At 43.0% G+C, this 72,089-nt stretch overlaps 2 protein-coding genes and 1 non-coding gene across 3 annotated transcripts in view; 2 read left to right on the plus strand and 1 right to left on the minus strand.

Annotated features, from left to right (window-relative positions):
* Positions 1-670, plus strand: part of LOC110506216 (TNF receptor-associated factor 6-like) — an 11,233-nt gene extending 10,563 nt beyond the window's left edge. Inside the window, exon 8 of the mRNA XM_036963715.1 lies at positions 1-670. This exon is cut by the window's left edge and continues 4,354 nt beyond it. The gene's annotated coding sequence lies outside the window, so the exon portion shown is untranslated.
* A 3,099-nt stretch (positions 671-3,769) lies between these two features.
* LOC110506217 (transient receptor potential cation channel subfamily M member 5) lies at positions 3,770-51,688 on the minus strand. Its single transcript, XM_036963635.1, has 26 exons — positions 51,592-51,688; positions 44,255-44,322; positions 43,883-44,114; positions 41,216-41,396; positions 40,834-41,000; positions 40,467-40,644; positions 40,005-40,069; positions 39,477-39,662; positions 39,275-39,374; positions 38,856-38,974; positions 38,228-38,578; positions 37,464-37,613; positions 31,569-31,692; positions 30,897-31,042; positions 28,713-28,825; positions 28,120-28,221; positions 25,764-26,028; positions 24,711-24,829; positions 18,790-18,922; positions 18,235-18,409; positions 15,648-15,816; positions 14,013-14,191; positions 8,433-8,565; positions 8,008-8,080; positions 7,757-7,847; positions 3,770-4,069 (listed from the first exon to the last, which is right to left on the minus strand). Exons 1-26 carry the CDS (start codon positions 51,616-51,618, stop codon positions 3,912-3,914), a joined length of 3,804 nt encoding a protein of 1,267 aa, XP_036819530.1. The 5' UTR covers positions 51,619-51,688; the 3' UTR covers positions 3,770-3,911.
* A 17,805-nt stretch (positions 51,689-69,493) lies between these two features.
* The window catches only part of LOC110506995, a 6,215-nt gene continuing 3,619 nt past the window's right edge, over positions 69,494-72,089 (plus strand). The window contains exon 1 of the transcript XR_005039904.1: positions 69,494-69,868. This is a non-coding gene — a transcript (uncharacterized LOC110506995). The remainder of the gene's footprint in view (positions 69,869-72,089) is intronic.

Here is a 72,089-nt window from a genome sequence, read left to right on the forward strand (position 1 = left end):
CAAGGTGTTGCTAGAGCGCGATGAGCCAAGTAATGTTACAGTATCATAACACATAAAACCAATCGTGACACCTTCATGCATGTTACAGTATCATAACACATGAAACCAGTCGTGACTCCTTCATGAATGTTACAGTATCATAACACATGAAACCAGTCGTGACTCCTTCATGAATGTTACAGTATCATAACACATGAAACCAGTCGTGACTCCTTCATGCATGTTACAGTATCATAACACATGAAACCAGTCGTGACTCCTTCATGCATGTTACAGTATCATAACACATTTATGAAACCAGCCGTGACTCCTTCATGAATGTTACAGTATCATAACACATGAAACCAGTCGTGACACCTTCATGCATGTTACAGTATCATAACACATTTATGAAACCAGTCGTGACTCCTTCATGCATGTTACAGTATCATAACACATTTATGAAACCAGCCGTGACTCCTTCATGAATGTTACAGTATCATAACACATGAAACCAGTCGTGACACCATGCATGTTACAGTATCATAACACATTTATTCAGCATCATGTATAAGGGGCCTATGGCGTATTCACCAGTTAGCATACTCTTTCCATAGGATACTGACCCAATGTAAACAGAGTCACAGGTACTGAGAAAAACTACGCTTTGCTTTGTGTATTGCTCAACAGGGAAAAAAAACGTACTCTTGCATCAAAGTTACTGTAGGTGCTTGTGTCAACAAGTGGCATGATTCCATTCCTAACAATTAACATCCATCCAGTCCATTCATACCCAAAAAGGGAAGTCAACCAGGGCCCAGGGAGAGGACGGATTGAGTTATCCGTTTGGAATTAGATCAATGCCTTCTGTTGCCAAGAAAGACTCAAGACTGTCGAGCAGAGTCATAATACATGTTCTCCCTGTGTCTGTGGCATTATTAGCAGAGCAGCAGAGATAATAAATGTTCTCCCTGTGTCTGTGGCGTTATTATCAGAGCAGCAGAGATAATAAATGTTCTCCCTGTGTCTGTGGCGTTATTATCAGAGCAGCAGAGAAAATAAATGTTCTCTCTGTGTCTGTGGCGTTATTATCAGAGCAGCAGAGATAATAAATGTGCTCTCTGTGTCTGTGGCGTTATTATCAGAGCAGCAGAGATAATAAATGCTCTCCCTGTGTCTGTGGCGTTATTATCAGAGCAGCAGAGATAATAAATGTTCTCCCTGTGTCTGTGGCATTATTAGCAGAGCAGCAGAGATAATCAATGTTCTCTCTGTGTCTGTGGTGTTATCAGAGCAGCAGAGATAATCAATGTTCTCTCTGTGTCTGTGGTGTTATTATCAGAGCAGCAGAGATAATAAATATTCTCTCTGTGTCTGTGGCGTTATTATCAGAGCAGCAGAGATAATAAATATTCTCTCTGTGTCTGTGGCGTTATTATCAGAGCAGCAGAGATAATAAATATTCTCCCTGTGTCTGTGGCGTTATTATCAGAGCAGCAGAGATAATAAATATTCTCTCTGTGTCTGTGGCGTTATTATCAGAGCAGCAGAGATAATCAATGTTCTCTCTGTCTGTGGCGTTATCAGAGCAGCAGAGATAATAAATGTTCTCCCTGTGTCTGTGGCGTTATCAGAGCAGAGATAATCAATGTTCTCTCTGTCTGTGGTGTTATTATCAGAGCAGCAGAGATAATAAATATTCTCTCTGTGTCTGTTGTTTTATTTTGTGGCACATCAATGGATGTTGACCGTACCGCATCATACAGTAGCTACAATTGGATGAGGCTATGGAGACATCCTCACTCACCAGAATGGATAACTTACTCTCATATGTTAAATCCCACTGGACTTTTGATTGTTTCTTGTGGAATAAGTTGAATATATTTGTGTGGACATATATGCCTTACTGTGTTGTTTTGCTTTGCCACATGGTGCAGTATGACATTAGTGCCTTGTTGCAAACAGGATGCATGTTTTGGAATATTTTTTATTCTGTACAGGCTTCCTTCTATTCACTCTGTCATTTAGGTTAGTATTGTGGTGTATCTACAATGTTGTTGATCCATCCTCAGTGTTCTCCTGTCACAGCCATTAAACTCTGTACGTGTTTTAAAGTCACCATTGGCCTCATGGTGAAATCCCTGAGTGGTTTCCTTCCTCTCCAGCAACTGAGTTAGGAACGACGCATGTATCTTTCGAAGAACATAATCCCACTTTGACATTATTGTGTGTAGGCCAGTGACAAAAAAATCTCATTTTAATCCATTTTAAATTCAGGCTGTAAAACAACAACATGTGGAAAAAGTCACGGGGTGTGAATACTTTCTGAAGGTCCTGTATGTTGTACTGTTTGAAATATGCTAGGCTGTAGCAGGATCTATGGGTGCCTTTCTCTGAGAAGGAATGAATGTCCAACATCTATGTCCAATGTCCAACAACATGGACACTTGCATGATGTATGGTTGTCTCTACCTTCTTGTCTGTGCCCAATAATGTTTGTATCATGTTTTGTGCTGCTACCATGTTGTGATGCTGCCATGTTGTGTTGCTACCATGTTGTGTTGCTACCATGTTGTCAATTTGTGTTGCTACCATGCTGTGTTGTCATATTGTGTTGCTACCATGCTGTGTTGTTATGTTGTGTTACTACCATGCTGTGTTGTCATATTGTGTTGCTACCGTGCTGTGTTATGTGTTGCTGCCGTGCTGTTGTTGTCTTAGGTCTCTTTATGTAGTGTTGTCTCTCGTCATTATGTTTGTTTTGTCCTATATTTCATATTTTTAATCACAGCACCCGTCACCGCAGGAGGCCTTTTGCCTTTTGGTAGGCCGTCATTGTAAATAAGAATTGTTCTTAACTGACTTGCCTAGTTAAATAAATAAATCTAGCAAATGAGATTCGTACTGAGTTGCAATGCACTAACCAAATAAAAGTGTATTTGTCACATGCTTTGTAAACAACAGATGTAGACAGAGTGAAATGCTTCCTGACTGGTCCTTTACCAACACCGCAGAGTTAAAGATAAAGGATTAAATAGAAATAGCAACATGAGGAATAAATACACAGTGAATAACGAATAACAATAATGAGAAAACAATAACATGGCTGTATACAGGAAGTAGAAACTAACTTGGCTATATACAGGGAGTAGAAACTAACGTGGCTATATACAGGGAGTAGAAACTAACGTGGCTATATACAGGAAGTAGAAACTAACATGGCTATATACAGGGAGTAGAAACTAACATGGCTATATACAGGAAGTAGAAACCAACATGGCTATATACAGGAAGTAGAAACTAACATGGCTATATACGGTTGCCAGGTGCACGGTGTTTCCTCCGACACATTGGTGTGGCTGGCTTCCGGGTTGGATGGCGCTGTGTTAATAAGACGCAGTGCGGCTTGGTTGGGTTGTGTATCGGAGGACGCATGACTCCCGTACGGGAGTTGTAGCGATGAGACAAGATAATAGCTACTATACAATTGGATACCACGAAATTGGGGAGAAAAAGGGGTAAACATTTTTTAATTAATTAAATGTTAAAAAAAGAACAATTAGTGGGGAAAAAATATATGGTTTTTCTAGAGAAGAAAAAAGCATCCGTTCCTTTGTCTCCTTCAAATAAGTGGTTGCAAAGGGTCTTAACAATAAATCCAAATAAAATGAAATTGTATTTGTCACTTGTAAATTATTATTGGTACTGAGATATTTGTTAATGTATTTGGTGGTGGCACTCTTGAGTAGAAACATGGGTACGTCACAAATCACAGTCAGACACATTTGGATCAAGGCTCTTCATTTTAATAAGGCACTTGGGATTCAGATTCAGTCATGTCTCAACTAGAAAACTAAAAACATTTAGAAAATTAGTGGTTTGATTTCCAGGCTGGGATTCATATTCCAAAAACCCTAGTTTTGATGTGGATGTTATTGGTCGATGTAAGGAAACCTCTTGTTGGCTCCGTATCCTGAGGGGCCTAGTTTAGCCTCTCTCCTCTCTGGCTCGACCTCCTTGTCTGACACATTCTGAGAGGGATCTCTGGAAGCGCCGGCCTTCACAGCCGTGACACCAGTAGCCTTGACAGCTATAAGAAAGATTGACATTTAGACTATGCTGCTTTAAACAGACAGTTCCTCTCTGTACAACCCACCCAGAACACACACCCACTTTGTCAACAATGCTTCATACCTGCAAATCACTTATAACCACTAGGTTAACAACATCAAAAAATCACAAGTTCACACCTTCTATACTATGAATTGACTTCATCACCAGTCCTTGTAACCACTAGCATCTACGGTATATTGTTGTAAAAAAAACTCTAGTATGATCATGATCATCACTAGCATCATCACTAGTATCATCACTACATCACCACTATCACCACGAGTATCATCACTAGTAGCATCCCTACATCACCACTATCACCACGAGTATCATCACTAGTAGCATCCCTACATCACCACGAGTATCATCACTAGTATCATCCCTACATCACCACTATCACCACGAGTATCATCACTACATCACCACTATCACCACGAGTATCATCACTAGTAGCATCCCTACATCACCACTAGTATCATCATTATCATCATCACTAGTACCATAACTAGTATCATCATGATCATCATCACTAGTATCATTACTAGTATCATCACTAGCATCATCATTAGTATCATCATCACTAGCATCATCATTAGTATCATTACTAGTATCATTACTAGCATCATTACTAGTATCATCACTAGCATCATCATTAGTATCATCATCACTAGCATCATCACTAGTATCATTACTAGCATCATCACTAGCATCATCACTAGCATCATCACTAGCATCATCACTAGTATCATCACTAGCATCATCATTTGTATCATCATCACTAGCATCATCACTAGTATCATTACTAGCATCATCACTAGCATCATCACTAGCATCATCACTAGTATCATCACTAGCATCATCATTAGTATCATCATCACTAGCATCATCACTAGTATCATCACTAGCATCATCACTAGTATCATCACTAGTATCATCACTAGCATCATCACTAGCATCATCACTAGTATCATCAATAGCATCATCATTAGTATCATCATCACTAGCATCATCACTAGTATCATCACTAGCATCATCACTAGTATCATTACTACCATCATCACTAGCATCATCACTAGCATCATCACTAGTATCATCACTAGTATCATCACTAGTATCATTACTAGCATCATCACTAGTATCAAAACTATCATCATCACTAGTGTCACCACTATCATCACTAGCATCATCACTAGCATCATCACTAGTATCATTACTAGCATCATCACTAGCATCATCACTAGCATCATCCCTAGCATCATCACTAGCATCATCACTAGTATCATCACTAGCATCATCACTAGTATCATCATCACTAGTAACATCACTAGTAGCATCCCTACATCACCACTAGTGTCATCATGATCATCATCACTAGTACCATAACTAGAATCATCATGATCATCATCACTAGTATCATTACTAGCATCATCACTAGTATCATCCTCACTAGTATCATCACTAGTATCATTACTAGCATCATCACTAGTATCAAAACTATCATCATCACTAGTGGCATCACTAGTATCATCACTAGAATCATTACTAGTAGCATCTCTAGCATCATCATCACTAGCATCATCACTAGTACCATCATTAGCACCATCACTAGTATCATCATGATCATCATCACTAGCATTTTACTAGTATTATCACTAGTATCATCACTATTATCATTACTAGTATCCTCACTAGCATCATCACTAGTATCATCCCTAGCATCATACGAGTATCCTCACTAGCATCATTACTAGTATCATCACTAGTGTCATGACGTTGGCCTGGGGGTTAGGTTTATGCCAGTCATAAATACCTCTTCCCCCCTTTTTCCTCTCTCTAACCTACTGAGGTTACATTTAAAAAAAACTTGGTTAACATAGAGATTCTGGGAACATCAGAAGGTGGGGGGGAAATGAACAATATTCTGGTAATCCGAACAATTGAACATATGCGTTGGTACTTAATGAATATGATGTCAGTTCGGTTGTCATCTGAGACATTCTCATCAATGATAAGATGACCTAAACTCTACAGTGGAAAGTCTACACATCAGAGTTATCGGATTCACATGGAATTGTTGTTCAATTTAAATGTTTGAATATGAAATTATTTATGATGGGAGGAAATGTGATTTTAGCTTCTAAAATTTGAGATTTGGATTTTCATAAGATAGGGCTGCTCAATCAGTGGCCCTCCCCTGTGAAGGGACAAGGGCTATAAAACTTTTCAAACACACCCTCCTCTCCCTTCCTATATAAAGCCTTGACGACAACATAACTTCCTGTTCCAATGAGGTAGGATGACGATCCTATGTCAGAATGGTTCAGATAAAACTACAGAACGAAGCCAACATCAGCATGAGCTTTGGTTGAGAATGGTATGAACTTTGAACTCTTATTCACGACAGAAGTGATACCTCCTAGCCATTGAGTAAGCGACCGCAGCTGCAAACGCAGGTTAGGCAGGAACAGACAGAGTATCCCATCTACCACACAACGACTTTACTACAACTTATCCAAGTGACCACCAGATACATTCTTCAAAGGACAGAGGACTCGGTTGGGCAACACAGTCTTCCATCTACCACCAACCTACTGAAGCGCAGCTCAGAGTAAATATTTATTGCATTTTCCTTTTCCAAATGGGCGGTAATTTAGAATGCATAAGATACTGTATTTACGATAGCACAGCTTCGCCTTTGTTCCTGTCTTCCCACTCTTTCACTCAACCCAGCCCCTTTTCCTTTGTGTAACAAGCTGTCATATCTGTTCCGCCCGCTAGGGACGTTTTCCTTTATGACGTAAAGAATTATCCAGGTATAAATCATTTGTTGTATATGTAGTTCTGTGTGATTAGTTAGGTATTTAGTAAATAAATAATTAAACCCAATTTTGTATTGCTGATTCAAATTGTTAGCCAGGGTTCTTGCAGATAACCAAGAATTTACAACTTTCAGATTATGAGACTGAAGTAAGATGACGATTGATATTGACTGCTATTGATGAAAAATATTACTAGAGCTTTAATAGTTTATTCGGAAGATATCAGCTCTATAAATATTATTTCGTGGTGCCTGACTCTCTAGTTAACTACATTTACATGATTAGCTCAATCAGGTGGTATTAATTACAGATAAAATATTTGATTGAATAGCATGTTTTAGCAATTAATCCGGCATAGCCAAAGACATGACACTAGCATCATCAATAGCATCATCAATAGCATCATCACTAGCATCATCAATAGCATCATCACTAGTATCATCACTATCATGATCATAATCGCTAGCATCATCACTAGTATTATCACTAGCATAGTCACTAGTATCATCACTAGCATAATCACTAGTATCATCGCTAGTATCATCACTAGCATAATCACTAGCATCATCACTAGTATCATTAGAAGTGTCATCACTAGTATTATCATGATCATCATCACTAGCATCATCCCTAGTATTCTCACGAGCATCATCACTAGCATCATCACTAGTATCACCACTAGTATCATCACTAGCATCATCACTAGCATCATCACTAGTATCATCACTACTATCATCATGATCATCGTCACTAGAATCATCACTAGTATCATCATGATCATCATTATCATCATCACTAGCATCATCACTAGTATCATCACTAGCATCATTAGCATCATCACTCACATGGAACTCTGGGGGCCTCTCTCTCACACTTGAGTGTACTCTGGGAAAAGCACTCAGCGATCCAGGACAGCACCTCCCCACAGTACTTCACCTGGGGGTGGGACAGACAGAGGCAAACCTTTTACACACCTTTGATAATACACACACATATACCATCACTAGTGTTGTCCGGCCAAGTTTCCACTTTTGGGACTACTCTATTGGTTCCATTATGCCAGGAATAATACATCAATGTCTCTCTATTTTTGTACCTGAGCTTCCATGGATGACATTCGCTTCTCTTGCTCCTTGAATCCTCCAACAATCTTCAATAAGCTCTGAACCCTTTTGTCACAAAGAAAAACATTTGAAAAACACAATGAATATCAAAGACACAATTGAAGGATACAGACTGTGTCTTAAAGGTAGTTTTTTAAATTGGCAAGTCAGTTAAGAACAAATTCTTATTTTCAATGACGGCCTAGGAACAGTGGGTTAACTGCCTGTTCAGGGGCAGAACGACAGATTTGTACCTTGTCAGCTCGGGGATATGAACTTTCAGGCAACCTTTCGGTTACTAGTCCAACACGCTAACCACTAGGCTACCCTGTCATAAGAATTACAAATATACAGCACACACAACGTGGTGGAAATGGATCAATACCATTTACAAAACAAAGCATTGTCAAAGAGTTACTTGGAAGAGGTGCTCTTCAGTCTCTCCTCACTGCTCTCCAGATGCTGCCGTTCCAGTTTGGCCAGATAGTTCTCCTTCTGTACTGTCTCCCAGGTCATCAACCTCTGGTCCAGACCTGCAGGCAGCTCCCTCTCTGAACACACAACACCAACACCACTCTGTAAGCATTTATATACTAGCCCCAACACCACTATGTTAGTATCTATATACTAGCCCCAGCACCACTCTGTTAGTATCTATATACTAGCCCCAACACCACTATGTTAGTATCTATATACTAGCCCCAGCACCACTCTGTTAGTATCTATATACTAGCCCCAACACCACTCTGTTAGTATCTATATACTAGCACCAACACCACTCTGTTAGTATCTATATACTAGCACCAACACCACTCTGTAAGTATCTATATACTAGCCCCAACACCACTATGTTAGTATCTATATACTAGCACCAACACCACTCTGTTAGTATCTATATACTAGCACCAACACCACTCTGTTAGTATCTATGTACTAGCACCAACACCACTCTGTTAGTATCTATATACTAGCACCAACACCACTCTGTTAGTATCTATATACTAGCACCAACACCACTCTGTAAGTATCTATATACTAGCACCAACACCACTCTGTTAGTATCTATATACTAACCCCAACACCACTATGTTAGTATCTATGTACTAGCACCAACACCACTCTGTTAGTATCTATATACTAGCCCCAACACCACTATGTTAGTATCTATATACTAGCACCAACACCACTCTGTTAGTATCTATATACTAGCACCAACACCACTCTGTTAGTATCTATATACTAACACCAACACCACTCTGTAAGTATCTATATACTAGCACCAACACCACTCTGTTAGTATCTATATACTAGCACCAACACCACTCTGTTAGTATCTATATACTAACACCAACACCACTCTGTTAGTATCTATGTACTGTACTAGCACCAACACCACTCTGTTAGTATCTATATACTAGCACCAACACCACTCTGTTAGTATCTATATACTAGCACCAACACCACTCTGTTAGTATCTATATACTAACACCAACACCACTCTGTAAGTATCAATATACTAGCACCAACACCACTCTGTTAGTATCTATATACTAGCACCAACACCACTTTGTTAGTATCTATATACTAGCACCAACACCACTCTGTTAGTATCTATATACTATCATCAATACCACTCTGTTAGTATCTATATACTAGCACCAACACCACTCTGTTAGTATCTATATACTATCATCAATACCACTCTGTAAGTATCTATATACTAGCACCAGCACCACTCTGTTAGTATCTATATACTAGTACCAACACCACTCTGTTAGTATCTATGGACTAGCACCAACATCACTCTGTTAGTATCTATATACTAGCACAAACACCACTCTGTTAGTATCTATATACTAGCACCAACACCACTCTGTAAGTATCTATATACTAGCACCAACACCACTCTGTTAGTATCTATATACTAGCACCAACACCACTCTGTTAGTATCTATATACTAGCCCCAGCACCACTCTGTTAGTATCTATATACTAGCACCAACACCACTCTGTTAGTATCTATATACTATCATCAATACCACTCTGTTAGTATCTATATACTAGCACCAACACCACTCTGTTAGTATCTATATACTAGCACCAACAGCACTCTGTTAGTATCTATATACTATCATCAATACCACTCTGTTAGTATCTATATACTAGCACCAACACCACTCTGTTAGTATCTATATACTATCATCAATACCACTCTGTAAGTATCTATATACTATCCCCAGCACCACTCTGTTAGTATCTATATACTAGCACCAACACCACTCTGTAAGTATCTATGGACTAGCACCAACACCACTCTGTTAGTATCTATGTACTAGCACCAACACCACTCTGTTAGTATCTATGTACTAGCACCAACACCACTCTGTTAGTATCTATGTACTAGCACCAACACCACTCTGTTAGTATCTATGGACTAGCACCAACACCACTCTGTTAGTATCTATATACTAGCACCAACACCACTCTGTTAGTATCGATATACTGGCACCAACACCACTCTGTTAGTATCTATATACTAGCACCAACACCACTCTGTTAGTATCTATATACTATCATCAATACCACTCTGTTAGTATCTATATACGAGCACCAGCACCACTCTGTTAGTATCTATATACTAGCACCAACACCACTCTGTAAGTATCTATGGACTAGCACCAACACCACTCTGTTAGTATCTATGTACTAGCACCAACACCATTCTGTTAGTATCTATGTACTAGCACCAACACCACTCTGTTAGTATCTATATACTAGCACCAACACCACTCTGTTAGTATCTATATACTAGCACCAACACCACTCTGTTAGTATCTATATACTAGCACCAACACCACTCTGTTAGTATCTATATACTAGCACCAACACCACTCTGTTAGTATCTATATACTAGCACCAACACTACTCTGTTAGTATCTATATACTAGCACCAACACCACTCTGTTTGTATCTATATACTAGCCCCAGCACCACTCTGTTAGTATCTATATACTAGCACCAACACCACTCTGTAAGCATTTATATATTATCATCAATACCACTCTGTAAGTATCTATATACTAGCCCCAGCACCACTCTGTTAGTATCTATATACTAGCACCAACACCACTCTGTTTGTATCTATATACTAGCCCCAGCACCACTCTGTTAGTATCTATATACTAGCACCAACACCACTCTGTAAGCATTTATATATTATCATCAATACCACTCTGTAAGTATCTATATACTAGCCCCAGCACCACTCTGTTAGTATCTATGTACTAGCACCAACACCACTCTGTTAGTATCTATATACTAGCACCAACACCACTCTGTAAGTATCTATATACTAGCACCAACACCACTCTGTTAGTATCTATATACTATTCCCAGCAACACTCTGTTAGTATCTATGTACTAGCACCAACACCACTCTGTAAGTATCTATGGACTAGCACCAACACCACTCTGTTAGTATCTATGGACTATCACCAACACCACTATGTTAGTATATATGTACTGTACTAGCACCAACACCACTCTGTAAGTATCTATATACTAGCACCAACACCACTCTGTTAGTATCTATGGACTAGCACCAACACCACTCTGTTAGTATCTATGGACTAGCACCAACACCACTCTGTTAGTATCTATATACTAACACCAACACCACTCTGTTAGTATCTATATACTAGCACCAACACCACTTTGTTAGTATCTATATACTAGCACCAACACCACTTTGTTAGTATCTATATACTAGCACCAACACCACTTTGTTAGTATCTATATACTAGCACCAACACCACTTTGTTAGTATCTATATACTAGCACCAACACCACTTTGTTAGTATCTATATACTAGCACCAACACCACTTTGTTAGTATCTATATACTAGCACCAACACCACTTTGTTAGTATCTATATACTAGCACCAACACCACTTTGTTAGTATCTATGGACTAGCACCAACACCACTCTGTTAGTATCTATATACTAGCACCAACACCACTCTGTTAGTATCTATATACTAGCACCAACACCACTTTGTTAGTATCTATATACTAGCACCAACACCACTTTGTTAGTATCTATATACTAGCACCAGCACCACTCTGTTAGTATCTATATACTAGTACCAACACCACTCTGTTAGTATCTATGGACTAGCACCAACATCACTCTGTTAGTATCTATATACTAGCACCAACACCACTCTGTTAGTATCTATATACTAGCACCAACACCACTATGTTAGTATCTATGGACTAGCACCAACACCACTATGTTAGTATCTATATACTAGCACCAACACCACTCTGTTAGCATCTATGTACTGTACTAGCACCAGCACCACTCTGTTAGTATCTATATACTAGTACCAACACCACTCTGTTAGTATCTATGGACTAGCACCAACATCACTCTGTTAGTATCTATATACTAGCACAAACACCACTCTGTTAGTATCTATATACTAGCACCAACACCACTCTGTTAGTATCTATGGACTAGCACCAACACCACTATGTTAGTATCTATATACTAGCACCAACACCACTCTGTTAGCATCTATGTACTGTACTAGCACCAACACCACTATGTTAGTATCTGTATACTAGCACCAACACCACTCTGTTAGCATCTATGTACTGTACTAGCACCAACACCACTCTGTTAGTATCTATGCACTAGCCCCAACACCACTCTGTTAGTATCTATATACTAGCACCAACACCACTCTGTTAGTATCTATATACTAGCACCAACACCACTCTGTTAGTATCTATATACTAGCCCCAGCACCACTCTGTAAGTATCTATATACTAGCACCAACACCACTCTGTTAGTTTCTATATACTAGCACCAACACCACTCTGTAAGTATCTATGGACTAGCACCAACACCACTCTGTTAGTATCTATGGACTAGCACCAACACCACTCTGTTAGTATCTATATACTAGCACCAACACCACTCTGTTAGTATCTATGGACTAGCACCAACACCACTCTGTTAGTATCTATGTACTAGTACCAACACCACTCTGTTAGTATCTATATACTAGTACCAACACCACTCTGTTAGTATCTATGGACTAGCACCAACACCACTCTGTAAGTATCTATATACTAGCACCAACACCACTCTGTTAGTATCTATATACTAGCACCAACACCACTCTGTTAGTATCTATGGACTAGCACCAACACCACTCTGTTAGTATCTATATACTGTACTAGCACCAACACCACTCTGTTAGTATCTATATACTATCACCAACACCACTCTGTTAGTATCTATGTACTAGCACCAACACCACTCTGTTAGTATCTATATACTAGCACCAACACCACTCTGTTAGTATCTATATACTAGCACCAACACCACTCTGTTAGTATCTATGTACTAGCACCAACACCACTCTGTTAGTATCTATGTACTAGCACCAACACCACTCTGTTAGTATCTATGTACTAGCACCAACACCACTCTGTTAGTATCTATGTACTAGCACCAACACCACTCTGTTAGTATCTATGTACTAGCACCAACACCACTCTGTTAGTATCTATATACTAGCACCAACACCACTCTGTTAGTATCTATGTACTAGCACCAACACCACTCTGTTAGTATCTATGTACTAGCACCAACACCACTCTGTTAGTATCTATATACTAGCACCAACACCACTCTGTTAGTATCTATATACTAGCACCAACACCACTCTGTTAGTATCTATATACTTGCACCAACACCACGGTGTAAGGACCTGTATACTGTCCATGTGTGTTGTGTTTCATATTAAACTGAATTGCATTGTGTATGTTCACACTACGATGTGCAGTAGGACTGCTGCAACCGGCAACATATTAAAACACATGTACTGTGTATGAATGTGTGAATGCATGTGTGTAATTATGTACCTACATAACTGTACATGTCCGTATGTATGCGATGTAAAATACGTATGTTTCTGGCCTTACCTAGTTGCTCCAGTTTGGGCTCAGGACTCTTGACCAGGCTGAGGAGGAGCTGGGAACAGTGGCTGATGATGATGAAGGGCGGGGCCAAGGCTGGCCGGCTGTGGTACTCCACGATCAGGTTGTACCTCTGGAACTTCCAGAAGATGTCTGTGTTGCCCTGCACCACCTGGAATGTGTAGCTGTAGGCACGCAGGTGGAGGAAAGGTCACAGCAAGAACACACTGCATGAGTGTTAGGAGAATTATGTTCTCCAGGTACATCACCCAATTTAATTATATTACTCAGTCTGTAAACCAGAATGTGTAAGATCCTGGTCGAATGAAACAGACGGAGGCCCAGCTAAGTAGTCAAAAAGGTTTATTCACGGGGACGTTCTAATGTCAAGAATACAAATCAATTCATTTTATACTGACTTCTCACGCCCACATTCACACAACCATACACACACACATACACACACACATGTCCTGCTCCGCACACACTGTCTGTCTCACTACCCAGCCGACAGAGATAGTGACCCTGTCCTGCTACACACACAGTCTGTCTCACTACCCAGCCGACAGAGATAGTGACCCTGTCCTGCTACACACACTGTCTGTCTCACTACCCAGCCGACAGAGATAGTGACCCTGTCCTGCTACACACACTGTCTGTCTCACTACCCAGCCGACAGAGATAGTGACCCTGTCCTGCTACACACACTGTCTGTCTCACTACCCAGCCGACAGAGATAGTGACCCTGTCCTGCTACACACACTGTCTGTCTCACTACCCAGCCGACAGAGATAGTGACCCTGTCCTGCTACACACACTGTCTGTCTCACTACCCAGCCGACAGAGATAGTGACCTTGTCCGTGAGACGTAATCCCCGTTCTCTCCCAAATCTCTAGTCAGGTCGGCACCAAGCTCAGACAGTCTGTGTTTAAAATACCATAAAGACATATTGTTTCACCCTAATTCTGACTAGAACTACACATTTATTGATTCTGATTTTATACATTCTAATCAATTCCATACAATCATATGTTTCAGGGCGGAATATTCTAATCATTCAATTAACAGACACGTCTCACCTATCAATGAGATACATGTGAGTAAGTATTGATCTTTTTTCTGTAGTAATCTAAAAGGTAGAGAGACAGTTGAATTGTGTATGTCTGTGAAATATACAACCTTAATCGTTATTATTATTAATAATAATCCTATCAGATGGTTGTGTGAGACAGTCACAGTTCAGGCCAGACTCTTCCTGTCAACCATTAAAAGCTCTGTATTGCTTGCTGTTTGGGGTTTAAGGCAGGGTTTCTGTACAGCACTTTGAGATATCAGCTGATGTACGAAGGGCTATATAAATACATTTGATTTGATTTGTTCTTGCAGCACATGATCATTGAATTGGGACATGTTTTTGGAGTCTCCCTCATCAGAGTAAACTATTCTTTCCTGGGTGATGACTGTGGGCTGAGTAACACGTGTGTGTGTGTTAAGTCTGACCTTGTACATATCTGCCATTTAGCAGATGTTTTCATTTTACATACGGGTGGTTTCCTGAGAATTTAACCCACTGTCCTGTAGTCGTCAAGCCCCATGTTCTACCAACTGAGCTGCAGAGTAGCGTGTGTGTTGAGTCTGACCTGAACATGGCGATGAGGAGGTTGAGCAGCAGAACGTTGGTAACCAGTAAGAAGATGACCAGCAGTAGGATGACCAGCCAGTTGGCGTAGATGTTGGGACAAGGGGGCAGAGTTCCCATGATGATCTCCTCTATCACCGTGGTACAGTTGGTCTCGGGCATCCGTGCCACTGGGAAGATAACATTAGATAGTTCTTCACTATCGGTTGTTCACAGATATTTGCCTTTAAGAACAAGAAAATGCACTGCGTAACACAGACGCAGGTCGCCCGCTGAGGTCGCCCGCTGAGGTCGCCCGCTGAGGTCGCCCGCAGGTCGCCCGCTGAGGTCGCCCGCTGAGGTCGCCCGCTGAGGTCGCCCGCTGAGGTCGCCCGCTGAGGTCGCCCGCTGAGCAGTGCCCCAGCAGTGTGGTCAAGCATGCTGAAATACTTTGTTTACAACAAGGCTCTTATATTCACTAACAATTCAAGATGTATAATGAATGACAACAAGATGTACCACTGAACGAAACTGAACTACTCGTAAACTACATGTAAACTGAACAACATGAAAACTACATGACAACGGAACCACATGTAAACATGTAAATGGAACCACATGTAAACATGTAAATGGAACCACATGTAAACATGTAAATGGAACCACATGTAAACATGTAAATGGAACCACATGTAAACATGTAAACGGAACCACATGTAAACATGTAAACGGAACCACATGTAAACATGTAAATGTAACCACATGTAAACATGTAAATGGAACCACATGTAAACATGTAAACGGAACCACATGTAAACATGTAAACGGAACCACATGTAAACATGTAAACGGAACCACATGTAAACATGTAAATGGAACCACATGTAAACATGTAAATGGAACCACATGTAAACATGTAAATGGAACCACATGTAAACATGTAAACGGAACCACATGTAAACATGTAAATGGAACCACATGTAAACATGTAAATGGAACCACATGTAAATGACATGAAAACAGATCTTCATGTAAACTACATATAAACATAAGTACATGTAAACTACATTTAAATTAAACGTAAAGTGTGAACCACATGTAAACTGACTAAATGTAAACTACATGTAAACTAAGTGTAAACTACATGTAAACTGGCTATGTGTGAACCGCATGTAAACTGACTATGTGTGAACCACATGTAAACTGACTAAATGTAAACTACATGTAAACTAAGTGTAAACTACATGTAAACTGGCTATGTGTGAACCGCATGTAAACTGACTAAATGTAAACTACATGTAAACTAAGTGTAAACTACATGTAAACTGGCTAAGTGTAAACTACATGTAAACTGGCTATGTGTGAACCACATGTAAACTGACTAAATGTAAACTACATGTAAACTAAGTGTAAACTACATGTAAACTGGCTATGTGTGAACCACATGTAAACTGACTAAATGTAAACTACATGTAAACTAAGTGTAAACTACATGTAAACTGGCTAAGTGTAAACTACATGTAAACTGGCTATGTGTGAACCACATGTAAACTGACTAAATGTAAACTACATGTAAACTAAGTGTAAACTACATGTAAACTGGCTATGTGTGAACCACATGTAAACTGACTAAATGTAAACTACATGTAAACTAAGTGTAAACTACATGTAAACTGGCTAAGTGTAAACTACATGTAAACTGGCTATGTGTGAACCACATGTAAACTGACTAAATGTAAACTACATGTAAACTAAGTGTAAACTACATGTAAACTGGCTAAGTGTAAACTACATGTAAACTGGCTATGTGTGAACCACATGTAAACTGACTAAATGTAAACTACATGTAAACTAAGTGTAAACTACATGTAAACTGACTAAATGTAAACAACATGTAAACTGGCTATGTGTGAACCACATGTAAACTGACTAAATGTAAACTACATGTAAACTGACTAAATGTAAACAACATGTAAACTGAAGTACATGTAAACTAAGTGTAAACTACATGTAAACTGACTAAATGTAAACAACATGTAAACTGGCTATGTGTGAACCACATGTAAACTGACTAAATGTAAACTACATGTAAACTGACTAAATGTAAACAACATGTAAACTGAAGTACATGTAAACTAAGTGTAAACTACATGTAAACTGACTAAATGTAAACAACATGTAAACTACATGTAAACTACATGTAAACGGAACTACATGTAAACTATATGTGCACCAGTGGAGGCTGCTGAGGGGAGGATGGATCATGATAATGGCTGGAATGGAGAATATGGATCCATATAAACCATGTGTTTGATGGATGTGATACCATTCCACTCCGTTCCAGACATGACCCTGAGCTCGTCCTCCCTAATTAAGGTGCTACCAACCTCCTGTGATGTACATGTAAACTGAACAACATGTGAACTACATGTAAACTGACCTACATGTAAACTACATGTAAACTGACCTACATGTGAACTACATGTAAACTGACCTACATGTGAACTACATGTAAACTGACCTACATGTGAACTACATGTAAACTGACCTACATGTGAACTACATGTACATGACTATAACAGAGCAGAGGCATTGCTAGAAAATCTCACCGTCAATCTCCTCCAATGGGATCTGGCCAAAGATGTGCAGGTAGGGTCGATACAGGACCCTGCGAAACACCCAGTCTAGGCGCGGGTCGTTGGGGTGGAGAAGGGCCTGAGTAGCCACGCCGTACGCTATGAGCCACACACTCAGGAAGAACAGGAAGAAGAACACATCCTTCATCTGTCAGGAAGAACAGAGTACAAACATGACCTATAATCCCCCTCTGACATACACTAGCAATGTACCAGGTTATAAAGTTACAACCACAATTCCATTTATACACAACAGGGTCGGGGTCAATTACAGGCAATTCAGGAAGTACACTGGAATTACAAATACAATGAAAAATAATAATTATCAATGACAAATGTTTGTTTAAAAAAAAGTTTTGGTTTACTTTCTGAATTGACTGGAATGGAAATGGAACTGACCTCAACCCTGATACACGAATACATCAAAGTTTTCAAAATGTGTTTTAGTGGGGCTACGTTGTATTTCTGGGTCATAAACCTGGTACATTTGTCACACATGTTTGTCTTTTAAACAGTTTTCTACATTACCATCCTCTCCACAATGATGATCTTGGGCCCCAGCTGCTTGTGGATGGCGAAGATGTGGATGAGACGCAGTGTGAACACCATGAAGTCCAGCGCCAGAACTGTTCGCCCCGCCTCATACGTGTCTTTCATCATCCTGTCAGAATTACATCCTATATTAGACCTGTATTCAACTATGGCCCTTAAATTCAAATCTGGACCTCGAAGCCAGTTCCACAGATTTTTGTTAAAATTCTCCTCCCCCTAATCAGGAACTGATTAAGACCTGAGACACCAGGTGGATACAATGATTTATCAGGTAGAAGACCAAAGCAGCAGTAGTCCCTGGACCTCGTAGGGTCAGATTTGAATACCCCAGCTGTACGGAGTTAATGTCACTACCAATGTCACTTCACACAGTAAATGTACTGAAAATCAGCAGTTCTCTTTCTATCACTAGATATCACACCACAACTATAGCCTACCTACTGTAGCCTGTCAAAATGAATGTATTGTTAGAAATCATCACTTTTTAAAAGTCAAATCCTCCTCCTGCAGGGTTATTTTACTCTTGCGACGAAACCGGTCAAATTAAGATCCTACACCTGTATATTTGTATTTTATAAATGTATTTAACCAGGAAAAGCCCATTGAGACCCAGAGCCTCTTTCTCAAGGGAGACCTGGCCAAGAAGGCAGCAACGATCAATACATTACATCATTTAAACATACAACAATACAACAACATGATCCAGCCTAAAACAAAAACATTTACACTCCTCCGTAAGACTCCCATCAATATTTTAAATTCATTCAGGGTCACTAACATATCCAGATGAAGCAGGGATTGTAGACTATTCCATTCAGTGACACTAACATATCCAGATGAAGCAGGGATTGTAGATTATTCCATTCAGTGGCACTAACATATCCAGATGAAGCATGGATTGTAGACTATTCCATTCAGTGACACTAACATATCCAGATGAAGCAGGGATTGTAGACTATTCCATTCAGTGGCACTAACATATCCAGATGAAGCATGGATTGTAGACTATTCCATTCAGTGGCACTAACATATACAGATGAAGCAGGGATTGTAGACTATTCCATTCAGTGGCACTAACATATCCAGATGAAGCAGGGACTGTAGACTATTCCATTCAGTGGCACTAACATATCCAGATGAAGCAGGGATTGTAGACTATTCCATTCAGTGACACTAACATATCCAGATGAAGCAGGGACTGTAGACTATTCCATTCAGTGGCACTAACATATCCAGATGAAGCAGGGATTGTAGACTATTCCATTCAGTGGCACTAACATATCCAGATGAAGCAGGGACTGTAGACTATTCCATTCAGTGGCACTAACATATCCAGATGAAGCAGGGATTGTAGACTATTCCATTCAGTGACACTAACATATCCAGATGAAGCATGGATTGTAGACTATTCCATTCAGTGGCACTAACATATCCAGATGAAGCAGGGATTGTAGACTATTCCATTCAGTGGCACTAACATATCCAGATGAAGCAGGGATTGTAGATTATTCCATTCAGGGTCACTAACATATCCAGATGAAGCAGGGATTGTAGACTATTCCATTCAGTGGCACTAACATATCCAGATGAAGCAGGGATTGTAGACTATTCCATTCAGGGTCACTAACATATCCAGATGAAGCAGGGATTGTAGACTATTCCATTCAGTGGCACTAACATATCCAGATGAAGCATGGATTGTAGACTATTCCATTCAGGGTCACTAACATATCCAGATGAAGCATGGATTGTAGACTATTCCATTCAGTGGCACTAACATATCCAGATGAAGCAGGGATTGTAGACTATTCCATTCAGTGGCACTAACATATCCAGATGAAGCATGGACTGTAGACTATTCCATTCAGTGGCACTAACATATCCAGATGAAGCAGGGATTGTAGACTATTCCATTCAGGGTCACTAACATATCCAGATGAAGCATGGATTGTAGACTATTCCATTCAGTGGCACTAACATATCCAGATGAAGCAGGGATTGTAGACTATTCCATTCAGTGACACTAACATATCCAGATGAAGCATGGATTGTAGACTATTCCATTCAGTGGCACTAACATATCCAGATGAAGCATGGATTGTAGACTATTCCATTCAGTGGCACTAACATATCCAGATGAAGCAGGGATTGTAGACTATTCCATTCAGTGGCACTAACATATCCAGATGAAGCATGGATTGTAGACTATTCCATTCAGTGGCACTAACATATCCAGATGAAGCAGGGACTGTAGACTATTCCATTCAGGGTCACTAACATATCCAGATGAAGCAGGGATTGTAGACTATTCCATTCAGTGGCACTAACATATCCAGATGAAGCAGGGATTGTAGACTATTCCATTCAGTGGCACTAACATATCCAGATGAAGCAGGGATTGTAGATTATTCCATTCAGTGACACTAACATATCCAGATGAAGCAGGGACTGTAGACTATTCCATTCAGTGGCACTAACATATCCAGATGAAGCAGGGATTGTAGACTATTCCATTCAGTGACACTAACATATCCAGATGAAGCAGGGATTGTAGACTATTCCATTCAGTGACACTAACATATCCAGATGAAGCAGGGATTGTAGACTATTCCATTCAGGGTCACTAACATATCCAGATGAAGCAGGGATTGTAGACTATTCCATTCAGTGGCACTAACATATCCAGATGAAGCATGGACTGTAGACTATTCCATTCAGGGTCACTAACATATCCAGATGAAGCAGGGATTGTAGACTATTCCATTCAGTGGCACTAACATATCCAGATGAAGCATGGATTGTAGACTATTCCATTCAGTGGCACTAACATATCCAGATGAAGCAGGGATTGTAGACTATTCCATTCAGGGTCACTAACATATCCAGATGAAGCAGGGATTGTAGACTATTCCATTCAGTGACACTAACATATCCAGATGAAGCATGGATTGTAGACTATTCCATTCAGTGGCACTAACATATCCAGATGAAGCAGGGATTGTAGACTATTCCATTCAGGGTCACTAACATATCCAGATGAAGCAGGGATTGTAGACTATTCCATTCAGTGACACTAACATATCCAGATGAAGCAGGGATTGTAGACTATTCCATTCAGTGACACTAACATATCCAGATGAAGCATGGATTGTAGACTATTCCATTCAGGGTCACTAACATATCCAGATGAAGCAGGGATTGTAGACTATTCCATTCAGTGACACTAACATATCCAGATGAAGCAGGGATTGTAGACTATTCCATTCAGTGACACTAACATATCCAGATGAAGCATGGATTGTAGACTATTCCATTCAGTGGCACTAACATATCCAGATGAAGCAGGGATTGTAGACTATTCCATTCAGGGTCACTAACATATCCAGATGAAGCAGGGATTGTAGACTATTCCATTCAGTGACACTAACATATCCAGATGAAGCATGGATTGTAGACTATTCCATTCAGTGACACTAACATATCCAGATGAAGCAGGGATTGTAGATTATTCCATGTGTCTGGTGCACAAGAAGAGAAGGCAGTCTTGTCTAATACTGTGAATGTCCTGGGGACTTTAAGTAGCAACCACCTAGCAGACCGGGTATGGTAACTGCTGGTGGTGAAGGAGACCAGACTACAGAGGTAAAGAGGGAGTTTACCTGCTGGTGGTGAAGGAGACCAGACTACAGAGGTAAAGAGAGAGTTTACCTGCTGGTGGTGAAGGAGACCAGACTACAGAGGGAAAGAGGGAGTTTACCTGCTGGTGGTGAAGGAGACCAGACTACAGAGGTAAAGAGGGAGTTTACCTGCTGGTGGTGAAGGAGACCAGACTACAGAGGTAAAGAGGGAGTTTACCCAAAAGGGCTTTGTAGATGAACACATACAAATGTATCTTTCTGCGCATATAAAGTGAGGTCCAACCTACCATTTGGTACAATGTGCAATGGTGGGTGAGTGACTTGGCATTTGCAATAGAGGGCAAGGATGCATGATAAACAGAGTCCAGTCTCTGTAAGACAGAGGAGGCTGCATGATAAACAGAGTCTAGTCTCTGTTAGACAGAGGAGGCTGCATGATAAACAGAGTCCAGTCTCTGTTAGACAGAGGAGGCTGCATGATAAACAGAGTCCAGTCTCTGTTAGACAGAGGAGGATGCATGATAAACAGAGTCCAGTCTCTGTAAGACAGAGGAGGATGCATGATAAACAGAGTCCAGTCTCTGTAAGACAGAGGAGGCTGCATGATAAACAGAGTCCAGTCTCTGTTAGACAGAGGAGGATGCATTATAAACAGAGTCCAGTCTCTGTTAGACAGAGGAGGCTGCATGATAAACAGGGTCCGGTCTCTGTAAGACAGAGGAGGCTGTATGATAAACAGAGTCCAGTCTCTGTTAGACAGAGGAGGCTGCATGATAAACAGAGTCCAGTCTCTGTAAGACAGAGGAGGCTGCATGATAAACAGAGTCCAGTCTCTGTTAGACAGAGGAGGCTGCATGATAAACAGAGTCCAGTCTCTGTTAGACAGAGGAGGCTGCATGATAAACAGAGTCCAGTCTCTGTTAGACAGAGGAGGCTGCATGATAAACAGGGTCCGGTCTCTGTAAGACAGAGGAGGATGCATGATAAACAGAGTCCAGTCTCTGTAAGACAGAGGAGGCTGCATGATAAACAGAGTCCAGTCTCTGTAAGACAGAGGAGGCTGCATGATAAACAGAGTCCAGTCTCTGTTAGACAGAGGAGGCTGCATGATAAACAGAGTCTAGTCTCTGTTAGACAGAGGAGGCTGCATGATAAACAGAGTCCAGTCTCTGTTAGACAGAGGAGGCTGCATGATAAACAGAGTCCAGTCTCTGTTAGACAGAGGAGGATGCATGATAAACAGAGTCCAGTCTCTGTAAGACAGAGGAGGATGCATGATAAACAGAGTCCAGTCTCTGTAAGACAGAGGAGGCTGCATGATAAACAGAGTCCAGTCTCTGTTAGACAGAGGAGGATGCATTATAAACAGAGTCCAGTCTCTGTTAGACAGAGGAGGCTGCATGATAAACAGGGTCCGGTCTCTGTAAGACAGAGGAGGCTGTATGATAAACAGAGTCCAGTCTCTGTTAGACAGAGGAGGCTGCATGATAAACAGAGTCCAGTCTCTGTAAGACAGAGGAGGCTGCATGATAAACAGAGTCCAGTCTCTGTTAGACAGAGGAGGCTGCATGATAAACAGAGTCCAGTCTCTGTTAGACAGAGGAGGCTGCATGATAAACAGAGTCCAGTCTCTGTTAGACAGAGGAGGCTGCATGATAAACAGGGTCCGGTCTCTGTAAGACAGAGGAGGATGCATGATAAACAGAGTCCAGTCTCTGTAAGACAGAGGAGGCTGCATGATAAACAGAGTCCAGTCTCTGTAAGACAGAGGAGGCTGCATGCAAATACAACAAGTCACCATAATCAATTACAGAGAGAAAAGTGGCCTGAACAAGCTTCTTCCTAGCCATAAGCGGAAAGCCTTATTACGAAAAGAAAAACCCAATTTCAATTTAAGCTTTGTCACAAGATTATCCACATGAACTTTAAAGGACAACTTGTCATCCAACCAAATACCTAGGTATTTGTAGGATGATACTTTTTCAACGGCTAAGCCACCAGATGTGACAATGCTAACCTTCTCTGGCAGAGTTCTAGCTCTGGTAAAGGTCATGAATCTAGTTTTTTTGTTGTATTTTCAAGACCAGTTTGAGACCATAAAGTGAGGCCTGCAGTGACTGAATAGCAGTGTGGAGCTCTTCAACAGCCTGAACCGGAGAAGGAGCACATGAATATATAACTGTATCATCTGCATGTAGATGTAACTTTGTTGGTTGCAAGAGGGGAAATTGGATGCAAGAGAGGAAGGCCTCTGCTCACCTGCAGGACACACCGATAACGAAGAGTGAGATGGCCACCATGTCACACTTGTTCCAGTTGTCCTCCACGTACAGCTTGAATTTCTTCAGGATGCTCATGTCTTCGTCTGTGAAGAAACTCTGCATCACCCAGGTCAATAAAGCGTTAGTTCACTCTGTTAGAACATCACAATTGGCAGTATAATTCTAGTTGTGTATATTTTCGAGGTCATTTGAGTCATTTATGTCAAATTTCCCCCCCCCAGGCTAAAAATACATTTATCCTCAACAACAGTCCTCGAGTAATCCTCAACGCTGCACATATTCTGTCTAGCCGCACACCTGATGCAACTTATCAACAGCTGATAAGAGTACCTGAGGAACAGAGAAGCACTGAAATGGATCCCTATTCCTTAGTCCACTAAGTAATGTTTTGAATAGGGCCCTTGTCGAAAGTAGTTCAGTATGGAGGGAATAAGGTGCCATTTCAGACACAGATATTGTGCCATGGAACCTTTATTTAACTGGACAAGTCAGTTAAGAACAAATTATTATTTACAATGACGTCCTACCCCCGGCCAAACCCTAACCCAGACGACGCTGGGACGATTGTGCGCCGCCCTATGGGACTGCCAATCACAGCCGGATGTGATAGAGCCTGGATTCAAACTAGGGACTGTAGTGAAGCCTCTTGCACTGAGATGCAGTGCCTTAGACCGCTGCGCCACTCGGGAGCCCACTGGGGAAAAACTGGTTGAATCAACGTTGTGGCCACGTCATTTCAACAACAAAAAATGACGTGAAAAAAAATTTGCCCCAACTTTGAACCTAAATCCAATGACATGGTGATTTTGTAATTTTATTTTCACAATGAATTCACGTTAGTTGACAACTCAAAACCCATGGGAAGTGATGGCAATGATGATGACATGAGTTGGGCTCATGGTCTCCCTAGGTAGCTCTGCCAGTGTCACCCTCAGCCCTACAAGGACATTTCCTCTCGGTATAACAATTAAGACGTTGGTTTCTCTCGTGGGAGACCAGAGTTCAGATCCAGCCCGTGACGTCAACATACCTGTCTCAGCTCCTCCAGCACCAGGGTGAAGACCCAGAAGTAGAGCATGATCTCAGGGGCCCCAGGGCCCGCGGGGGGCGGCGGACGAAAGTCCAGCAGAAGCACGTAGGTGAACAGGATGAGGAAGGCAAAGTACATGATGACGTTGCCTAGGAACACAGTGACCGGGGCACTCCAGAAGCGACGCCAGCGACGCAGCAGGAAACGCCACCACACGGCGGCGCTGCTCTGGCCCTCCACGCCACCAGGAGGACCCCCCGAGTCTCTGGAACACCATACAACACATTGAAAATTGGGAATTGTACTTGATTATAATTGTTTTATATATACAGTATTCTTCAACAGTCCACAAAGATTCTAGCCTCGTATTACCAGACTGGCTGGCTCACAAGGCTGCTAAAAGGCAGGTTGACATTAAGTGTCGTCAACTTTGTTCTAAGGGCATAAATAATCTGATTGGTTTAGGGCAGAACAATTGTTTATATAGATTATTCAACTAAACCTTTAAAAAAACAAACGTTACCTGACCTACTGGCAGATTTTTGACCTAGCTTGCTAGCTAAATCGATTATATAATCCAACCTTAGTAGGAAGTACTGCCCTGCTCAGCTAAACTACATATAGTTTAACATTTTACATTTCTGCCCCCAGGGAAACATAACTGTCCATTCCAATTGTTAAGTTTATATAGCTTATAAAACGAAATATTTTGATAAAGAAAGTGGGAGCTGATTTACTGGTATATTTGAGACCAAGCTAGCTAGCTCTATTCTATGTTTCAACATTACTAAAGGATAGCTTAGCATTTTACGTTGCTACTGTCACGTCTGCTCCCGCTCACCCCCCCCCCCCCCCTCCCCCCCACCTCCAGTGATATTGGACTCACCTGGACTCACTCATCACCTGTTTATTTCCTCCCCTATATTTGTCAGTTCCCCAGCTCTGTTCCCTGATGCTGCTTTCATTGTTTTTGTGTGTGTTACTCATTTGCTGATGCTGTTCCTGTTCCTGTTCCTGTTCCTGTCTCGTTTCATATGAAACGTTTGACTCCCCGTACTTGCTTCGTCTCTCCGGCGTCATCCCATGTGACAGCTACCCCCAGGGCTGCATTAAGGGAAAGGGGGATACCTAGTCAGTTGTACAACTGAATGCATTCAGCTGAAATGTGTCTTCCGCATTTAACCCCTCCCCTCTGAATCAGAGATGTGCGGGAGGCTGCCTAAATCAACATCCACGTCTTCGGTGCCCGGGGAACAGTGGGTTAACTGCCTTGCTCAGGGGAACAGTGGGTTAACTGCCTTGCTCAGGGGAACAGTGGGTTAACTGCCTTGCTCAGGGGAACAGTGGGTTAACTGCCTTGCTCAGGGGAACAGTGGGTTAACTGCCTTGCTCAGGGGAACAGTGGGTTAACTGCCTTGCTCAGGGGAACAGTGGGTTAACTGCCTTGCTCAGGGGAACAGTGGGTTAACTGCCTTGCTCAGGGGAACAGTGGGTTAACTGCCTTGCTCAGGGGAACAGTGGGTTAACTGCCTTGCTCAGGGGAACAGTGGGTTAACTGCCTTGCTCAGGGGAACAGTGGGTTAACTGCCTTGCTCAGGGGAACAGTGGGTTAACTGCCTTGCTCAGGGGAACAGTGGGTTAACTGCCTTGCTCAGGGGAACAGTGGGTTAACTGCCTTGCTCAGGGGAACAGTGGGTTAACTGCCTTGCTCAGGGGAACAGTGGGTTAACTGCCTTGCTCAGGGGAACAGTGGGTTAACTGCCTTGCTCAGGGGAACAGTGGGTTAACTGCCTTGCTCAGGGGAACAGTGGGTTAACTGCCTTGCTCAGGGGAACAGTGGGTTAACTGCCTTGCTCAGGGGAACAGTGGGTTAACTGCCTTGCTCAGGGGAACAGTGGGTTAACTGCCTTGCTCAGGGGAACAGTGGGTTAACTGCCTTGCTCAGGGGAACAGTGGGTTAACTGCCTTGCTCAGGGGAACAGTGGGTTAACTGCCTTGCTCAGGGGAACAGTGGGTTAACTGCCTTGCTCAGGGGAACAGTGGGTTAACTGCCTTGCTCAGAGGCAGAACGACAGATTTTTACCTGGTCAGCTCGGTTACTGGCCCAACGCTCTAACCACTAGGCTACCATAACTGTCCATCCCCATTATATTTCAAATATTCTCAGTTCAAACCTCTGCCATGTTTTCAAAGGTTGTGCATCTGTTAAACTCCACCCATTGACCTTCTAGAAACCAATCGGATTTGTTCTGCCCTAAACCAATCAGATTCTTTCTGCCCTTAGAACAAAGTTGACGACACGTGATGTCCCTTTATAAACAGCAGGTATAGTAGAATAAATGGTTTTATAACTCACAAAGGGTCATTGTCTGTTAGTAGCAGGGCCTTTTCTGTGTCCAGACTGTCTAGTTCCACATACTGCTCCTCTCCTCCACCACGACTGTCTAGTTCCTCATCACTGCATCATTACACACATAGAGACAACATGACTACACACACGAGGACAGGGCCGATGCACACACACGCACGCACGTACGCACGCACGTACGCACACACGCACACACACACACACACACACACACACACACACACACACACACACACACACACACACACACACACACACACACACACACACACACACACACACACACAGGGGCATAGACACACATGAACGCATATACACACGGGCATACACACACACACGGACGCATACACACACACAAACACACACACACACGCACACATGCACACACGCACACACACACAGTGATAGTGGCATACACATGAACATATTGACCCAAGCACTCTAGCACGTAGATGCAGACACTGAAACGAGTACCCACAACTCTGTGCTTCAACAACAGACATACGTTCCTACGGTTCCTACCGTACTGTGGAAATGACTGTGACAACATTGACAATATGAAGCTAGATTTCTGTGGTGACCTGAACTTGATGAGGTTGGTCCAGATGAGAGGGGGACAGAAGAAAGACAGCACCAGTTTGGAGATGGCTGTGTCTGTAGTCATCGCCCCCCACCAGATCTTAGTGAGGAACCCCTGGGACAAACCATGATCACTGTTACCAACCTACCACACCTTACCTTATCTTAGGCCACACTAATTGTATTGCATAGGTCATACTAATTGTATTACACAGGTCATACTAATTGTATTGCATAGGTCATACTAATTGTATTACACAGGTCATACTAATTGTATTACATAGGTCATACTAATTGTATTACATAGGTCATACTAATTGTAATACATAGGTCATACTAACTGTATTACATAGGTCATACTAATTGTATTACATAGGTCATACTAATTGTATTACATAGGTCATACTAATTGTATTACATAGGTCATACTAATTGTATTACATAGGTCATACTAATTGTATTACATAGGTCATACTAATTGTATTACATAGGTCATACTAATTGTATTACATAGGTCATACTAATTGTATTGCATGTTTAACATATATATTTTTTTCAAGTGAGGTAGTTCAGCCGTAATCTAAGAGGATGTTGTGAATAGTTTTACTGTAAAATTTAGGACATTATTTTGCTATAATCCTGCAAAAAAATGCTTTTAAAGGGCAACCATTTAATTAAATGTGTATGGCCTTACTACTGTAAAAGTGTAGAACACACAGAAACCAGCAGAGGGCACATCACCCCATAAAACCCACCTATCAACACTGAAACCAGCAGAGGGCACATCACCCCATAAAACACACCTATCAACACTGAAACCAGCAGAGGGCACATCACCCCATAAAACACACCTATCAACACTGAAACCAGCAGAGGGCACATCACCCCATAAAACACACCTATCAACACTGAAACCAGCAGAGGGCACATCACCCCATAAAACACACCTATCAACACTGAAACCATCAGAGGGCACATCACCCCATAAAACACACCTATCAACACTGAAACCAGCAGAGGGCACATCACCCCATAAAACACACCTATCAACACTGAAACCAGCAGAGGGCACATCACCCCATAAAACACACCTATCAACACTGAAACCAGCAGAGGGCACATCACCCCATAAAACACACCTATCAACACTGAAACCAGCAGAGGGCACATCACCCCATAAAACACACCTATCAACACTGAAACCATCAGAGGGCACATCACCCCATAAAACACACCTATCAACACTGAAACCAGCAGAGGGCACATCACCCCATAAAACACACCTATCAACACTGAAACCAGCAGAGGGCACATCACCCCATAAAACACACCTATCAACACTGAAACCAGCAGAGGGCACATCACCCCATAAAACACACCTATCAACACTGAAACCAGCAGAGGGCACATCAGCCCATAAATCACACCTATCAACACTGAAACCATCAGAGGGCACATCACCCCATAAAACAAACCTATCAACACTGAAACCATCAGAGGGCACATCACCCCATAAAACACACCTATCAATACTGAAACCAGCAGAGGGCACATCACCCCATAAAACACACCTATCAACACTGAAACCATCAGAGGGCACATCACCCCATAAAACACACCTATCAACACTGAAACCAGCAGAGGGCACATCACCCCATAAAACACACCTATCAACACTGAAACCAGCAGAGGGCACATCAGCCCATAAAACACACCTATCAACACTGAAACCAGCAGAGGGCACATCACCCCATAAAACACACCTATCAACACTGAAACCAGCAGAGGGCACATCACCCCATAAAACACACCTATCAACACTGAAACCAGCAGAGGGCACATCACCCCATAAAACACACCTATCAACACTGAAACCAGCAGAGGGCACATCACCCCATAAAACACACCTGTCAACACACAGTCACACACCAAGAGGACTCTGTGAATATTGTCTGTGTACACAGTCACACACCAAGAGGACTCTGTGAATATTGTCTGTGTACACAGTCACACACCAAGAGGACTCTGTGAATATTGTCTGTGTACACAGTCACACACCAAGAGGACTCTGTGAATATTGTCTGTGTACACAGTCAAATCTATCTAATGTATCATTTGTTTATGGAACACAGAGATTAAAAGTAAGGAGGCCACATGTCTGTTTCAGTGTGTCTCTGTGTGCCTACCTGAACTCCATTGTGGGCGAAGAAGCACTTGGCGTCAGCCTCGGTTGCCAGGTTGAGGACGGTGGATTGATTCCAGCAGCGGGTCCTTCTCACCAGAAGAGCATAGGCCCTGTCTTCACTGTTAGAGTAGCATTCCCCAAACAGATCTGGCAACCCATACACACACACACCAGACTCAACACACTTACCAAGACTTCACACCATTCAAATTAGGCTTTTGTCTGTTTGTTATATAGGCATTGGTTGTATCTAGATTCTTATCTTGTGATGATCTCACTGTGCATTTTAACCCTAGGAGAATTTCCTAGGAAATAGATACTTTCAGGGAACATCTTTGTCTTCGTGGTATATTTCAACTAAGTCATGGTTTGTGATCCCAGAGCATTATGTCATCGCAGAGTGTGACGCTGCATATTATATCCAGTGTGTGTGTGTGTGTGTGTGTGTCTGTGTGTGTGTGTGTGTGTGTGTGTCTGTGTGTGTGTGTGTGTGTGTGTGTGTGTGTCTGTGTGTGTGTGTGTGTGTGTGTGTGTGTGTGTGTGTGTGTGTGTCTGTGTGTGTGTGTGTGTGTGTGTGTGTGTGTGTGTGTGTGTGTGTGTGTGTGTGTGTGTGTGTGTGTGTGTGTGCATGTATGTGTGGTGCATGTGCCTACACGCTCCTCGTGTCTCTCACCTAGGGCAAACTGCTCATACTTGGCCTCCTTCATGCTGCGTGCTGACTCTGCCTCTGACTCCAGGCCAGACATCTCTTTCAGGATCTTACAACCAGCTAGAGCTGCTGCTACAGCCTCAGGACCCTGGACCACAGAGAGAGAGAGAGAGAGAGAGAGAGAGAGAGGGAGAGAGAGAGAGAGAAGGAGAGAGAGAGAGAGAGATACAGAGAGAGAGAGAGACAGAGAGAGAAACAGAGAGAGAGAGCAATACTTGAACAGAGCAATACTCAATCATGAGGAATCAGAGCTAAAGGAACTGAATACTATTAAGAAATGCTATAGATGGAAGGAAAGTATTGTGGAAACCTACCACAAAACAATTAGGCAATGACAAATTCAATCCCTTTTAGATAACATCCTGGAAAAAACGTTTCACTGTAATAGTGAAAGTGTAAACTTGGCAGTAGAAAACATAAACAGTATATTTGACCGCTCAGCTTCCCTATCAAATCTAAACATTTCAAACAGACAACCTAAGAAAATGAACAACAATGACAGATGGTTTGATGAAGAATGCAAAAATCGAAGAAAGAAATGGAGAAACCTGAGAAATTGAGATTTATGGATAAACCACTTCACATCTTTTTGCATATATAATAAAGAACAAACAGCAAAAACATATACATGATCAAATACAAATCTTAGAATCAACTATTAAAGACTACCAGAACCCACTGGATTCTCCAATTACATGGAATGAACTACAGGACAAAACACAAACCCTCCAACCTAAAAAGGCCTGTGGTGTTGATGATATCCTAAATGAAATTATAAAATATAGAGACAACAAATTCCAATTGGCTATACTTAAACTCTTTAACATCATCCTCAGCTCTGACATCTTCCACAATATTTGGAATCAAGGACTGATCACCCCAATCCACAAAAGTTGAGACAAATTTGACCCCAATAACTACCGTGGGATTTGTGTCAACAGCAACCTTGGGAAAATCCTCTGCATTATCATTAACAGCAGACTTGAACAAATGACCGTACGACAGACCACGTAGTCAACCTACACACCCTAATTGACAAATAAACAAATCAAAACAAAGGCAAAGTCTTCTCATGATTTGTTGATTTCAAAAAAGCTTTTGACTCAATTTGGCATGAGGGTCTGCTATACAAATGGATGGAAAGCTGTGTTGGGGAGAAAACATACAACATTATACAATCCATGTATAAACACAACAAGTGTGAGGTTAAAATTGGCAAAAAACACACATATTTCTTTCCACAAGGCCATGGGGTGAGATAGGTATGCAGCTTGAGCCCCACCCTCTTCAACATGTATATAATTTAATTGGCGAGAGCACTAGAACAGTCTGCAGCATCCAACCTCACCCTACTAGAATCTGAAGTCGAATGTCTACTGTTTGCTGATGATCTGGTGCTTCTGTCCCCAACCAAGGAGGGCCTACAGCAGCACCTAGATCTTCTGCACAGATTCTGTCAGACTTTGGTCCTGACAGTAAATTTCAGTAAGACAAAAAATAATGGTGTTCCAAAAAAGGTCCAGTTGCCAGGAAAACAAATACAAATTCCATCTAGACACCATTGCCCTAGAGAATACAAAAAACTATACATACCTTGGCCTAAACATCAGCACCACAGGTAACAACGATCTGAGAGACAAGGCAAGAAGGGCCTTCTACGCCATCAATTGGAACATAAAATTCGACACATCAATTAGGATCTGGCTAAAAATACTTTAATCAGCCATAGAACCCATTGCCCTTTATGGTTGTTAGGTCTGGGGTCCGCTCACCAACCAAGAACTTGCAAAATGGGATAAATACCAAATTGAGACTCTGCGTGCAGAATTCTGTAAGAATATCCTCTGTGAACAACGTAAAACACCAAATAATGCATGCAGAGCAGAATTAGGCCAATACCCACAAATTATCAAAATCCAGAAAAGAGACGTTCAATTCTACAACCACCTAAAAGGAAGCGATTCCCAAACCTTCCATAGCAAAGCCATCACCTACAGAGAGATGAACCCGGAGAAGAGTCCCCTAATCAAACAGACCCCACAGAGCCCCAGGACAGCAACACAATTAGACCCAACCAAATCATGAGAAAACAAAAACATAATTACTTTACACATTGGTAAGAAACAGAGCAAATTAGAAATCTATTTGTCCCTAAACAGAGAGTACACAGTGGCAGAATACCTGATCACTGTGACTGACCCAAACTTAAGGAATGTTTTGACTATGTACAAACTCAGTGAGCATAGCCTTGCTATTGAGAAAGGCCGCCGTAGGCAGACATGGCTCTCAAGAGAAGACAGGCGATTTGCACACTGCCAACAAAATGAGGTGCAAACTGAGCTGCACTTCCTAACCTGCCAAATGTCTGACCATATTAGAGAGACATATTTCCCTCAAATTACACAGACCCACAAAGAATTTGAAAAACAAATCCAAATTTGAAAAACTCCTATATCTATTGGGTGAAATACCACAGTGTGCCATCACAGCAGTGAGATTTGTGACCTGTTGCCACGAGAAAAGGGCAACCAGTGAAGAACAAACACCATTGTAAATACAACCCATATTTATGTTTATTTATTTTCCCTTAATATTTATGTTTATTTATTTTCCTGTTTGCACTTTAACTATTTTTACATCGTTACAACACTGTATATATGTCACGCCCTGACCTTAGTTCCTTTTTTATGTCTCTATTTTAGTTTGGTCAGGGCGGGGTGAGTTGGGGTGGGCATTCTATGTTTTGTGTTCTATGTTTTGTATTTCTGCTTTTGGCCTGGTATGGTTCCCAATCAGAGGCAGCTGTCAATCGTTGTCTCTGATTGAGAACCATACTTAGGCAGCCAGTTTTCCCACTATGGGTTGTGGGTAGTTGTTTTCTGTTTTGTGTTGCTGCACCTGACAGGACTGTTTCGTTTTCGTTTCACTCTCTTTGTTATTTTGTTTAGTGTTTCTGTTCCAATAAAATAACATGAACACTTTACCACGCTGCGCATTGGGCCAATCCTTCATGCTCCTCGTCAGAAGAGGATGAAAACCGTTACAATATAGACATAATACGACATTTGAAATGTCTCTATTCCTTTAGAGCTTTTGTGAGTGTAATGTTTACTGTTTTTTTATTGTTTATTATCTATTTCACTTGCTTTGGCAATGTAAACATACAGTTAAAGTTGGAAGTTTACATACACCTTAGCCAAATACATTTAAACTCAGTTTTTCACAATTCCTGACATTTAATGCTAGTAAAAATTCCCTCTCTTAGGTCAGTTAGGATCACCACTTTATTTTAAGAATGTGAAATGTCAGAATAATGGTAGAGAGAATGATTTATTTAAGCTTTTATTTCGTTCATCACCTTCCCAGTGGGTCAGAAGTTTACATACACTCAATTAGTATTTGGTAGCATTGCCTTTAAATTGTTTAATTTCGGGGTAGCCTTTCACAAGCTTCCCACAGTAAGTTGGGAATTTCAATTTTGGTCCATTCCTTCTGACAGAGCTGGTGTAACTGAGTCAGGTTTGTAGGCCTCCTTGCTCGCACACGCTTTCTCAGTTCTGTCCACAAATGTTCTGTGGGATTGAGGTCAGGGCTTTGTGATGGCCACTCCAATACATTGACTTTGTTGTCCTTAAGCCATTTTGCCACAACTTTAGAATTATGCTTGGGGTCATTGGCCATTTGGAAGACCCATTTGCGACCAAGCTTTAACTTCCTGACTGATGTCTTGAGATGTTGCTTCAATATATCCACATAATTTTCCCGCCTCATGATGCCATCTATTTTGTGAAGTTCACCAATCCATCCTGCAGCAAAGCACCCCCACAACATGATGCTGCCACCCCTGTGCTTCACGGTTGGGATGGTGTTCTTCGGCTTTCAAGCCTCCCTCTTTTCCCTCCAAACATAATGATGGTCATTATGCCCAAACAGTTCTATTTTTGTTTCATCAGACCAGAGGACATTTCTCCAAAAAGTACAATCTTTGTCCCCATGTGCAGTTGCAAACAGTAGTCTGGCTTCTTTGTGGCGGTTTTGGGGCAATGGCTTCTTCCTTGCTGAGCAGCCTTTCAGGTTATGTCGATATAGGACTCGTTTTACTATGGATATACAGTGGGGCAAAAAAGTAGTTTTTTTCCCACCATAATTTGCAAATAAATTCATAAAAAATCCTACAATGTGATTTTCTGGATTTATTTTCCTCATTTTGTCTGTCATAGTTGAAGTGTACCTAAGATGAAAATTACAGGCCTCTCTCATCTTTTTAAGTGGGAGAACTTGCACAATTGGTGGCTGACTAAATACTTTTTTGCCCCACTGTAGATACTTTTGTACCTTGAAATACATCCACTGGTACACCTCCAATTGACTCAAATGATGTCAATTAGCCTACCAGAAGCTTCTAAAGCCATAAAACAGTAGATGTCCTAACCGACTTGCCAAAACAATAGTTTGTAAACGAGATATTTGTGGAGTGGTTGTAAAATGAGTTTTAATGGCTCTAACCTAAGTGTATGTAAACTTCCGATTTAAACTGTATGTTTCTCATCCCAATAAAGCCCTTTGATTTGTATTGAAATTGAGAGAGAGAGAGAGAGAGAGAGACTGACCATCCTTTTGTGAGTGTAATGTTCAGAGAGACAGAGAGACGGGGGGCGGGGGGGGGTACAGAGAGGGAATAGAGAATAGAGAGAGAGACTGACCACCCTTTTGTGAGTGTAATGTTCACTAATGCTTCCATTGTTCATTTCCCTTTTGTTTATTGTCTATTCCATTTGCTTTGGCAATGTAAACATGTTTCCCATATCAATAAAGCCCTTTGAATTGAATTGAGAGAGACAGAGAGACGGGGGGGGGGGTACAGAGAGAGAATAGAGAGGGGGAGAGAGAGAGAGACGGGGGGGGGGGTACAGAGAGGGAATAGAGAATAGAGAGGGGGAGAGAGAGAGAGACGGGGGGGGGTACAGAGAGGGAATAGAGAGAGAGAGAGAGAGAGAGATATAGATAGATAGATAGATAGATAGATAGATAGATAGAAGGGGGATACAGAGGGAGAATAGCGAGAGAGAATAGAGAGAGAGAGAGAGAGAGAGAGATAGATAGATAGATAGAAGGGGGATACAGAGGGAGAATAGCGAGAAAGAATAGAGAATAGAGAGAGAGAGAGAGAGAGATAGAAGGGGGATACAGAGGGAGAATAGCGAGAGAGAATAGAGAATAGAGAGAGAGAGAGAGAGAGAGAGAGAGACAGATAGAAGGGGGATACAGAGGGAGAATAGCGAGAGAGAATAGAGAATAGAGAGAGAGAGAGACTGACCACCCTTTTGTGAGTATAATGTACACTAATGTTTCCCTTGTTTATTTTGCTTTTGTTTATTGTCTATTCCATTTGCTTTGGATAAGTAAACATGTTTCCCATATCAATAAAGTCATTTGAATTGAGAGAGAGAGAGAGAGAGAGAGAGAGAGAGAGAGAGAGAGAGGGGGGGAGAGAGAGAGAGAGAGCGATAATGAGCGAGAGAGAGAGAGAGAGAGAGAGAGAGAGATAAAGAGCGAGAAAGAGAGAGAGAGAGAGAGTGAGAGTGAGAGAGAGAGAGAGAGTGAGAGTGAGAGTCAGTGTGTGTGTGTGTTTGTCTGGCTGTAAATGTCTTAATGTGCAGTAAGTGTGTATGTTTGGTACTAAACTCCCTCTCACCACCACCCTGCTCAACACCATACTGATGATATCTACATTATCTTTTAAACTGCCTGTATTGACACTGGCCAGCAATAAAACCTACACTAACTACTGGGCTTGACCTTCATTTGAATAATCCTCCTGGAGATCAGAACTAACTCTCTGGGAGGGAGGGGACTGACCATGGCCCAGAAGTAGTTAGCCATCTGCTGCCGGTTCTGGAGAACAGCCCAGAGGAACAGGTCCCTCCAGGGGTGCTCACAGCGCTCCTCCAACTCAGCAAGGCTCTTCTGGTTGGTAATGAGACGGCCTGCCTTCTTGCCTGTCTTCTCCTGGAGACAACACACACACACACAGTGAGACACACACACTTAAGGATGAAGAAGAGTGAACTCTGACAGACACATAGAAATGCAGAGAAAAACGTGTCTCTGCTGGACATCTTGACATGGTTTCAATCTGTTCTTCAGAAAAGCCTTGGAATCTGTGAGGTTTTCCTTTCTCCAGCCACAATTCTGTGTTCAGCTGTGATCCATGAGGAACTTTCTGTGATTCATGAGGAACTATCTGTGATTCATGGGGAACTATCTGTGATCCATGAGGAACTATCTGTGATCCATGAGGAACTATCTGTGATCCATGAGGAACTATCTGTGATTCATGAGGAACTATCTGTGATTCGTGAGGAACTATCTGTCATCCATGAGGAACTATCTGTAATCCATGAGGAACTATCTGTGATTCATGAGGAACTATCTGTGGTCCATGAGGAACTATCTGTCATCCATGAGGAACTATCTGTAATCCATGAGGAACTATCTGTGGTCCATGAGGAACTATCTGTGATTCATGAGGAACTATCTGTGGTCCATGAGGAACTATCTGTGATTCATGATGTGATAAACTCACTCCGCGTTACCTCAGGAAGAGCCTACCCAGTACCCACCGTGGGCAGCTTCTGATAGAAGCCTTTACACGAGTCGTGCAGGAAGTCTTTCAGCACTTTGGACACCTCATGCAGGGTGAAGCGGGCCTTCCGGTCCCCGGACTCGGCCTTGTGGTGGTCGTGAGGGGGTCCAGGGGTCCGTGTAGCCTTCAGTAGGAGCTGTTTCTCCTGGTGCTTCTTCAGGAGGAGGAGATGAAGGAGGCTCTTCTCTGACACAGAGCAGTAGAGCTCCTGCAGGCGGCCGTAGGTCAGGAACTCGCCCAGACACACGCCGTTGTCCACAAATAGACGCACAAAGTCGGGCTTGTCATTGACCAGCGCGTCCATCATCACCTCCTCCAGGTCACCTGCCTGCGAACGTCAGTAGAAAATGCTATATATTACTAACTTTGTAGTAAACTACCAATACAATTCCAATATTCTGTTTTACTAAGCAATATTTATGCTGCATATAGGCGTTTTACATTCCGTTATTATACTAAGGTAAGATACGTTTTTTAATGATCCTTGATGTGGCAGCAAATATATTACATAAACAATAATCAGCACTAGCAGTACAACGTTCAGGACCAATAGGAGAGAGAGAATGAATGAAGGAGGGACATCTCATGCTGTCTTTCATTCTCACCGTCCACTCCACGTCCCCATTGAAGATGTGGCTCTTAGCGATGTCCACCCGGTTCCAGGCCACCGCCAACTTCAGCTCATCCAGGAAGTCCTGAGCTTCCTGACTCTGGCTCTTACAGGCTGCATGCCACACACAGGGCAAAGGTTAGATGTTAGGGGTCAAAGGTTAGATGTTAGGGGTCAAAGGTTATGGGTTAACCCCCGTTCAGAAAGAAAGCTGATATCCATCAAAAACAGAATGAGCGTATTTATTTTCTATGTTGACGGATGGCTTCCAGTAACTCCTCAAACCTTTTTATATGGAGCATAATTGAAAATGTATTGATCTTTTGATGGATATCTTTCATCTGCTTCTATACAAGCCCTTTTTAGGATTGATGTAAGTGCTGTCAGCCGCAGTAGAAGCATTCCATCCAGTACCTTTGACCAAAGCTTTGAGGATGACTGTGTCCAGCTCAGAGCTCTCCTGCTCGGGGTCATGAACTGTCAGGAGGTGGCCGTTGTCCAGTATCTTCTGGATCTAAAGATCAGGAGGAAGTCAGTCATTCAACCTCACTCTGCTCTCTCTCTCTGCTCTCTCTCTCTCTGCTCTCTCTCTCTGCTCTCTCTCTCTGCTCCTTACCAGCTTGGTCCAGTTAGTGATGTCAGTGCTGTGGTGCACGCTGGGAAAGGTGTCTAGCAGGAGCTCCTGCACGCTGTCCATGTCCCAGCAGCCCCGGTTCATCAGCGTGACCAGGATGTGGGCCACGCCCCCCGACCCTGCCAGTATCAGCCAGGGCATGGCGTTCCCTATGCCCTTATACATCCTCTGTACACAGAGACAGAGGAAGACTGCTTACCCAAACAGAACACACAGCACACACAGCACACACAGAAATATAGAAACTACACAGCTACAGTATAACGCATTGTGATGTGCTGGTAATTCACTGTAAGATTTTGAATGTTTTTATTACTGTCTCCAAATGATTCTGACTAAATAGACACTTTGGATCAATTGAAATGTTGCTATGGCAACATAATATATAATAGGCCTCGTCATATGAAATCTATACACGTTCATACATGCTTATGACAAGTAATATAATAACACATTATACTGAAAAGTTGAATTAACGGGAAACTAATATTTTCCAAAAATGTGACAAACCTGTAGGATCCGAGGTTCTCCGTGCACCAGGAGACACAGCACTGGGATCTCAAAGCTGCCTGCACCTGTAGCGATGCAGAATATCAACAAGGGCCCTGGTTGTTCCTTAAAACCACTCATTAAAGTCAAAAAGAACCATTCGTCCTGAAAAAATACAAGTGTGCTGTGTCGAATATGACGCACAGTAAAACATTAACAACCTTCAAATAAGTTGGGGGGGGGGGGGGGGGGGACAGGCAGCCTAGTGGTTGGAGCGTTGGGCCAGTAACCGAAAGGTTGCTGGATCTAATCCCCGAGCTGACAAGGTAAAAACTGTCTGCCCCGTTCTGCCCCTGAACAAGGCAGTTAACCCACTGCTCCCTGGTAGGCCGTCATTGTAAATAAGAATTTGTTCTTAACTGACCTGTCTAGTTAAATAAAGGTTTAAAAAGAGTAAGTATGTTTAAGTTGAAGTAGGTTCACCTCCATAACCGGTGCGCTGCAGGGAGATATGCTTGAGCAGCTTGACCCTCATTTCGCTGGTGGCCCCGGGGCGCTGAGGGTCCTCCTCAACCAGGACAAAGTGGGAGTGGTTGCAGTCCAGGGAGTACACCGCCCCATGGGACAGGTCCTGGGGCTCCACCACGGCAGGCTGGTCTGGCTGCAGGAGGACACACGTCGGTCAGAGAACAGATTTCAGAGGAGCGCGTAACAACAACTCAGCAACTCACACACAGACACACATATAGACGTTTTACTGGGACCTCGTTGTCTCGGCTAATCACATGTTAAATGTAATCAACATCTACTCTGAACTCATGTGATCTTCTGCATGGATGTGTATGGAGACCTTAGCAGCAAGCAGAGCGTCTCTGTTGTGGATCATGTTCCAGGGAGCGATGCCGATGGCCACCACCTTGACCTTAGAGGAGGTGCTGGCCAGAGAGTGGTCACGGACAGCCTGGCCCAGGTGCTTGGTGATGCCGAAGCGAAGCCCGTTGGTCAGGATCCAGGCACCTGTGAGGTAGAGACATCATCTCACTTTGTCCAACATGCTCACTTTCGAGCAAGGAACTCAATGTGGCCCATTGGCTGATTTAATGCTGCCCACGGTTATCTTAGTAAAAACAAAAGTGAATGTGTGTGTGTGTGTGTGTGTGTGTGTGTGTGTGTGTGTGTGTGTGTGTGTGTGTGTGTGTGTGTGTGTGTTTGCGTGTGTGCGCGTGTCCCACCTGTGCTCTGAGCAGCCTTGACCAGTCCTTTCCTCACGGTGTCCCTGAGCCAGGGTTTCATCTGAGCCAGCTCGTCTCCCCCCACCAGAGCCACCACCAGGTGTGGAGGGGCTAGTCCCCACTGCTCTGTCAGCATCTGGTAGATTAACACTGGATCCGTGGAGCTGTGAACCCTCACAAACTGGACAGAGAAGCACAGTGTGGTATTTACTGAGAGATGTACATGGTCAAGGAACATGTCCTCTTTCATATTTCTTTAATCTCCTTCTTGACTTGAAATAGTTTTGTAAAATGATGAGAAACATGGATAACTTGAGCTGAAATGAATGAGTGATATGCATTAATTATCAATCTGCATTGTTTTGATAATTCAGGCCATGTTAGTGCTGAAATGGAACACAGTCCTGCACTAAAATGGAACACAGTCCTGTACATACTGAAATGGAACACAGTCCTGCACATACTGAAATGAAACAAAGTCCTGCACATACTGAAATGGAACACAGTCCTGCACATACTGAAATGGAACACAGTCCTGCACATACTGAAATGGAACACAGTCCTGCACATACTAAAATGAAACACAGTCCTGCACATACTAAAATGGAACACAGTCCTGCACATACTGAAATGGAAAACAGTCCTGCACATACTAAAATGGAACACAGTCCTGCACATACTGAAATGAAACACAGTCCTGCACATACTAAAATGGAACACAGTCCTGCACATACTGAAATGGAACACAGTCCTGCACATACTAAAATGGAACACAGTCCTGCACATACTGAAATGGAACACAGTCCTGCACATACTAAAATGGAACACAGTCCTGCACATACTGAAATGGAACACAGTCCTGCACATACTGAAATGTAACACAGTCCTGCACATACTGAAATGTAACACAGTCCTGCACATACTGAAATTGAACACAGTCCTGCACATACTGAAATGGAACACAGTCCTGCACATACTGAAATGGAACACAGTCCTGCACATACTGAAATGGAACACAGTCCTGCACATACTAAAATGGAACACAGTACTGCACATAGTAAAATGCAACACAGTCCTGCACATACTGAAATGGAACACAGTCCTGCACATACTGAAATGGAACACAGTCCTGCACATACTGAAATGGAACACAGTCCTGCACATACTAAAATGGAACACAGTCCTGCACATACTGAAATGGAACACAGTCCTTCACATACTAAAATGGAACACAGTCCTGCACATACTAAAATGGAACACAGTCCTGCACATACTGAAATGGAAAACAGTCCTGCACATACTGAAATGGAACACAGTCCTGCACATACTGAAATGGAACACAGTCCTGCACATACTAAAATGGAACACAGTACTGCACATAGTAAAATGCAACACAGTCCTGCACATACTGAAATGGAACACAGTCCTGCACATACTGAAATGGAACACAGTCCTGCACATACTAAAATGGAACACAGTCCTGCACATACTGAAATGGAACACAGTCCTGCACATACTGAAATGGAACACAGTCCTTCACATACTAAAATGGAACACAGTCCTGCACATACTAAAATGGAACACAGTCCTGCACATACTGAAATGGAAAACAGTCCTGCACATACTAAAATGGAACACAGTCCTGCACATACTAAAATGGAACACAGTCCTGCACATACTGAAATGGAACACAGTCCTGCACATACTGAAATGGAACACAGTCCTGCACATACAAAAATGAAACAGTCCTGCACATACTACAATGGAACACAGTCCTGCACATACTGAAATGGAACACAGTCCTGCACATACTGAAATGGAACACAGTCCTGCACATACTGAAATGGAACACAGTCCTGCACATACTGAAATGGAACACAGTCCTGCACATACTGAAATGGAACACAGTCCTGCACATACTGAAATGAAACACAGTCCTGCACATACTAAAATGTATCTCTCCAGGACCACAGTTTGTGATCACTGAACTGTCTCTTAGATAGAACCAATATGGATGGTGGTACGGAACAATTTCCAACTGTGGTTGTAACAGTGTTGCCATCTGGTTATATTACCTTGTGGTTGTAACAGTGTTACCATCTGGTTATAGCACCTTGTGGTTGTAGCAGTGTTACTTTGTGGTTGTAATAGTGTTGCATTGTGGTTATACCACCTTGTGGTTGTAGCAGTGTCACCTTGTGGTTGTAGCAGTGTTACTTTGTGGTTGTAATAGTGTTGCCTTGTGGTTATAGCACCTTGTGGTTGTAACAGTGTTGCCTTGTGGTTGTAACAGTGTTGCCTTGTGGTTGTAACAGTGTTGCCTTGTGGTTGTAACAGTGTTACCTTGTGGTTGTAACAGTGTTACCTTGTGGTTGTAACAGTGTTACCTTGTGGTTGTAGCAGTGTTACCTTGTGGTTGTAACAGTGTTACCTTGTGGTTGTAACAGTGTTACCTTGTGGTTGTAGCAGTGTTACCTTGTGGTTGTAACAGTGTTACCTTGTGGTTATAGCACCTTGTGGTTGTAACAGTGTTACCTTGTGGTTGTAGCAGTGTTACCTTGTGGTTGTAGCAGTGTTACCTTGTGGTTGTAACAGTGTTACCTTGTGGTTGTAACAGTGTTACCTTGTGGTTGTAACAGTGTTACCTTGTGGTTGTAACAGTGTTACCTTGTGGTTGTAACAGTGTTGCCTTGTGGTTGTAACAGTGTTACCTTGTGGTTGTAACAGTGTTACCTTTCCCCTTGTCCTACTGGTGCCAGTGAAGTCAATGTCCCCCACTCGTCCTGCAGCCCAGTGACCCCTCTCCTTGTCTCCTCTGCTAGCACCCCGGCCTCGGCCTTCAGCCACACTCTCCACGGCCTCGTCCAGCTGAGAGTAGCAACGGCAGGCCAACAGAGCACTGCCACAGCACAGACACATTAATACATACAGAATACACATTATACACATAGAAACAATGTACATCACATACAGTAGTATTTACAGTCCCGGTCATTCACAATCCACTATGACAAACAAACAAACACAAACCACTCCTACCTTTGCTCCCGTGACCACTCCAGTACATCCCCGCATCGTGGGCATCGTCTCTGCAGCGGTAGCGCCCCCTATAGACACAGCACCCATAGTGCACAACATGACTTTTACCCCACAGCCAGGTAAATCTAACCCAGAATCATTCACCAGTCACTCTGCTGCTGATGACAGGTGTGAGGCATCTCCAAGAGCTTAGACCTACAGTACCAGTCAAAAGTTTGGACACACCGACTCATTCAAGGGGTTTTCTTTATTATTATTTATTTTTACTATTTTCTACATTGTATAATAATAGTGAAGACATCAAAACTCTGAAATAACACATATGGAATCATGTAGTAACCAAGCTCTTATAAGGATGTGAATGAAAGGAGACAGGATGTTATCAGAGGGAGTTAGATGGACAGGGAGAGGAGGAGAGGTTAACCTCTGTGGCTCCTCTCCCTGTTGGGGCGGAGCTCGGCGGTCGTCGTCGCCGGCCTACTAGAAGGTGGCTCCTCTCCCTGTTGGGGCGGAGCTCGGCGGTCGTCGTCGCCGGCCTACTAGAAGGTGGCTCCTCTCCCTGTTGGGGCGGAGCTCGGCGGTCGTCGTCGCCGGCCTACTAGAAGGTGGCTCCTCTCCCTGTTGGGGCGGAGCTCGGCGGTCGTCGTCGCCGGCCTACTAGAAGGTGGCTCCTCTCCCTGTTGGGGCGGAGCTCGGCGGTCGTCGTCGCCGGCCTACTAGAAGGTGGCTCCTCTCCCTGTTGGGGCGGAGCTCGGCGGTCGTCGTCGCCGGCCTACTAGAAGGTGGCTCCTCTCCCTGTTGGGGCGGAGCTCGGCGGTCGTCGTCGCCGGCCTACTAGAAGGTGGCTCCTCTCCCTGTTGGGGCGGAGCTCGGCGGTCGTCGTCGCCGGCCTACTAGAAGGTGGCTCCTCTCCCTGTTGGGGCGGAGCTCGGCGGTCGTCGTCGCCGGCCTACTAGAAGGTGGCTCCTCTCCCTGTTGGGGCGGAGCTCGGCGGTCGTCGTCGCCGGCCTACTAGAAGGTGGCTCCTCTCCCTGTTGGGGCGGAGCTCGGCGGTCCTCGTCGCCGGCCTACTAGAAGGTGGCTCCTCTCCCTGTTGGGGCGGAGCTCGGCGGTCGTCGTCGCCGGCCTACTAGAAGGTGGCTCCTCTCCCTGTTGGGGCGGAGCTCGGCGGTCGTCGTCGCCGGCCTACTAGAAGGTGGCTCCTCTCCCTGTTGGGGCGGAGCTCGGCGGTCGTCGTCGCCGGCCTACTAGAAGGTGGCTCCTCTCCCTGTTGGGGCGGAGCTCGGCGGTCGTCGTCGCCGGCCTACTAGAAGGTGGCTCCTCTCCCTGTTGGGGCGGAGCTCGGCGGTCGTCGTCGCCGGCCTACTAGCTGCCACCGATCCATTGTTCCTTTTTCGTTTGTGTCTGTCTGTTTTTTCTTTACACCTGTGTCCTATTAGTTTAATTCGGGGGGTTTATTAACCCGCTGCCTGATATTCTTTGTGCGGGATTATTCGCTGTTGTTGCTCTGTTAGGGGTGCGTGTTTGCTCTGTTAGGGGTGCGTGTTTGCTCTGTTAGGGGTGCGTGTTTGATCTGTTAGGGGTGCGTGTTTGCTCTGTTAGGGGTGCGTGTTTGCGCCACGGGGTTTCTTTCTCAGGGTCGTTGTACCGTTTTGGACTGTAATTAGGAGTAGAGGTTTCTCCTCCGTGTGTTGCGTTTATTCCCTGTGTGTGGCGACTTCGTTTGGGCGTGTTCCTCCACCTGTTGTCGTTGGGTTGTGACTTCCAATAAACGATTGTGCTACTGGGACTTCCTTGCTCTCCTGCTCCTGACTCCTGCACCTCCCTCCTCTTAGGAGGCACGTAACAACCTCATTGGATGCGATGTTGGATACCAGAAAAGTTGCTCCATGTAACTGAAAGGGGTAGTTGACTTTTATTTTTCTTCTCAATCGATGGATGCCACTCAGCTCAGGGCTGAGGGTTGGCTGTCAGATGAGATTAGACTGCTGCATTTAACCTATATTCTTCCCTAGACTGAGCTGAGGGTTGGCTGTCAGATGAGATTAGACTGCTGCATTTAACCTATATTCTTCCCTAGACTGAGCTGAAGGTTGGCTGTCAGATGAGATTAGACTGCTACATTTAACCTATATTCTTCCCTAGACTGAGCTGAAGGTTGGCTGTAAAATGAGATTAGACTGCTACATTTAACCTATATTCTTCCCTAGACTGAGCTGAAGGTTGGCTGTCAGAGGAGATTAGACTGCTGCATTTAACCTATATTCTTCCCTAGACTGAGCTGAAGGTTGGCTGTAAAATGAGATTAGACTGCTGCATTTAACCTATATCCTTCCCTAGACTGAGCTGAAGGTTGGCTGTCAGAGGAGATTAGACTGCTGCATTTAACCTATATTCTTCCCTAGACTGAGCTGAAGGTTGGCTGTCAAATGAGATTAGACTGCTACATTTAACCTATATTCTTCCCTAGACTGAGCTGAAGGTTGGCTGTCAGATGAGATTAGACTGCTGCATTTAACCTATATTCTTCCCTAGACTGAGCTGAAGGTTGGCTGTCAGATGAGATTAGACTGCTACATTTAACCTATATTCTTCCCTAGACTGAGCTGAAGGTTGGCTGTCAGATGAGATTAGACTGCTACATTTAACCTATATTCTTCCCTAGACTGAGCTGAAGGTTGGCTGTCAGATGAGATTAGACTGCTGCATTTAACCTATATTCTTCCCTAGACTGAGCTGAAGGTTGGCTGTAAAATGAGATTAGACTGCTACATTTAACCTATATTCTTCCCTAGACTGAGCTGAAGGTTGGCTGTCAGATGAGATTAGACTGCTGCATTTAACCTATATTCTTCCCTAGACTGAGCTGAAGGTTGGCTGTAAAATGAGATTAGACTGCTACATTTAACCTATATTCTCCCCTAGACTGAGCTGAAGGTTGGCTGTCAGATGAGATTAGACTGCTACATTTAACCCTATATTCTTCCCTAGACTGAGCTGAAGGTTGGCTGTCAGATGAGATTAGACTGCTACATTTAACCTATATTCTCCCCTAGACTGAGCTGAAGGTTGGCTGTCAGATGAGATTAGACTGCTACATTTAACCTATATTCTTCCCTAGACTGAGCTGAAGGTTGGCTGTCAGATGAGATTAGACTGCTACATTTAACCTATATTCTTCCCTAGACTGAGCTGAAGGTTGGCTGTCAGATGAGATTAGACTGCTGCATTTAACCTATATTCTTCCCTAGACTGAGCTGAAGGTTGGCTGTCAGATGAGATTAGACTGCTACATTTAACCTATATTCTTCCCTAGACTGAGCTGAAGGTTGGCTGTCAGATGAGATTAGACTGCTGCATTTAACCTATATTCTTCCCTAGACTGAGCTGAAGGTTGGCTGTAAAATGAGATTAGACTGCTACATTTAACCTATATTCTTCCCTAGACTGAGCTGAAGGTTGGCTGTCAGATGAGATTAGACTGCTACATTTAACCCTATATTCTTCCCTAGACTGAGCTGAAGGTTGGCTGTCAGATGAGATTAGACTGCTGCATATAACCTATATTCTTCCCTAGACTGAGCTGAAGGTTGGCTGTCAGATGAGATTAGACTGCTGCATTTAACCTATATTCTTCCCTAGACTGAGCTGAAGGTTGGCTGTCAGATGAGATTAGACTGCTGCATTTAACCTATATTCTTCCCTAGACTGAGCTGAAGGTTGGCTGTCAGATGAGATTAGACTGCTGCATTTAACCTATATTCTTCCCTAGACTGAGCTGAAGGTTGGCTGTCAGATGAGATTAGACTGCTACATTTAACCCTATATTCTTCCCTAGACTGAGCTGAAGGTTGGCTGTAAAATGAGATTAGACTGCTACATTTAACCTATATTCTTCCCTAGACTGAGCTGAAGGTTGGCTGTCAGATGAGATTAGACTGCTGCATTTAACCTATATTCTTCCCTAGACTGAGCTGAAGGTTGGCTGTCAGAGGAGATTAGACTGCTGCATTTAACCTATATTCTTCCCTAGACTGAGCTGAAGGTTGGCTGTCAGAGGAGATTAGACTGCTGCATTTAACCTATATTCTCCCCTAGACTGAGCTGAAGGTTGGCTGTAAAATGAGATTAGACTGCTGCATTTAACCTATATTCTTCCCTAGACTGAGCTGAGGGTTGGCTGTCAGATGAGATTAGACTGCTACATTTAACCTATATTCTCCCCTAGACTGAGCTGAAGGTTGGCTGTCAGATGAGATTAGACTGCTGCATTTAACCTATATTCTTCCCTAGACTGAGCTGAAGGTTGGCTGTCAGATGAGATTAGACTGCTGCATTTAACCTATATTCTTCCCTAGACTGAGCTGAAGGTTGGCTGTCAGATGAGATTAGACTGCTACATTTAACCTATATTCTTCCCTAGACTGAGCTGAAGGTTGGCTGTCAGATGAGATTAGACTGCTACATTTAACCTATATTCTTCCCTAGACTGAGCTGAAGGTTGGCTGTCAGATGAGATTAGACTGCTGCATTTAACCTATATTCTTCCCTAGACTGAGCTGAAGGTTGGCTGTCAGAGGAGATTAGACTGCTGCATTTAACCTATATTCTTCCCTAGACTGAGCTGAAGGTTGGCTGTCAGATGAGATTAGACTGCTACATTTAACCTATATTCTTCCCTAGACTGAGCTGAAGGTTGGCTGTCAGAGGAGATTAGACTGCTGCATTTAACCTATATTCTTCCCTAGACTGAGCTGAAGGTTGGCTGTCAGATGAGATTAGACTGCTGCATTTAACCTATATTCTTCCCTAGACTGAGCTGAAGGTTGGCTGTCAGATGAGATTAGACTGCTGCATTTAACCTATATTCTTCCCTAGACTGAGCTGAAGGTTGGCTGTCAGATGAGATTAGACTGCTACATTTAACCTATATTCTTCCCTAGACTGAGCTGAAGGTTGGCTGTCAGAGGAGATTAGACTGCTGCATTTAACCTATATTCTTCCCTAGACTGAGCTGAAGGTTGGCTGTCAGATGAGATTAGACTGCTGCATTTAACCTATATTCTTCCCTAGACTGAGCTGAAGGTTGGCTGTCAGAGGAGATTAGACTGCTGCATTTAACCTATATTCTTCCCTAGACTGAGCTGAAGGTTGGCTGTCAGATGAGATTAGACTGCTGCATTTAACCTATATTCTTCCCTAGACTGAGCTGAAGGTTGGCTGTCAGATGAGATTAGACTGCTGCATTTAACCTATATTCTTCCCTAGACTGAGCTGAAGGTTGGCTGTCAGATGAGATTAGACTGCTGCATTTAACCTATATTCTTCCCTAGACTGAGCTGAAGGTTGGCTGTCAGATGAGATTAGACTGCTGCATTTAACCTATATTCTTCCCTAGACTGAGCTGAAGGTTGGCTGTCAGATGAGATTAGACTGCTGCATTTAACCTATATTCTTCCCTAGACTGAGCTGAAGGTTGGCTGTCAGAGGAGATTAGACTGCTACATTTAACCTATATTCTTCCCTAGACTGAGCTGAAGGTTGGCTGTCAGATGAGATTAGACTGCTGGAAAAGTACCATAAAAGATTTGTCTCCTACTGGCAGCGATTAAGAATTTGCATCTGAGTCAACATTTCTTGACGGTGCTCATTTGCCTGGGATGCCTGGTAAAAGATGATCATCAGAAATGGGAAGAGATTCGAGGCCCATGCCTGCATAGCAAAAACAAGCAGCTTCAGCTTGTTACTGTATTTGGCCTCACTGGCCACTCAGTAAAATGTATTGGATCATGGCCAATAGTTTGGACAGGTTATGGGCAAAGATCCACCCCCCCAACTCATTTAATCCTCTACTGTAAACATTTAGGTTTTTCACCCCAAAAATATGTCATATTTCACCTCAAAAATATTTCAAACTGGTATTTCACTGCTTCTCAAACCTGATTCTGGGGTCCAGTCTTCCTCTCGGTCACTGTCCTCACTATCAGAGGTTATGTATGATATTGACCAAGCCCATCATTTTACATCAAATCTTTCATTGAGAATGATATTGCCCTGAAAAGTAGCCAAACTAGGCAACACAACAAAGTAGAGGTATGGCACAACGTTGCCCTAGGCAACACAAAGTAAGCTACCAAACGGTGTTGTGTTGTGTTGTCTGAGGGCACCGATGTGCAGTAGAGGATTAAGACGTACTGATGGCGTGCAGTTTGTCACAATCGCTTTTTTATGTAAAAGTGAGTCTGGTCTCGACGGGTCTTATTTGAATGTGGGGCAGGAGGGACTGTGTGAGGGGAAAGGACCATTGTCCATGCAAACATAACATTTGCATGCAAGGTCAGGAAGAGTTCAAGTGACAACAAGTGAAGAGGGTGTGTGTGAGGGGGGGGGGGGGGGGTGGAGAGGGAATACGTGGGTGCCTGTTTGTATACGTGTATGGTATGCTCCTCAGTATAGAGGCATGCAGGCTTGAGTCAATGTGCCTGCTTCCTGTGTCCTGTATTGTGATTTCTGCTCCACTAGATTAGTGGGCTGTTATCACTCAAATAATGAGGTCACGGGCCAATAGTTGGACGAGGTAACTTCAACCAACTCTACATTCTCAGGAAGTATGATGCACACTACGTCATAACTTGTTTACAAATTAATGCTGATTTTTCTATGAGCTCAAGTGTTCTACCACTTTAATAATGAAACATATTTGGAAGGTAAGGTAGAGTACTGTTGACTTTTCTTTTAAAACTAGTCATGTATGTTAAGGCCCACAGGAAGTGTTGAATTAAACATAATTTGTCCCACAGCTATTTGAGTATCACTGTTTAAACCCCCCAACAGGAATGAAAGCCACATTGTAAGATGTGTTTACCATCAGAGTGGGTCCACTGACAGGAACAATATTCCAAGAGGCATTTCAAGACCTTTTCCAAAAGGAAATATAGCACTTGATTATATTCTATGATTATATACTACAGATAATATCCGTAGTGACATTCCACTAGATGAGAGCCACATTACACCATGAATCATATGATTACATGTCTACAAATCACAAAGAAGAATGCAGTAGTGCATCCAAACTGTAAACATTTACAATTTGCCATCTCTGTGACAGGTTGTGAAATAATATTTCCAAGAACCAAATAAATGTCAGAGGAAGTGATTCTTAAAAGCTGAACACTTTATCACAGACAGACATATAGAATAGTGCCTGCACACTCAAATGGAACAAATACATTAAAAAATGACAAATCAACAGACACGTTGGAGAGTTTGGTCAACCTGTTCAACGGTGCCTCATAAAATGTGATCCACTTACAGTCGCTAACATAGTTACTTACCAGAGGTGTGTCTTGTCTCTCTGGCATGGCTGTGGTCTAATGTGCAGTCAGCTTCACTCCAGTCACCGATCTCTGTCCTGGGGAAAGTGACACCAGGTGAGCCATTGGAGACTCCAGGAAGCAGCAGGGTAGGTAAGCCACGCCCTGGCCTTCCTCTGACCAATCACAGCCTCCAATGACCTCCATTATCTTTGGGTCATTATCTGCACCACCAGTGCACCTGTACAGGAGTCCCATCAGAACAATGTGATACACATGGCTACACTACAGGGAATTATTCAATGGGCTAGAATACAGCAACTGATAACTGAAATAATACAATAACTGATAACTGATATAATACAGCAACTGATAACTGATATAATACAATAACTGATATAATACAATAACTGATAACTGATATAATACAATAACTGATAACTGATATAATACAATAATTGATATAATACAATAACTGATATAATACAACAACTGATAACTGATATAATACAATAACTGATAACTGATATAATACAATAACTGATAACTGATATACTTCCGGCGCCGACAGAGATGGCCGCCTCGCTTCGCGTTCCTAGGAAACTATGCAGTTTTTTGTTTTTTTACGTGTTATTTCTTACATTAGTACCCCAGGTCATCTTAGGTTTCATCACATACAGTCGAGAAGAACTACTGAATATAAGATCAGCGTCAACTCACCATCAGTACGACCAAGAATACGCTTTTCGCGACGCGGATCCTGTGCTCTGCCTTACAAACAGGACAACGGAGTGGATCCCATGCAGCGACCCAAAAAAACGACTCCGAAAAAGAGGGAAACGAGGCGGTCTTCTGGTCAGACTCCGGAGACGGGCACATCGTGCACCATTCCCTAGCATTCTTCTTGCCAATGTCCAGTCTCTTGACAACAAGGTTGATGAAATCCGAGCAAGGGTAGCATTCCAGAGGGACATCAGAGACTGTAACGTTCTTTGCTTCACGGAAACGTGGCTTACTGGAGAGACGCTATCCGAAGCGGTGCAGCCAACAGGTTTCTCCACGCATCGCGCAGACAGGAAAAAACATCTTTCTGGTAAAAAAGAGGGGCGGGGGCGTATGCCTTATGACTAACGTGACATGGTGTGATGAAAGAAACATACAGGAACTCAAATCCTTCTGTTCACCTGATTTAGAATTCCTCACAATCAAATGTAGACCGCATTATCTACCAAGAGAATTCTCTTCGATTATAATCACAGCCGTATATATCCCCCCCCAAGCAGACACATCGTTGGCTCTGAATGAACTCTTTGCAAACTGGAAACCATTTATCCGGAGGCTGCATTCATTGTAGCTGGGGATTTTAACAAGGCTAATCTGAAAACAAGACTCCCCAAATTTTATCAGCATATCGATTGCGCAACCAGGGGTGGAAAGACCTTGGATCATTGTTACTCTAACTTCCGCGACGCATATAAGGCCTTGCCCCGCCCCCCTTTCGGAAAAGCTGACCACGACTCCATTTTGTTGATCCCTGCCTACAGACAGAAACTAAAACAAGAGGCTCCCACGCTGAGGTCTGTCCAACGCTGGTCCGACCAAGCTGACTCCACACTCCAAGACTGCTTCCATCACGTGGACTGGGACATGTTTCGTATTGCATCAGACAACAACATTGACGAATACGCTGATTCGGTGTGCGAGTTCATTAGAACGTGCGTTGAAGATGTCATTCCCATAGCAACGATTAAAACATTCCCTAACCAGAAACCGTGGATTGATGGCAGCATTCGTGTGAAACTGAAAGCGCGAACCACTGCTTTTAATCAGGGCAAGGTGTCTGGTAACATGACCGAATACAAACAGTGCAGCTATTCCCTCCGCAAGGCTATCAAACAAGCTAAGCGTCAGTACAGAGACAAAGTAGAATCTCAATTCAACGGCTCAGACACAAGAGGCATGTGGCAGGGTCTACAGTCAATCACGGACTACAGGAAGAAATCCAGCCCAGTCACGGACCAGGATGTCCTGCTCCCAGGCAGACTAAATAACTTTTTTGCCCGCTTTGAGGACAATACAGTGCCACTGACACGGCCTGCAACGAAAACTTGCGGTCTCTCCTTCACTGCAGCCGAGGTGAGTAAGACATTTAAACGTGTTAACCCTCGCAAGGCTGCAGGCCCAGACGGCATCCCCAGCCGCGCCCTCAGAGCATGCGCAGACCAGCTGGCCGGTGTGTTTACGGACATATTCAATCAATCCCTATACCAGTCTGCTGTTCCCACATGCTTCAAGAGGGCCACCATTGTTCCTGTTCCCAAGAAAGCTAAGGTAACTGACCTAAACGACTACCGCCCCGTAGCACTCACTTCCGTCATCATGAAGTGCTTTGAGAGACTAGTCAAGGACCATATCACCTCCACCCTACCTGACACCCTAGACCCACTCCAATTTGCTTACCGCCCAAATAGGTCCACAGACGATGCAATCTCAACCACACTGCACACTGCCCTAACCCATCTGGACAAGAGGAATACCTATGTGAGAATGCTGTTCATTGACTACAGCTCGGCATTCAACACCATAGTACCCTCCAAGCTCGTCATCAAGCTCGAGACCCTGGGTCTCGACCCCGCCCTGTGCAACTGGGTACTGGACTTCCTGACGGGCCGCCCCCAGGTGGTGAGGGTATGCAACAACATCTCCTCCCCGCTGATCCTCAACACTGGGGCCCCACAAGGGTGCGTTCTGAGCCCTCTCCTGTACTCCCTGTTCACCCACGACTGCGTGGCCACGCACGCCTCCAACTCAATCATCAAGTTTGCGGACGACACAACAGTGGTAGGCTTGATTACCAACAACGACGAGACGGCCTACAGGGAGGAGGTGAGGGCCCTCGGAGTGTGGTGTCAGGAAAATAACCTCACACTCAACGTCAACAAAACTAAGGAGATGATTGTGGACTTCAGGAAACAGCAGAGGGAACACCCCCCTATCCACATCGATGGAACAGTAGTGGAGAGGGTAGCAAGTTTTAAGTTCCTCGGCATACACATCACAGACAAACTGAATTGGTCCACTCACACAGACAGCATTGTGAAGAAGGCGCAGCAGCGCCTCTTCAACCTCAGGAGGCTGAAGAAATTCGGCTTGTCACCAAAAGCACTCACAAACTTCTACAGATGCACAATCGAGAGCATCCTGGCGGGCTGTATCACCGCCTGGTACGGCAACTGCTCCGCCCTCAACTGTAAGGCTCTCCAGAGGGTAGTGAGGTCTGCACAACGCATCACCGGGGGCAAACTACCTGCCCTCCAGGACACCTACACCACCCGATGTCACAGGAAGGCCATAAAGATCATCAAGGACATCAACCACCCGAGCCACTGCCTGTTCACCCCGCTATCATCCAGAAGGCGAGGTCAGTACAGGTGCATCAAAGCTGGGACCGAGAGACTGAAAAACAGCTTCTATCTCAAGGCTATCAGACTGTTAAACAGCCACCACTAACATTGAGTGGCTGCTGCCAACACACTGACACTGACTCAACTCCAGCCACTTTAATAATGGGAATTGATGGGAAATGATGTAAATATATCACTAGCCACTTTAAACAATGCTACCTTATATAATGTTACTTACCCTACATTATTCATCTCATAGGCATACGTATATACTGTACTCTATATCATCGACTGTATCCTTATGTAATACATGTATCACTAGCCACTTTAACTATGCCACTTTGTTTACATACTCATCTCATATGTATAAACTGTACTCGATACAATCTACTGTATCTGCCTATGCTGCTCTGTACCATCACTCATTCATATATCCTTATGTACATATTCTTTATCCCCTCACACTGTGTACAAGACAGTAGTTTTGGAATTGTTAGTTAGATTACTTGTTATTACTGCATTGTCGGAACTAGAAGCACAAGCATTTCGCTACACTCGCATTAACATCTGCTAACCATGTGTATGTGACAAATAAATTTGATTTGATTTAATACAATAATTGATATAAAACAACTGATAACTGATTTATATAATGACTGATATAATACAACAACTGATAAAATACAATAACTGATAACTGATATAATACAATAACTGATATAATACAATAACTGATAACTGATCAAGTCAAAGGAGATGATTGTGGACTACAAGAGAAGGAGGACCGAGCACGCCCCCATTCTCATCGACAGGGTTGTAGTGGAGCAGGTTGAGAGCTTCAAGTTCCACATCACCAACAAACTAACATGGTCCAAACACACCAAGACAGTTGTGAAGAGGGAACGACAAAACCTTTTCCCCCTTAGGAGACTGAAAAGATTTGGCATGGGTCCTCAGATCCTCAAAAAGGTTTTACAGCTGCACAGTCGTGAGCATCCTGACGGGTTGCATCACTGCCTGGTATGGCAACTACTCGGGCTCCGACCGCAAGGCACTACAGAGGGTAGTGGGTACGGCCCAGTACATCACTGGGGCAAAGCTTCCTGCCATCTAAGACCTCTATATCAGGCGGTGTCAGAGGAAGGCCCTAAAAATGGTCAAAGACTCCAGCCACCCTAGTCATAGACTGTTCTCTCTGCTACCGCACGGGCAAGCGTACCGGATCGCCAAGTCTAGGTCCAAGAGGCTTCTAAACAGCTTCTACCCCCAAGTCACAAGACTCCTGAACGGCTAATCAAATGGCTACCCAGACTATTTGCATTGCTCCCCCCCCTTCTACGCTGCTGCTACTCTCTGTTATTATGTATACATAGTCACTTTAATAACTCTACCTGCATGTACATATTACCTCAATTACCTCGACACCCCTCACATTGACTCTGTACCAGTAGCCCCTGTATATAGCCTCCACATTGACTCTGTACCAGTAGCCCCTGTATAGAGCCTCCACATTGACTCTGTACCAGTAGCCCCTGTATATAGTCTCCATATTGACTCTGTACCAGTAGCCCCTGTATATAGCCTCCACATTGACTCTGTACCAGTAGCCCCTGTATATAGCGTCTACATTGACTCTGTACTGGTACCCCCTGTATATAGCCTCCACATTGACTCTGTACCAGTAGCCCCTGTATAGAGCCTCCACATTGACTCTGTACCAGTAGCCCCTGTATATAGTCTCCACATTGACTCTGTACCAGTAGCCCCTGTATATAGCCTCCACATTGACTCTGTACCAGTAGCCCCTGTATATAGCCTCCACATTGACTCTGTACCAGTAGCCCCTGTATATAGCCTCCACATTGACTCTGTACCAGTAGCCCCTGTATAGAGCCTCCACATTGACTCTGTACCGGTACCCCCTGTATATAGCCTCCACATTGACTCTGTACCGGTACCCCCTGTATATAGCCTCCACATTGACTCTGTACCGGTACCCCCTGTATATAGCCTCCACATTGACTCTGTACCAGTAGCCCCTGTATATAGCCTCCACATTGACTCTGTACCGGTACCCCCTGTATATAGCCTCCACATTGACTCTGTACCGGTACCCCCTGTATATAGCCTCCACATTGACTCTGTACCGGTACCCCCTGTATATAGCCTCCACATTGACTCTGTACCAGTAGCCCCTGTATATAGCCTCCACATTGACTCTGTACCAGTAGCCCCTGTATATAGCCTCCACATTGACTCTGTACCAGTACCCCCTGTATATAGCCTCCACATTGACTCTGTACCAGTAGCCCCTGTATAGAGCCTCCACATTGACTCTGTACCGGTACCCCCTGTATAAAGCCTCCACATTGACTCTGTACTGGTACCCCCTGTATATAGCCTCCACATTGACTCTGTACTGGTACCCCCTGTATATAGCCTCCACATTGACTCTGTACCGGTACCCCCTGTATATAGCCTCCACATTGACTCTGTACCAGTACCCCCTGTATAAAGCCTCTACATTGACTCTGTACCAGTAGCCCCTGTATAAAGCCTCCACATTGACTCTGTACCAGTAGCCCCTGTATATAGCCTCCACATTGACTCTGTACCGGTACCCCCTGTATATAGCCTCCACATTGACTCTGTACCGGTACCCCCTGTATATAGCCTCCACATTGACTCTGTACCAGTACCCCCTGTATATAGCCTCCACATTGACTCTGTACTGGTACCCCCTGTATATAGCCTCCACATTGACTCTGTACCGGTACCCCCTGTATATAGCCTCCACATTGACTCTGTACCAGTAGCCCCTGTATATAGCCTCCACATTGACTCTGTACCAGTAGCCCCTGTATATAGCCTCCACATTGACTCTGTACCAGTAGCCCCTGTATATAGCCTCCACATTGACTCTGTACCAGTAGCCCCTGTATATAGCCTCCACATTGACTCTGTACCAGTAGCCCCTGTATATAGCCTCCACATTGACTCTGTACCAGTACCCCCTGTATATAGTCTCCACATTGACTCTGTACCGGTACCCCCTGTATAGAGCCCCGCTATTGTTATTTACTGCTGCTCTTTCATTATTTGTTATTCTTATCTCATACTTTTTCTTGGGTATTTTCTTACCTGCATTGTTGGTTAAGGGGTTAAGGGGTTACTTACAAGTAAGCATTTCACCCTAATGTCTACTACACCTGTTGTATTCAGCATTTCACCCTAATGTCTACTACACCTGTTGTATTCGACGCATGTGACAAATACATTTTGATTTGAACACTGGGTTAGGTTGTGGATGCTATAATACTTGCCACTGGGGGTCAGTATATCACCATAAAGTCACAAATAAAGAACCTTTATTTAACTAGGCAAGTCAGTTAAGAACAAATTCTTATTTTCAATGACGTGGGTTAACTGCCTGTTCAGAGGCAGAACGACAGATTTGTACCTTGTCAGCTTGGGGGTTTGAACTTGCAAACTTCTGGTTACTAGTCCAATGCTCTAACCACTAGGCTACCCTGCCACCCCAAATGTCTAATGTGGTCTTAGGTTGGTTTTAATGAAACATGGTTGATGGGTCTTCTATCTTTATCTGATGCTAAACCCCATAGGTATATGAAGAACATTGTATTTATATTGAACATTTTAACTTGTATACAGGTAGACCAGAGAAGCCACATCCCTTTTGATTGGCAGGTGAGTGGCAACCCTGATTAGAAGCACCTGCTGCTCATCGGTTGGTCACCTGTGTTCCCTATAAATACTGTGGTGAATGGAAAAGGTTTCTACCTACACACTGAAGAAGGCTGCAAAGCAGAAACGTCTGTGAATGTGAACACTGATGCAGTGACAATAATAATAACAACAACAACAATAATAATAATAATAAAAATGATTTTAAAAAATTAAGCTTTAATATTTTTGAATGCGGACCCATTACCCATTTTTGCTCATCTGATTTCACGGGTTTTCACGAACAAACCAAACTTCTGGGAGAGCCTGACGGTCCCCTTTTGATTGGCCACGACACCACACAATTTTCAGCTTGAATCCATCCAAGTTTTCAATAGATATTTCTTTCTCCAAATTGTCCTTCAGCTTGGATAGGCTGAAACGCCTAATGTATGAGCGTAATAAATACTGGTAATAACCAGTATATTGATAAGCATATCCTCGTCTATCATTTGAACAGGCTTAAAATAAACTCATAATGTTCTGAAACCTATTAGCTGTTTATCTGTTCCACTGAGGATATGACACATTTTCGAAGCAAAGTTGTATTTTATTAAAAGGTAAAGGCCAACCCGGTTTAAAACCTTTTAAAATAGCCGCATTTATTAAAGGCTGGAATCAATCCGTATCGCGGAAATATCGCAGAAGATCTGCGTTGAAATGTAAAGGCAATTTAAGATTGAGCCGATATAGACAGCGTTTACAGTTAATGCCGTCTCCGCTCATTCCTTTTACGTTTCAATCCAGCTATGACGCGGATCTTCCGCGATTTCGACGATACAGATTGAATCCTGCCCCAAACAGCAGAAATACGTAGGCTACAATCACCCCTGCAGTGCAGAAAGTCTGTCATTAAACTTCCTGCAAGGATGCAAAAGTGAACCTCATTTGGTGCCATTCCAAATGGCCACCCAATTAGACTACTTTTTTAAATATATATTTTTATTTATTGAAACAATAATAACAATATTACACATCAATACAGGGACATTCCTGTGAATACAATGAAACAATAAAAAAATAGAACACCATGACATCATTTATATGCGACAAGGCAATGAGGTTAACAGACATTCAGAGACATGACTTCTAATAATTGTTCCTACTTTTTACGTTTCACAAGTCTGAGGGATTTATAAAATTGTAACAGTTCAATGAAAATAAATACGAAATAAGGATTTTTTCCACCCCATTTACATTTGTGAATATAATATTAGGCCAAGAGAATAATGATGTTAATAAAATAGTTATGATCGGAATTACAAGGATAAGCATAATGCCATTTAACATCATGAAATGTAAACATAGGAAATTCTGGAGATTTTATTCACGACCATTCATGAATTTCAATCCTTAGTTCACTAGGATGGCGGCACGAAAAAAATAAATGCTGTATAGATTCTAAATCAGAGGAACATAAAACACAAGGCATTTTGTCAAAATTGTCTATTTTGTGCAAGAAATCATTAAGGTAAAAGGTAGTTGCATTTGACCATAGCATGGGGGTTGGTCACTTCCATAGCAATATATTGAATTATAATCACCAAAAATGACTTCATTAACTGCCAATCGTGGAATTGCTTCGCAAACCTTCAAATATTCTCTCTGTGTAATATTAACCTGAAATTTACCAACGAACTGATCAAACAGCAAAAACTCCTAATTAGACTACAGTCACGCCATTTAAAAGGTGAAAGGGGCGTGTTTTCACGCCAATGGACAACCAATAATCAAGACCGGGCAATATATAGTCGGCATCATTGGGCCTTTAAATAGCCTACCTCCGCTTACCTCCGCTCACAAAATGTCAGTGATCGCAGCGGAAGTTAGGAGTAATATAGATTTTGAGAACAAGGTTGAATCATTAAGTCAGTGATCTTCAGGTCAGCGCTCTAGACGTTAAAAACCTATTTTCCCAGCACAGCACTGAGTTCCCAATTGGCTTGACCGTGGCAGAATGTATTGATTTTTCTCTGGCCCACAGTGATGCATGTGAATGTTTATCCTATATAAGCTTGGAAAAGAGACCCCACCCAGACTTGGACCACACACACCCTCCACTGACTAGCAGGCAGGGGAAGCAAACATATTGTTAAGGATTGCTTTGCAACAAAAAAGGAAAGTCCCTTTTTCAGGACCCTGTCTTTCAAAGATAATTGGTAAAAATCCAAATAACTTCACAGATGTTCATTGTTAAGGGTTTAAACACTGTTTCCCATGTTTGTTCAATGATCCATAAACAATTAATAAACATGCACCTGCTGAACGGTCATTAAGACACTAACAGCTTACAGACGGTAGGCAATTAAGGTCACAGTTATGAAAACTTAGGACACTAAAGAGGCCTTTCTACTGACTCTGAAAAACACCAAAAGAAAGATGCCCAGGGTCCCTGCTCATCTGCGTGAACTTGCTGCAAGGAGGCATGCTGCAAGGAGGCATGAGGACTGATGTGGCCAGGGCAATAAATTGCAATGTCCATACTGTGAGATGTCTAAGACAGCGCTACAGGGAGACAGGACGGACAGCTGATTGTCCTCGCAGTGGCAGACCACGTGTAACATCACCTGCACAGGATTGGTACATCTGAACATCACACCTGCAGAACAGGTACAGGATGACAACAACAACTGCCCGAGTTACAACAGGAACGCACAATCCCTCCATCAGTGCTCAGACTGTTCGCAATAGGCTGAGAGAGGCTGGACTGAGGGCTTGTCAGACATCACCTACCACAACGTCGCTTACGGGCACAAACACACTGTTGCTTACTTACGGGCACAAACTGGCAAAAAGTGCTCTTCATTGATGAGTCGCGGTTTTGTCTCACCGGGCGTGATGGTTGGATTCACGTTTATCGTCAAAGGAATGAGCTTTACACCGAGGCCTGTACTCTGGAGCGGGATCAGGGTGGAGGGTCCATCATGGTCTGCGGTGGTGTGTCACAGCATCATCGGACTGAGCTTGTCATTGCATGCAATCTCAACGCTGTGCGTTACAGGGAAGACATCCTCCTCCTTCATGTGGTACCCTTCCTGCAGGCTCATCCTGACATGACTCTCCAGCATGACAATGCCACCAGCCATACTGCTCATTCTGTGCGTGATTTCCTGCAAGACAAGAATGTCAGTGTTCTGCCATTACCAGTGACGAGCCCGGATCTCGAGGAGATGCACTGCAGTACTTAATGCAGCTGTTGGCCACACCAGATACTGACTGTTACTTTTGATTTTGAACCCCCCCCCCCCCCCCCCCCCCCCCTTTGTTCAGGGACACATTATTCCATTCATGTTAGTCACATGTCTGTGGAACTTGTTCAGTTTGTCTCAGTTCTTGAATCTTGTCATTTTCATACAAATATTTACACGTTAAGTTTGCTGGAAATAAACGCAGTTGACAGTGAGAGGACGTTTTATTTTTTTGCTGAGTTTAGTTAGCCACTGGTTTAGATCTTATCCGTCAGAAAGATATCAGTTTGTCTCTGTGGATGGTTTGTCCTCTGATAAATCAACTGTACATTTCGGTGTTCCGTTTTAGGACCACTATTGTTTTCAATATATGTTTTGCCTCTTGGTGATGTCATTCGGAAACATAATGTTGACTTTCACAGCTATGCGGACGATACAGATGTACATTTAGATGAAACATGAAGCCCCAAAATTGCCCTCCCTGGAAGCCTGTGTTTCAGACATAAGGAAGTGGATGGCGGTAAATGTTTTACTTTTAAACTCGGACAAAACAGAGATGCTTGTTCTCTGTCCCAGGAAACAAAGATCTTCTGTTGGATTTGACAATTAATCTTGATGGTTGTACAGTCGTCACAAATAAAACTGTAGGACCTCAGCGTTACTCTGGTCCCTGATTACTGTTTCAAGGACAGCTTTTTCCCCATCTACATAATGTAACAAAAATCTGAAACTTTCTGTCAAATGATTCAGAAAAATTAAACCGTGCTTTTGTCACTTCTAGATTAGTGTAAGGGTGCGTGTTGGTGGCAGGGAAGTCAGGCGCAGGAGATCGAACTTGGTTTAAAACGGAGCAGTTTAATAAATACTCAAAAACTCAGAAAACCAAAATAATACATGTGGGTACAAAACCCGTCACACACCAGAACATAGCTTCCACAATGCTTACAAACACACAATCACCGACAAGGACAATGAGGGGGAACAGAGGGTTAAATACACAACATGTTTTTTTATTTTTTTATTTCACCTTTATTTAACCAGGTAGGCTAGTTGAGAACTAGTTCTCATTTGCAATTGCGACCTGGCCAAGATAAAGCGTAGCAATTCGACACATACAACAACACAGAGTTACACATGGAATAAACAAAACATACAGTCAATAATACAGTAGAACAAAAGAAAACAAAAAGTCTATATACAGTGAGTGCAAATGAGGTAAGTTAAGGAAATAAATAGGCCATGGTGGCGAAGTAATTACATTATGGCAATTAAACACTGGAATGGTAGATCGGCAGAAGATGAATGTGCAGGTAGAGATAATGGGGTGCAAAGGAGCAAAATAAATAAATAAATACCAGTATGGGGATGAGGTAGGTGGGCTATTTACAAATAGGCTAAGTACAGGTGCAGTGATCTGTAAAATGCTCTGACAGCTGGTGCTTAAAGCTAGTGAGGGAGATGTGAGTCTCCAGCTTCAGAGATTTTTGCAATTCACTCCAGTCATGGGCAGCAGAGAACTGGAAGGAAAGACGACCAAAGGCGGCCTTAGCTTTTCTAACTGCCTGTGTATATTTGTTCCTAACTTCCCTGAAAAGTTGCATATCACGGGGGCTATTCAATGCTAATGCAGAACGCCACAGGATGTTTTTGTGCTGGTCAAGGGCAGAAAGGTCTGGCGTGAACCGAGGACTATATCTATTCCTAGTTCTACATTTTTTGAGAGGGGCATGCTTATTTAAGATGGTGAGGAAGGCACTTTTAAAGAATAGCCAGGCATCATCTACTGACGGGATGAGGTCGATGTCATTCCAGGTCGATTAGAAAGGCCTGCTCGCAGAAGTGTTTCAGGGAGCGTTAGACAGTGATGAGGGGTGGTCGTTTGGTCGCAGACCCATTACGGATGCAGGCAATGAGGCAGTGATCGCTGAGATCTTGATTGAATGGGATTGGAACCTGGTGTGATACAAGACAAGACAAAATCAAAGGAAAATGAAAAGAGGACCAGCGATGGCTAGAAGGTCGGCAACTTCAACCGCAGAACGCCGCCTGAACAAGGAGAGGGACCAACTTCGGCGGAAGTCGTGACAATTAGACTACTGCAATGCTCTACTTTCCAGCTACCCGAAAAAAACACAAAATAACTTCAGTTAGTGCTTAACACGGCTGCTAGAATCCTGACTAGAACCAATTCATGTGATCATACTACTCCAGTGCTAGTCTCTCTACACTGGCTTCCTGTTAAGGCTAGGGCTTCCTGTTAAGGCTAGGGCTTCCTGTTAAGGCTAGGGCTTCCTGTTAAGGCTAGGGCTTCCTGTTAAGGCTAGGGCTTCCTGTTAAGGCTAGGGCTGATTCCAAGGTTTTACGGCTAACATACAAAGCATAACATGGGCTTGCGCTTGTCTTTCCAATTTGGTCCTGCCGTACATACCTACACGTACACTATGGTCACAAGATGCAGGCCTCCTTATTGTCCCTAGAATTTCTAAGCAAACAGCTGGAGGCAGGGCTTTCTCCTATAGAGCTCAATTTTTATGGAATGGTCTCACTATCCATTTGAGAGGCGCAGACTCAGTCTCAACTTTGTCTTTATTGAAGACTCATCTCTTCAGTAGGTCCTATGATTGAGTGTAATCTGGCCCAGGAGTGTGAAGGTGAACGGAAAGGCACTGGAGCGACAAAGCGCCCTTGCTGTCTCTGTCTGGCCGGTTCCCCTCCCTCCACTGGGATTCTCTGCCTCTAACCCTATTACGGGGGCTGAGTCAGTGGCTTACTGGTGCTCTACCATGCCATCCCTAGGAGGGGTGTGTCACTTGAGTGGGATGAGTTACTGACGTGATCTTCCTGTCTGGGTTGGCACCCCCTCGGGTTCGTGCTGTGGGGGAAATCTTTGTGGACTATACTCGGCCTTATCTCAGGGTAGTAAGTTGGTGGTTGAAGACATTCCTCTAGTGGTGTGGGGGCTGTGCTTTGGCAAAGTGGGTGGGATTATATCCTGCATTGTAGGCCCCACACCACTACAGGAATGTCTTCAACCCCCAACTTACTACCCTGAGAAAAGGCAGCTGACCTAGGCTGGGGGTATAGTCGGACGGGGCCACAGTGTCTCCCAATCCCTCCTGTCTCAGCCTGCAGTAATTATGCTGCAGTAGTTTATGTGTCGTGGGGCTATGGTCAGTCTGTTATATTTGGAGTATTTCTCCTATCTTATCCAGTGTCCTGTGTGAATTTAAGTATGCTCCCTCTAATTATTTATCTTCTCTCAGAGGACCTGAGCCCCAGGACCATGCCTCAGGACTACCTGGCCTGATGACTCCTTGCTGTCCACCTGGTCGGGCTGTTGCTCCAGTTTCAACTGTTCTGCCTGCGGATATGGAACCCTGACCTGTTCACCAGACGTGCTACCTTGTCCCGGGCCTGCTGTTTTCAACTCTCTCTCTACTCTGAATCGTCTCTAACTCTGAATGATCGGCTATGAAAAGCCAACTGACATTTACTCCTGAGGTGCTGACCTGTTGCACCCTCTACAACCATTATTATTTGACCATGCTGGTCATCTATGAACATTTGAACATCTTGACCATGTTCCGTTATAATCTCCACCCGGCACAGCCAGAAGAGGACTGGCCACCCCACATAGCCTGGTTCCTCTAGGTTTCTAATCTCCACCCGACACAGCCAGAAGAGGACTGGCCACCCCTCAGAGCCTGGTTCCTCTAGGTTTCTAATCTCCACCCGACACAGCCAGAAGAGGACTGGCCACCCCTCAGAGCCTGGTTCCTCTAGGTTCCTGCCTTTTTAAGGAGTATTCCTAGCCACTGTGCTTCCACATCTGCATTGCTTGCTGTTTGGGGTTTTAGGCTGGGTTTCTGTACTGCACTTTGTGACATCGGCTGATGTAAAAATAACTTTATAAACATATTTGAGTATCAGAAAGTTTGCTGGATCGAATCCCCGAGCTGACAAGGTAAAAAAAAATTAAAGTGTTCTGCCCCTGAACAAGGCAGTTAACCCACTGTTCCCCAGTAGGCTGTCATTGTAAATAAGAATGTTGTTCTTAACTGACTTGCCTAGTTAAATTAAAAATATATATATGTATATGTGATTCTGAAAGTATGTTGACATGATCAGTCAAATCAAAGCTACAGTAGATTTGACATCATTTTATCTGTGGCCAATGACGTTGAGCCTTCTTGGATGGGAATGTAATGTAACTATGGCGAGGGGGCAGGAACGTTCCAGCTCTCCCTGTATTCTTCTTTTTTTAACAAAACATGTGACTCAACTGCCCCACCTACCCTGAATGACTAGTGGCCACTGACACTAACTCCTTAAGGAGCAACTTGTTTTAATGACTTGCCAACTATGTAACGTTGATGTTCTTGTATTATTGACTGTAATGTGAATTGAAGGCTAATACAATAAAATATTGTATATAAAATATTTTATTTGAGCTAACTTAATTGAATTAAACAGGTTTTTCTGAGATTGTTTAAATGGTAGCTGGGGAAAAGACAAAAAAATGTAGCATACATTTGGACTTTCTGCTCATTTTATTATTGCATTAGTGAGCCCTCAACAGCAATGCGCAGGGACACCCCCTGGCACTGTCGATATGTAAATGAATACTCCATTCAACAGCACAAGCATATTTCCGGTTTGAGACCGATTTGATATGTAAATGAATACTCCATTCAACAGCATAAGCATATTTCCCGAAATGAGACCGATGTGGGGTTTTTCTGAATGACGGTATTGGGGAAGATCTCTGATTTGTGGCTTAACACCCAACACATCTGCATAGTAATAACCATACAATGTAACACCTAGACTTTTACACAAAGGATTGTCGTTTCTTTTCAAATTCTGAAGTGCAATACATTGTATCTTAACCTACATCTGACGGTATAGATGAATGTGTCAATTTTTAAATTGACCTAACGGTCCCTATCAAATGGACTAAAAAATAAATAAACCACTGACTTTAGTCAGATTTGGTCTGGCTCTAATGGGAGAATAACGCATAAACTAATAGTTTTATTGTGAGAATAAGGAGTAAGCGTGACTATATGGTAATGTATAATGTCATGTACATGCACATACCTAAGTCAATAGTGAATGCGATAGCAATCGTGCAAAAACGGTGAATATCCCGTTTGATTGGCAGATGAGTGGCAACCCTGTTTAGAAGCACCTGCTGCTCATCGGTTGGTCACCTGTGTTCCCTATAAATGCTGTTTAGAATGGAAAAGGTTTCTACCTACACACTGAAGAAGGCTGCAAAGCAGAAACGTCTGTGTACGTGAACACTGATGCAGTGAAAATAATAATAACAATTAAGTAAGCTTTAAGCGACATGTTTTTGAATGCGGACCCATTACACATTGTTGCTTATCTGAATTTACGGGTTTTCACGCACAAACCAAACTTCTGGGAGAGCCTGACGGTCCCCTTTTGATTGGCCACGACACCACACAATTTTCAGCTTGAATCCATCCAAGTTTTCAATAGATATTATTTCTCCAAATTGTCCTTCAGCTTGGATAGACTGAAACGCCTAAAGTAATTAATAAACAGAGTGTAATAAATACTGGTAATAACCAGTATATTGATAAGCATATCCTCGTCTATCATTTGAACATGCTTCAAGTAACCTCTGTAATGTTCTGAAACCTATTAGCTGTTTATCTGTTCCACTGAGGATATGACACATTTTCGAAGCAAAGTTGTTTTGTTAAAAGGTAAAGGCCAACCCGGTTTAAAACCATTTAAAACAGCCGCATTTATTAAAGGCTGGAATCAATCCGTATCGCGGAAATATCGCAGATAATCTGCGTTGAAATGTAAAGGCAATTTAAGATTGAGCCGATATAGACAGCGTTTACAGTTAATGCCGTCTCCGCTCATTCCTTTTACATTTCAATCCAGCTATGACGCGGATCTTCCGCGATTTCGACGATACAGATTGAATCCTGCCCCAAACAGCAGAAATACGTAGGCTACAATCACTCCTGCAGTGCAGAAAGTCTGTCATTAAACTTCCTGCAAGGATGCAAAAGTGAACCTCATTTGGTGCCATTCCAAATACCCCCCACCAAGCCACCCAATTAGACTTGTTTTTCTCTCTATCTCTACCGCACCTGCTGTCTCTTAACTCTTAATGATCGGCTATGAAAAGCCAACTGACATTTATTCCTGAGGTGCTGACCTGTTGCACCCTCTACAACCACTGTGATTATTATTATCTGACCCTGCTGGTCATCTATGAACGTTTGAACATCTTGGCCATGTAGTGACCACCGCACACTTGCTCGTGATAGTATCACTGATGTTGAATACGCTTTACGTATCAGCCTCACGGCCTTCGTCAGATCTTTTGTGAATTTTAAAAAATTAGGGTTAAAAATTCACAAAAGCTCTGACGTAGGCCGTGAGGCCGATACATAAGCTTATTAAATATCAGTGATACTATCAAGAGCAGTGTGCCGTTTCCTTTTCCCTTCATCTTGTTCAACTGTTGCCAGGCACCAGCCAATAAGATTGCTCAGATGTGCGAGTGACTTTTGAATTTAGTACAGCACTTTGTGACATCGGCTGATGTAAAAAGGTCTTTATAAATACATGTCATTGAATATCTGAAAGGTTGCTGGATCGAATCCCCGAGCTGACAAGGTCATTTTCCCCCAGTAATAGCAATATTACACGTCAATACAGGGACATTCTTGTGAATACAATGAAACAATAAAAAATAGAACCCCCCCCCCCCCCCCCCCCCCCCCCCCCCCCCCCCCCCCCCCCTCATTATGTCCATAACCCCATGTACATTTGTGAATATAATATTAGGCCAGGAGAATAATGATGTTAATAAAATAGTTATGATCGGAATTACAAGGATAAGCATAATGCCATTTAACATCATGAAATGTGAACATAGGAAATTCTGGAGATTTTATACACGACCATTCATGAATTTCAATCCTTAGTTCACTAGGATGGCGGCACGAAAAAAATAAATGCTCTATAGATTCTAAATCAGAGGAACATAAAACACAAGGCATTTTGTCAAAATGGAATCTTTTGGGCAAGAAATCATTAACGGGATAAATGGAAGGACATATTTTAAAATGAGTTTCTTTAACTTTTGGGATAACCGGACAATTAAGGTAAAAGATAGTCGCTTTTGACCCTAGCATGAGGGTTGGTCACTTCCATAGCAATATATTGAATTATAATCACCAAAAATGACTTCATTAACTGCCAATCATATCCACTTATTGTTGCATTTTTTTTATCCAAAAGATTCAAGTCATTATTTGTAGACTTGGAAAACAGAGAACAACCTCAAATAACAAAGTGTTCATAATAAGTCCAAGTAAAGAAAGTGGAATTGCTTTGCAAACCTTCATATATTCTCTCTGAGCAATATTAACCTGAAATTGCCCAATGAACTGATCAAACGGCAAAAACTCCTAATTAGACTACAGTCACGCCATTTAAAAGGTGAAAGGGGCGTGTTTTCACTCAAATGGACAACCAATAATCAAGACCGGACAATAATATAGTCGGCATCCTCGGGCCTTTAAATAGCCTACCGCTCACAAAATGTCAGTGATCGCATCGGAAGTCAGAGGTAACATCCATTTTTTTTTTCTTCAATCTGGACATATTGCAGGACGTCATGACGAATGTTCCGACGCCAACTGGTTTGGAGAGCGCGGTAGCACAGAGAGCAACTCTTCCCCGTCGCCATTCAAGCGTTTGTCGGAACTTATTTGGACCCGTCGACCATGATGCGCTGAACCGCGAGTTGAAGGCGAAGCTGAAGGAAATATCTGAACGAGACCAGCGTCGATGGAATTTCCACTTCGAGACAGACGCACCGATTCCCGGGATTTATGAATGGGAAGGAATGTCAGCGGAGTCGATGCCAGCCTTCTACCAGGTGTCGGAAGTTGGAGCACGCAGGTAAGCCAAGCCCTAGCCTTTTTCTGACCAATCAGTCTTCACTGAACTCAGTGGCGACTATGTGAATCTTGGTGGTGCGAACTCCATATTTTCTTTCTTATGCATACAAGCAAAGCCACAATACATTAATTGAACTAACCACAACAAGCGTTCCCACAAACTGTTAGGGCCTACATATAGTTATCCCAGTAGAGTTCTTTCCAGCACAATGGAGCGAATGAAGTCTCTTACAACATTAGATGCCATTTCTCGAACGGGTTATAGGCTGCATGTGCATCACCAAGTCAGAACAGGTGAAAATAGACCATATTATTATTATTAGGTTGAGGCATATGTGCTACTATCAGTTTGATACACAACATACACTTAGTATGTATCTACAGTATACATATCTCCCTGGCATATTACATCATTGATGCAGCACCATACAATATGTTTTTGAATCACCTTGTGATCTGATCACGTAAACAGGAAGATTCCGTGGTGGTCCTTTGTTGCCATTTTGTTAGTCTGGCATTCTCTAGCTTTATGGTAAACGCACAACCACTCCGTTGAATAGCAGGCTAGTTGTTGCTTTGCAGTTAGCCACTGATTCCTTCCAAACGACATTGTTGAATTTTGTTATTTCCAACTTGTGTGATCTTTATAGCCGATGAGCACCAATATGTTAAATTTAATTCATCTTCATATGACAAGGATTAAAATGCATTGGTTTGATTTAATGATGCCCACTAGCTAAAATGTTGACCTGTTCAGTCCAAAGCTACTGTACATTTAATTTGACTTCATTTTCTGTGGCCAATGACTGAGCTTTTTTTTTTTTTTAGAAGGCCACTTAGAATTATATTACATGGCAGGACCCAAACAGCTGAAATGTGTCTATCCTAAATATTTAATCTGGACTATGTACTGTCCCCATGAGTGACAGAACACTGAGCCAATCATGTCACAATGTTCCTATTTGCTGCTTGCTTGCCGCACCACCACATAAGGCACAGAGGCTGAAAGGCATGCATTTTGGAGCTGCCTTACTCAAGAAAACAAACCTTGTTCGTATGGTCTTTAATATTTTTAATATTAATATTTTTGTTACGTTTGCAAACTGACACTAATTAATGCCAAAATAACATGCAAGCCCCAATTATTTTCTGCTAGAAATGTAGAGAATTTAGGTTGTGGATGCTATACTGACCCCCAGTGGCAACTATCACCATAAAGTCAGAAATAAACAGCTTAAGGGTGGTCTCATGTTGGCTTTGCTGGAACATGCTTGAAGGGTCTTCTCTTAACTTAGGCTAAACCCACGTTTTAAAGAAGTGGTTTATTAATATAAATGAGGCCACACAACCTGCTTGTCTACAGGCAGACCAGAAGCAACATCCTTTTTAATTGGCAGATGAGGGGCAACCCTGATTAGAAGCACCTGCTGCTCACCTGTTCCCTATGCTGGTTTGAATGAAAATGATTACCCACTGAAGGCTAAAGCAGAAACGTCTGTGTACGCTTCCCTGACGCAGCGACAATACGAAATTAAGTGACCGTTAAGCAACTACTTTATGAATGCGGGCCATCACATTTGATCTTATCTAAAATTACGGGTTTTACGCACCAACTTAACTTCTAGGCGAGTCCGATGTTCCTCTTTTGAAAGGCCACGACTTTTTCCCCCGCTTGATTATCCGTTTTCAATAGATTTTCCAAATTGTCCTACAGTTTGGATTGGCAGAAACGCTTAAAGTAACCAGTCTATCATTGGAACCGGCTTCAAATAACGACATGTTCTGAAACCTATTAGCTGTACCTGTTCCACTGAGGATAAGGCACATTTTCAAAGTAAAGTTTTTGTTTAGAAAGGTGTAGGTCTACACGGTATAAAGCCTATTAAAATATACACCTGTTTAAGGCTAGATTCAACTTGTATCGCGGAAATATTGTGGCAGATCGGCCTTAAAATGAAAAGGTAATTTCCGATTGAGCCGACATATCCAGCGTTTACCGTGAACGCAGTCTCCGCTCATTGCCTTTTCAACTCTGTGACGATGCCTAGAAACATTTGATTTGGATATGTGGTATGAAAAATGACGTGACGTAATATATTCTGAAATGGGAGGTGTGAAATTATCAAGCCTAAAAAGCCTTATTGGAATGATGAGTTAATGGATCTAGGGTCAGTCTTGCGCAAGGCTGAGTACCTATTGTTAGTGTAAAAATGGGAATACAA

This window comes from Oncorhynchus mykiss, chromosome 26 (genome assembly GCF_013265735.2).
Source record: "Oncorhynchus mykiss isolate Arlee chromosome 26, USDA_OmykA_1.1, whole genome shotgun sequence".
Taxonomy (NCBI): Eukaryota; Metazoa; Chordata; class Actinopteri; order Salmoniformes; family Salmonidae; genus Oncorhynchus; species Oncorhynchus mykiss.

What these genes read in the sequence shown, in the direction of transcription:
- LOC110506217 (XM_036963635.1), bottom strand. Translation starts at nt 51,618, where the DNA reads ATGCCAGAGAGACAAGACACACCTCTG. An exon ending in GCAGCGCACCGGTTATGGAG is followed by an intron (nt 40,070 to 40,466) that starts GTGAACCTACTT and finishes GCATCGCTACAG; the next exon opens with GTGCAGGCAGCTTTGAGATC. An exon ending in TCGCCCACAATGGAGTTCAG is followed by an intron (nt 28,826 to 30,896) that starts GTAGGCACACAG and finishes GGTTTGTCCCAG; the next exon opens with GGGTTCCTCACTAAGATCTG.